This window comes from Coregonus lavaretus (genome assembly GCF_964263955.1).
Source record: "Coregonus lavaretus genome assembly, contig: HAP1_SCAFFOLD_1293, whole genome shotgun sequence".
NCBI lineage: Eukaryota > Metazoa > Chordata > Actinopteri > Salmoniformes > Salmonidae > Coregonus > Coregonus lavaretus.
The window spans coordinates 27501-82500 of record NW_028165638.1 but is presented as its reverse complement, the minus strand read 5'-3'; the positions used below and the strand labels follow the sequence as shown (position 1 = coordinate 82500).

At 45.5% G+C, this 55000-nt stretch overlaps 1 protein-coding gene across 1 annotated transcript; it reads right to left on the bottom strand.

The window, feature by feature from the left end:
* Positions 1-8622: 8622 nt before the first annotated feature.
* LOC311115648 (calcium/calmodulin-dependent protein kinase type 1D-like) lies at positions 8623-37208 on the bottom strand. Its single transcript, XM_084190808.1, has 10 exons — positions 37083-37208; positions 34845-34919; positions 32584-32722; positions 31964-32090; positions 28633-28708; positions 26261-26373; positions 20983-21061; positions 10498-10585; positions 10151-10304; positions 8623-9981 (listed from the first exon to the last, which is right to left on the bottom strand). Exons 1-10 carry the CDS (start codon positions 37190-37192, stop codon positions 9800-9802), a joined length of 1143 nt encoding a protein of 380 aa, XP_084046934.1. The 5' UTR covers positions 37193-37208; the 3' UTR covers positions 8623-9799.
* Positions 37209-55000: the final 17792 nt, after the last annotated feature.

Here is a 55000-nt window from a genome sequence, read left to right as displayed (position 1 = left end):
GGACGAGATCGACGGTGAGTGAAGCTTTCTACGTTTGTTTCTTTGTTTGTTTTAATCTCTTTTAGGATCTCTTGTTGTTTGGGTGTTTTTGTGGTTGTAGTTGACAGATGGTCAGTGGTGAACCTGGATGGTGTGATGTGGGTCTGTGGTGATGCCTGGATGAATCAATGCGTGTGTGTGCTTCTAGATGGGCTTATAGATGTGTAAATAGGTGGTTTCGTCCACAAGAGTTCGATCAATGCTTTTAAAGTCAGCTGAATGCAATGCAGAGGTACTCTTGCATCGTGCCAGAGTTTATATTGCTGCTCTGGCTGACATCCCAATGTTGTATCTATATTTGTAATGATTCAGCTAAATAGGTAATGTTATGACACTGAGTGAATACAGACTGAATGCTGTTATGGCTGGACGGAGCATACTGTTTTGACTGTGGGAAGGCCTTCTGGCAACTCAGGTGTTCTAGACTGCCAGACCACCCCACACCGGCTGAACAGAGTTCCACCTACTGTAGCCTATTGGAGGCTGTTGCAGGAACCACAGGGTAGCATGGAGCATCCATCTTTACACTACCCATTTTCTTCCTCATAGCCCTACTCAGCAAGCTAAAACTCTAGAGTTTTTTTTTTCGCAACTTGTGTTTCACTTCTGTGTAAAGTACATGTATTATGTATACGGGACACAAGAGGAGACCTTGTGAAAATTCCCCATAAGTGAGATGTTTGATTGTTCTATTTAACTACTACTCAGTCGACAGCCAGGTGAGAGTTTAGCTGGAGAAATTGAATGACTTGGAAAGTGAGTTACGCGAAACCACAGATACAGTACATGTAAATGGAGGTGTTGGCGAGAAACGGAGAAGAAGAATAGAGAAAGAGAGAAGGCGAAAGGGAGAGTGAGATGGGAGTGATTCAGCATTCAGGCTGGATATGGAGAGAGAGAGCAGTTAGGAGGAGGCGAGTGAGGAATGTGCCAACACTCAGACACAGTGGGGGGAGGGTGTCAGAAATAAAATAGATGGACAGAGAGAGAAAAATAGATGTTCGCCTTTTTTAAAGCCGCTTTGGCAGCCACATGTTGACACTACTAAACCACAGTCTCACTGTAACTCATATGAGACATGGAGAACATTGTGTGTGTGTGTGTGTGTTTTTCTGAATGGCCAGTGGTTACAGTGAGGTTGGGCTCTGTTGCCAGGTAGGTTTAGGCCTCTGGACGGTAGAGAATCACCTGCATTCAAATGGATGAACCTGTTTGACTTTGGGGTTTTAGGTGTCAAGGTTATGCCAGACCGAAGTGGGTGGGTCAAGCATATAAATACAATTACTTTCTATGGGGTCAAATAGGATTAAGGAGAATTTCACTCATGTCTCCTGCTTTGAGAAACAAAATGAGCAAACAAACAGAGGAATGTCTTCGTCTGTGTGTCACATTATACTCTCGATGTGACAATAAGTTACTTACATACAGGGCATTATCCTGATTATTGACATAACCGTTGGTTGATGTTGTTGGTGGTCACCTTTTGAATTTTATTCACACAGGGTCATTACTTTAATAGCCTGCATTCACAGCTCCCTGACCACTGATCTGCAAAGGAACACCGCAGAATTCACAATTGTAACTGTAAATCTCATACATTTTCCATTTAGTTGTTATTTACAACTACCTGACTGACATGAATTCCAAAAGTGAATTCCAGAGGGAGTTGATTGAGTCGTTCATTATGCAGGCAAATATCTGTCCCATGGAACTACAACGAAGAGAAGGTCAGAGGTTAAAGGTCAGGACAAGGGGAGGATTGCATGGCCCTAACCCAGAGTCGGCCTGGACTCTGCAGAGATCCATTCCTACCTGTTTTGTTAGACTTCAGTGCGGCTTTTGACATTATCGATCATAGTCTGCTGCTGGAAAAACGTATGTGTTATGGCTACACCCCCTGCTATATTGTGGATAAAGAGTTACCTGTCTAACAGTACACAGAGGGTGTTCTTTAATGGAAGCCTCTCCAACATAATCCAGGTAGAATCAGGAATTCCCCAGGGTAGCTGTTTAGGCCCCTTTCCTTTTTCCATCTTTACTAACGACATGCCACTGGCTTTGGGTAAAGCCAATGTGTCTATATATGCGGATGACTCAACACTATACACGTCAGCTACTACAGCGACTGAAATGACTGCAACACTTAACAAAGAGCTGCAGTTAGTTTCAGAATGGGTGGCAAGGAATAAGTCAGTCCTAAATATTTCAAAAACTAAAAGCATTGTATTTGGGACAAATCATTCACAAAACCCTAAACCTCAACTAAATCTTGTAATGAATAATGTGGAAATTTAGCAAGTTGAGGTGATTAAACTGCTTGGAGTAACCCTGGATTGTAAACTGTCATGGTCAAAACATATTGATACAACAGTAGCTAAGATGGGGAGAAGTGTGTCCATAATAAAGCGCTATTCTGCCTTCTTAACAGCACTATCAACAAGGCAGGTCCTACAGGCCCTAGTTTTGTCGCACCTGGACTACTGTTCAGTCGTGTGGTCAGGTGCCACAATGAGGGATTTAGGAAAATTACAATTGGCTCAGAACAGGGCAGCACGGCTAGCCCTTAAAAGTACAAAAGTACTTGTGTTGTTTATATACAATATATATGCAGGTGTAATATTTCTGTTTTATATTCACTCCTTTGCAATAGCACTCCACAGCAAGTCTCCTGAAGTTGTAGGTATTTTTCAAGGCAGTCATTTTGTAGTCTACATCTTATAAACAGTAGTACATCTCAAAAAAGTGCTTTTCATGCCTGCTTTGTAAAGCTTTGTATCATGTTTTGTATTATGCTGTTTTTGAATAGAACATATTTGTAACGATGATTCCACTCTCTACATGCCAGCACCCGAAGCCAGTGAGCTCACTGACATTCTAAGGAAGGAGTTACGTCAGTATCAGAATGGATGATTCTTAATAAACTGGTCTAAATACATAAAAAATAAAAGCATTGTATTTGGTTTTTAAAAAAAATGTAAGACCTAAATCTCAACTGGAGTTGTGTATAAAGTTGGATATAAAGTTGTGTATAAAGGGTGTGACCATTGAGCAAGTTGAGGAAGCTAAACGAGGAAGTTAAAGTTGCGGATGATACAATGGCGCCGGAGGGGATGGCTGCCGTTTTATGGGCTCTTAACCAACCGTGCTATTTTGTTAGTTTTTTCGCATTGTTTGTAACTTATTTTGTACATAATGTTGCTGCTACCGTCTCTTATGACCGAAAAGAGCTGTATATTTGTAAACAACAGCTGGTGCACGATATCTAAGGAAGTCTCAAGGTTTTGCTCGCCTGAGGTAGAGTATCTCATGGTAAGCTGTAGACCACACTATCTACAAAGAGAGTTTTCATCAATATTCTTCGTAGCCGTCTATTTACCACCACAAACCGATGCTGGCACTAAGACCGCACTCAATGAGCTGTATACGGCCATAAGCAAACAGGAAAACGCTCATCCAGAGGCGGCGTCTAACAGCATGTCACATGTGCAACCAGAGGAAAAAAAAACTCTAGACCACCTTTACTCCACACACAGAGACACGTACAAAGCTCTCCCTCGCCCTCCATTTGGCAAATCTGACCATAATTATATCCTCCTGACTCCTGCTTACAAGCAAAAACTAAAGCAGGAAGCACCAGTGACTCGGTCAATAAAAAAGTGGTCAGATGAAGCAGATGCTAAGCTACAGGACTGTTTTGCTAGCACAGACTGGAATATGTTCCGGAATTCTTCCGATGGCATTGTGGAGTACACCACATCAGTCACTGGCTTCATCAATAAGTGCATCGATGATGTCGTCCCCACAGTGACCGTACGTACATATCCCAACCAGAAGCCATGGATTACAAACAACAGCCGCACTGAGCTAAAGGGTAGAGCTGACACTTTCAAGGAGCGGGACTCTAACCCGGAAGCTTATAAAAAACCTGCTATGCCCTCCGACGAACCATCAAACAGGCAAAGCGTCAATACAGGACTAAGATCGAATCGTACTACACCGGCTCTGACGCTCGTCGTATGTGGTAGGGCTTACAAACTATTACAGACTACAAAGGGAAGCACAGCCACGAGCTGCCCAGTGACACGAGCCTACCAGATGAGCTAAATTACTTCCATGCTCGCTTCGAGGCAAGTAACACTGAAACATGCATGAGAGCATTAGCTGTTCTGGACGACTGTGTGATCACGCTCGCCGTAGCCGATGTGAGTAAGACCTTTAAACAGGTTAACATTCACAAGGCCGCAGGGCCAGACGGATTACCAGGACGTGTACTCCGAGCATGCGCTGACCAACTGGCAAGTGTCTTCACTGACATTTTCAACCTCTCCCTGTCTGAGTCTGTAACACCAACATGATTTAAGCAGACCACCATAGTCCCTGTGCCCAAGAACACGAAGGTAACCTGCCTAAATGACTACCGCCCGTAGCACTCACATCTGTAGCCATGAAGAAACCCTAGACCCACTCCAATTTGCATACCGCCCCAACAGATCCACAGATGATGCAATCTCTATTGTGCTCCACACTGCCCTTTCACACCTGGACAAAAGGAACACCTATGGGAGAATGCTATTCATTGACTACAGCTCAGCGTTCAACACCATAGTGCCCTCAAAGGACCCTGGGACTAAACACCTCCCTCTGCAACAGGATCCTGGACTTCCTGACGGGCCGCCCCCAGGTGGTAAGGGTAGGTAACAACACATTCGCCACGCTGATCCTCAGGGGTGCGTGCTCAGTCCCCTCCTGTACTCATTTACATTACATTTTAGTCATTTAGCAGACGCTCTTATCCAGAGCGACTTACAGGAGCAATTAGGGTTAAGTGCCTTGCTCAAGGGCACATTAACGTCATTTAGCAGACGCTCTTAGCCAGAGCGACTCACAAATTGGTGCGTTCACCCTATAGCCAGTGGGATAACCACTTTACAATTTGGGGGGGGGGGGGTAGAAGGATTCCTTTATCCTATCCCAGGTATTCCTTAAAGAGGTGGGGTTTCAAATGTCTCCGGAAGGTGGTGAGTGACTCCGCTGTCCTGGCGTCGTGAGGGAGCTTGTTCCACCATTGGGGTGCCAGAGCAGCGAACAGTTTTGACTGGGCTGAGCGGGAACTATGCTTCCGCAGAGGAAGGGGAGCCAGCAGGCCAGAGGTGGATGAGCGCAATGCCCTCGTTTGGGTGTAGGGACTGATCAGAGCCTGAAGGTACAGAGGTGCCGTTCCCCTCACTGCTCCATAGGCAAGCACCATGGTCTTGTAGCGGATGCGAGCTTCAACTGGAAGCCAGTGGAGTGTGCGGAGGAGGGGGGTGACGTGAGAGAACTTGGGAAGGTTGAACACCAGACGGGCTGCGGCATTCTGGATGAGTTGTAGGGGTTTAATGGCACAGGCAGGGAGGCCAGCCAACAGCGAGTTGCAGTAGTCCAGATGGGAGATGACAAGTGCCTGGATTAGGACCTGTGCCGCTTCCTGTGTAAGGCAGGGTCGTACTCTCCGAATGTTGTAGAGCATGAACCTGCAGGAGCGGGTCACCGCCTTGATGTTGGCGGAGAACGACAGGGTGTTGTCCAGGGTCACGCCTAGGCTCTTCGCACTCTGGGAGGAGGACACAGCGGAGTTGTCAACCGTGATGGCGAGATCATGGAACGGGCAGTCCTTCCCCGGGAGGAAGAGCAGCTCCGTCTTGCCAGGGTTCAGCTTGAGGTGGTGATCCGTCATCCATACTGATATGTCTGCCAGACATGCAGAGATGCGATTCGCCACCTGGTTATCAGAAGGGGGAAAGGAGAAGATTAGTTGTGTATCGTCAGCGTAGCAATGATAGGAGAGACCATGTGAGGATATGACAGAGCCAAGTGACTTGGTGTATAGGGAGAAAAGGAGAGGGCCTAGAACTGAGCCTTGGGGGACACCAGTGGTGAGAGCACGTGGTGCGGAGACAGCTTCTCGCCACGCCACTTGGTAGGAGCGACCGGTCAGGTAGGACGCAATCCAGGAGTGAGCCGCGCCGGAGATGCCCAGCTCGGAGAGGGTGGAGAGGAGGATCTGATGGTTCACAGTATCAAAGGCAGCAGACAGGTCTAGAAGGACAAGAGCAGAGGAGAGAGAGTTAGAGCATGGCCAGGCACAACTCCAACACCATCATTAAGTTTGCCGATGACACAACAGTGCTAGGCCTGATCACCGACAACGACGAGACAGCCTATAGGGAGGAGTCAGAGACCTGGCAGTGTGGTGCCAGGACAACAACCTCTCCCTCAACGTGATCAAGACAAAGGAGATGATTGTGGACTACAGGAAAAAAAAGAGGACCGAGCACGCCCTCATTCTCATCGACTGGGCTGTAGTGGAGCAGGTTGAGAGCTTCAAGTTCCTTGGTGTCCACATCACCAACAAACTATCATGGTCCAAGCACACCAAGACAGTCATGAAGAGGGCATGACAAAACCTATTCCCCCTAAGGAGACTGAAAAGATTTGGCATGGGTCCTCAGATCTTCAAAAGGTTCTACAGCTGCACCATCGAGAGCATCCTGACTGGTTGCATCACTGCCTGTTATGGCAACTGCTCGGCCTCCGACCGCAAGGCACAACAGAGGGTATTGCGTACGGCCCAGTACATCACTGGGGCCAAGCTTCCTGCCATCCAGGACCTCTATACCAGGCGGTGTCAGAGGAAGGCCCTAAAATTACCTTTGAAAAATGGATTAAACAACATCTCATGGAACGGCGGGGACTGTGAGGACACACACAAACACACGCAGACACACACATCATTGTTTAGTTGTATTGTTTGTATATGGTTGTATTTTACAGGTGTGACTGTCCTTGTCTATCAGTGTATCAGGGTTTTGTTACTCGTCAGGTTCTGTGTTCTTTGTGGACCCCAGGAAGAGTTGCTGCTGCTTCTGCATAAGATAATGGGGATCCAGATAAATAAACAAACAAACATAGACAATCAATAATTAACATTACAATCCAAGCAAATCTAGTTAATGACATTTATATTTACACAGGACGGAGAGGACCTACTTTTTCACGAACATATATCTATACTCATAGTTCTTTAGTGACAGTTAAAATGCTTGCACAACATATTCTGCTTCTCCCTATTGTGTGAAAACTTAAAACCATCAACTTTGGGAGAGAGTAGCAAGGCGAGAGCGAGATAGAAGAGAGAGAGAGAAAGAGAGAGAGAGAGAGAAAGAGGAGGAGGAGAAGAAGAGAGAGAGACATCAAATGGCTGCTAAATTCAAAGGGCAGGTATGAAAGCACAGTGACCAAACAGAGTGCCTGACGAGGGGGAGCACAGCAGCACAGTTGTGGGAACAGCCAGCGCCTGAGGAGGGGGAGCACAGCAGCACAGTTGTGGGAACAGCCAGCGCCTGAGGAGGGGGAGCAAAGCAGCACAGTTGTGGGAACAGCCAGCGCCTGAGGAGGGGGAGCAAAGCAGCACAGTTCTGGGAACAGCCAGCGCCTGATTAGGGGGGGCACAGCAGCACCGTTCTGGGAACAACCAGCGCCTGAGGAGGGGTAGCACAGCAGCACCGTTCTGGAAACAGCCAGCGCCTGATTAGGGGGGGCACAGCAGCACCGTTCTGGGAACAGCCAGCGCCTGAGGAGGGGGAGCACAGCAGCACCGTTCTGGGAACAGCCAGCGCCTGAGGAGGGGGAGCACAGCAGCACCGTTCTGGAAACAGCCAGCGCCTGATTAGGGGGGGCACAGCAGCACCGTTCTGGGAACAGCCAGCGCCTGAGGAGGGGGAGCACAGCAGCACCGTTCTGGGAACAGCCAGCGCCTGAGGAGGGGGAGCACAGCAGCACCGTTCTGGGAACAGCCAGCGCCTGAGGAGGGGGAGCAGCACCGTTCTGGGAACAGCCAGCGCCTGAGGAGGGGGAGCAGCACCGTTCTGGGAACAGCCAGCGCCTGAGGAGGGGGAGCACAGCAGCACCGTTCTGGGAACAGCCAGCGCCTGAGGAGGGGGAGCACAGCAGCACCGTTCTGGAAACAGCCAGCGCCTGAGGAGGGGAGCAGCACCGTTCTGGGAACAGCCAGCGCCTGAGGAGGGGAGCACAGCTAACTAAAGTACACTACATGCTACAAGCTTTCTAAGAAAGTATTCTGCAACGGAGCAATGATCATCAAATTACTTCAATCTTTATTTCTTAGTTTGCCATTTTCAGTGTTTAAATGAAACTATAGTACAGTGGTAATTGTTATCATATGCCTTCTTTCATTTTTAGCCTTGTATTATACAAATCTAAAACAAACCCCCAACTATGGGATCTAGCAAACTGTCCTCACAAGGCTATGAGCCGAACTGTCCTGATGGCACGTACGAACACGGAACATGTGCTTTAGTCAATACATGTATCATCATCAACATCTTCATCATCATCAAACTTCTACATTAGCATCATCACCATAACTGGGGTTTCATTTTCCTCAAATTTTCCTCTAAGAATTTCCCTGAGAACTGGTCACAAAGTTGTGTTCATACACTGTATCCTTATGCTAAGGATGGCTCCGCAGTTACATCGCAGTTAATTCCTAAACATCCGTCAAATAAAAGACTAACGACAAAGTAATAACTATACCTTTATCTATCAACATAACATCTGTTTCCATTTATACATTTCAACATAAAAGTCTAGAAACACAAGCACACGTATTTGTAAGTAATGTTCTTACAGATGTCATTAAATATAAGAAAATAAATAATTCATACCTTTCCATTAGGAAAAGTGTACAATCAAGTCATAACTGTCACAACAGTATATCAAAACTGATTTAGTCAGTTGTCTCAACAACAACTGCAGCAAAAAAAAGTTAAGCTGTTAAAACAATTAGAAATATGATTGAGAATAATATGGAATTACTATTTTAGCCTTGAATGCTCTGTTTCAGTTGCATGAAATGCTAACTCCACTCAACGGTTTCCATATGCGATGTTAAACACAAGGCATAAAGGGGGTTCTGTGCCCGACACTCACAGTCTCACAGAGTTACAGCAGTCTCAATCACTGAGAATAATAATAAAACACATTGTGAGTTCCCATAGTGTGGCATCATAACACCACCATACAAACACGTCTTCTTCTTGTCATCCGGTGGACAGTCTTACAACATGGCAGTGCTTGAAGTGCTATGACAAAGATTTCAGGTGCCAGTGCTCATTTTAATTTTACAGTACCATATTTTAAAGAGATTGAATAGGATCTTAAAGCTGCAATCCATAGCTGTGAAACTGCGATATTACAACAACAAAGACGTTACTTCAAACAACCAACACAGTTTTTTTTCGCCCTCTGACATCATTGCGCGTGCAATAGAACAGCAGAGTATGTACTACGATTTTTTCTTTACTACGATGCCGGATGCTAATTTCCTCAAAACAAAAACAATAACAAATGCGCCCGTTAGCAGGCAGAATGTTCAGATAGGAATGTATGATGTAGAACAGATATGTTAGATAGAATAGGAAATCCTGTCAGCTCTCGTCATTCTACTTCACATCACTGAATACACCTCCTGTGGTGGGAACGGACATCAGAGTGCTGCACTGAGACTGCAGTCAGTGCTGATCCATGGTAAATGGAGCCTTGAAGAGCTCCTCAAGTTCTCAATCCCAGCAGCTGGGAATGGGTGGGACGGGCAGACTAGGAGAGACGAATTGTGGAATTCTGAGGGGCGGAATTGGAATCATGGAATCCCGACTCAAAGCTCTGTGGTCTCCCAGCTGACCTCCCGTGGAACCTGATGTCATTTAGTCCCCGTGTGGATGGTGGTGACTGTGGAGGGGCGTGGCCGGGGCGTCTGCACCGCTGCCGCTGGGGCCACCACCTGTGGTTCTACTTGTGGTTCCACTCCGATGCTAACGGGGGCGCTGCAGGCTGCAGGGGAGGGGGGCAGAGGAGGCAGAGTGGACAGAGGTTGTGGACGACCTGAGGGGAGAAGGAGAGACGATAACCTCAATGACTAGAAGAGCACAATCACTAAAGCATTAGTGGGAAACCTATCAATGACGGTACAAATCCCTTTAACAGACCCCAACAGAGCCAACTTGACACGGCCTGCTCCCCACATCATAAAGTAAAGGCGTCATTCACTCACCGTCTTTGTGTGAGAGGGGGGCACAGTCTACAGACATGCTCTTGGCTGGCATAGACTTATGTCCCGGTTGATCCATACTCATACTGCTTCCCAGACTACTGCCCAACTGGAGACGCCTCATATGACGGATCACTGCTGTGGCGTTAAACGCTTGCTGTGGAGGAGACGGAGAGAGAGAAGGAGAGAGGGAGAGGAGGCAGGGAGGGAGGGAGGGAGGGAGGGAGAGGAGGCAGGGAGAGCGCGAGAGAGAGAGAGAGAAAGAGAGAGGTTTGGCATATGCAAATAGAGAAGGTTGAAAAATACAGTAAACATACACAAAAACAAAACATTGTACGGAGAGAACCTACCCTCCATTTGCTTTTGGCAAAGTTTTTCCTCATCTGCCGACTGACTGATTCATGGATGTTCTTGCAGAGAGCCGTGTCCCCAGCAATCCTGAGATACAAAGACACACGATAAAGAACAAGTAGATGATTGTTTTCTTTTGACACAGTTAGTGGTCAGTTCCTGGCCTGGGTCTCTATCAAGCACCAGCTCTGAGCTACTGGATGACTCACATTCCATAATACACACCTGTTACAACCAACCCATTGTGAGTCTATTTCAACTCTATCAAACCACCTGCCCAAGACGTAACAGCAAGACACAACAGGGCCAAGACGCAACAGGCCAACGATTAGATGCCTAACAGTCCTATTCATATTCTCCATTCGCCAACCACACACATATTGTCTCTGTCATTAAAGCTACAATCAGGGATTCGTTGTGCAGCTAAATGGCAGCCCCACCACTTGATGACCATTGAATAGATTCCCAGACCCCAGACAGTAGCATTAGGTCTGGCCAGGGAGAGACATGCTAATGGTTCATTAGTCTGCGTCCCAAATGGCACCCTATTCCCTATATAGTGCACTACTTTGACCAGGGCCCATAGGGCCTTTACAGGGAATAGGGTGCCATTTGAAATGTAGCCACTGCCTCGGCATTCTCCAAGCATCCTTCAGGAAGCAGCCTGCTAATTGGCACCCATTTATTCTGCAAATGTGTCTCTCTCTCTCTTGCTCTCTCTCTCTCTCTCCCTCTTTTTCTCTCTTTCTCTGTCTCTCTCCTTCTCACAGTCTCTCTCCATCTCCCCTCTCTCTCTCTGTCTTTCTCTCTCCCCCTCTCAGACCAGTGGAGCAGATATTTTAGGAGGCGGGCGGGGAGGAAGTCACGGTGCACCGCGCTCCACAACACCAGACATATTCATGTCAGCTTTCAGCACGGTGCGTGGTTCTCTCTGATTGTGTGGTCCCAATCCACTCTCTACCCCTTCCCATTGTTCCTAACCCTCTGATGTTTGCAGATCTGTAAGGTGGAAGAGATATGGTGGAGGCTTCATCACTAAAAGGACTCTACCTACCCAGACTCTTCAAATCTGCAAACAGTTAGGGTCGAGGGGAACGGGTATGGAGTGAATTTGGACCAGCAGCTGTATGATGGTGCATTCACTCACCAGGGGTGGGCTAGAGCCTGTATGATGGGGTGTGGTGTGGTGTGGTGTGGTGGGGTATGGTGTGGTGTGGTGGGGTATGGTGTGGTGTGTTATGGTGTGGTGGGGTATGGTGTGGTGGGGCGTGGTGGGGTATGGTGTGGTGTGGTGCGGTATGGTGTGGTGTGGCGGGGTATGGTGTGGAGGGGTATGGTGTGGTGTGGTATGGTGTGGTGGGGCGTGGTGGGGTATGGTGTGGTGTGTTATGGTGTGGTGGGGTATGGTGTGGTGGGGCGTGGTGGGGTATGGTGTGGTGGGGTATGATGTGGTGGGGCGTGGTGGGGTATGGTGTGGTGGGGTATAGTGTGGTGTGGTATGGTGTGTTATGGTGTGGTGGGGTATGGTGTGGTGTAGTGGGGTATGGTGTGGTGTGGCGGGGTATGGTGTGGTGTGGCGGGGTATGGTGTGGTGGGGCGTGGTGGGGTATGGTGTGGTGGGGTATGGTGTGGTGTGGCGGGGTATGGTGTGGTGTGGTGGGGTATGGTGTGGTGTGTTATGGTGTGGTGGGGTATGGTGTGGTGGGGCGTGGTGGGGTATGGTGTGGTGTGGTGCGGTATGGTGTGGTGTGGCGGGGTATGGTGTGGAGGGGTATGGTGTGGTGTGTTATGGTGTGGTGGGGTATGGTGTGGTGGGGCGTGGTGGGGTATGGTGTGGTGTGGTGCGGTATGGTGTGGTGTGGCGGGGTATGGTGTGGAGGGGTATGGTGTGGTGTGGTATGGTGTGGTGGGGCGTGGTGGGGTATGGTGTGGTGTGTTATGGTGTGGTGGGGTATGGTGTGGTGGGGCGTGGTGGGGTATGGTGTGGTGGGGTATGATGTGGTGGGGCGTGGTGGGGTATGGTGTGGTGGGGTATAGTGTGGTGTGGTATGGTGTGTTATGGTGTGGTGGGGTATGGTGTGGTGTAGTGGGGTATGGTGTGGTGTGGCGGGGTATGGTGTGGTGTGGCGGGGTATGGTGTGGTGGGGCGTGGTGGGGTATGGTGTGGTGGGGTATGGTGTGGTGTGGCGGGGTATGGTGTGGTGTGGTGGGGTATGGTGTGGTGGGGTATGGTGTGGTGGGGTATGGTGTGGTATGGTGTGGTGTGGCGGGGTATGGTGTGGAGGGGTATGGTGTGGAGGGGTATGGTGTGGTGTGGTATGGTGTGGTGTGGTGTGGTGTGGTGGGGTATGGTGTGTTATGGTGGGGTATGGTGTGGTGTGGTATGGTGTGGTATGGTATGGTATGGTGGGGTATGGTGGGGTATGGTGTGGTGTGGTATGGTGGGGTATGGTATGGTGGGGTATGGTGGGGTATGGTATGGTTGGGTACGGTATGGTATGGTGAGGTATGGTGTGGTATGGTATGGTGTGGTATGGTGGGGTATGGTGGGGTATGGTGGGGTATGGTGGGGTATGGTGTGGTATGGTGGGGTATGGTGGGGTATGGTATGGTTGGGTACGGTATGGTATGGTGAGGTATGGTGTGGTATGGTATGGTGGGGTATGGTGGGGTATGGTGTGGTGTGGTATGGTGAGGTATGGTGTGGTATGGTGGGGTATGGTGGGGTATGGTGTGGTATGGTGGGGTATGGTGGGGTATGGTGAGGTATGGTGGGGTATGGTATGGTTGGGTACGGTATGGTATGGTGAGGTATGGTGTGGTATGGTATGGTGTGGTATGGTGGGGTATGGTGGGGTATGGTGGGGTATGGTGTGGTATGGTGGGGTATGGTATGGTGTGGTATGGTATGGTGGGGTATGGTGTGGTATGGTATGGTTGGGTATGGTGTGGTATGGTATGGTGAGGTATGGTGGGGTATGGTATGGTGTGTTATGTTGGGGTATGGTATGGTCTGGTATGGTGTGCACCCAAGCGAACTGGCTAACGTTGGCTAGCTTGCAAGCTACTTCCAGACACAAATGAGAGAACAGCTCACTCTGACCATTTTACTTGCCCTAGCAGAGCTGGTTAGGCTGTTGTTATGTTATCCTAGAGTGTTGGTGACTGTAACTGTGCTGCTGGCAACAATTTAATTACTATTTTTTGCCAACGTTTATTGACACCGGCCATATTCAACGGGTGTTGAGCATTCATAAATTCGTCAGTTATTCTGCGCTCTTTACCAGCTACGTCTATCGACAGTTGTCGCAGTGACATCATATACATTCTATTGAAATAGTTACTTGCATAGTGGAGTCTTTTGTTTAGACATGTAGCTAGCTAGCTAAACAATTAACCATAATTCCAACTCATAACGTTACTACCCTGCATGAACCTGCAGGTAGCTAACCTACCAGATTCAATGTTAGCTAACATTAGGCCATAACTAGCAATGCAAATGGCTCAGAGATACAAATAATATTACTACACAGATCATACACAGCTAACGTTAGCTATCTAGCTAACAGTACACTTTAACTTGAAATGAAAACGACTTTCTGACAAAATGAGAAACGTGTAATATCTCTGTCACGGATGCCTTGTTTGCCCTTAGTTTGAAGATGTAATCCAGAGACAGGTGTTTTATACAACAGCCTTCTGTGTGTTCTCTTTTCGACTCCGTCTGCATATATGAAATCAAACGCAATAATTTTCTCCATCTCCTTAGCTATCATACTCTAATTCCACTGATTTCAAAACTCGGTCCTCCAGAAAGTGGAGAGCAACACATCGGGTGCTGGAGGTAAGCAGGAGGTAAGCTTCTCATATGGTGTTGAGTAAAGCTTAACCATGTATTAGATCGTAGGTAGGTAGTCAGCTGTAGTTAGGTATTGTATTTATTATAGGTTAGTATTGTTGTTATTGTAGGTTTCCGTAGGTAATTGTAGGTTAGTATCGAAGCACGAGGCTAGCTAGCTAGCGGGTAGCTACTGGTAACGATTAGCAACGCTAGAGAGCTGGTTCCAATGTTAATGTAGTGCTAGCCAACGTTTAATTTTTTTGCTTAACCATGTATTAGATCGTAGGTAGGTAGTTAGCCGTAGTTAGGTATTGTATTTATTATAGGTTAGTATTGTTGTTATTGTAGGTTTCCGTAGGTAATTGTAGGTTAGTATCGAAGCACGAGGCTAGCTAGCTAGCGGGTAGCTACTGGTAACGATTAGCAACGCTAGAGAGCTGGTTCCAATGTTAATGTAGTGCTACCCAACGTTTAATTTTTTGCTTAACCATGTATTAGATCGTAGGTAGGTAGTTAGCCGTAGTTAGGTATTGTATTTATTATAGGTTAGTATTGTTGTTATTGTAGGTTTCCGTAGGTAATTGTAGGTTAGTATCGAAGCACGAGGCTAGCTAGCTAGCGGGTAGCTACTGGTAACGATTAGCAACGCTGGAGAGCTGGTTCCAATGTTAATGTAGTGCTAGCCAACGTTTAATTTTTTGCTGCGTTATGCGTTATGAAAGGAACTAGACACGGACTTGAATTATCTGTTTAGTGTGCTAACACACTCTTGGCAGTTTGTTGTAACCAAGTATTGATGCTAAATTGTGTGTTAATGGATGCTAGCTTGCAAGTTAGCTACGGCGTCATAGCTAGGCATCGTGGGTTGTTGTGTGTAGTTACTGTGTCTTGGCAGTGCCGGCTGTAGCACGAAGCGAGCTACCTAGCCGTTTTTTCGAACAGAGTCAGAGTCAACACAATAGCCATTGTGTGCCGGGTGTAGCACGAAGCTAGCTAGCTAGCCGTTCTTCAAACAAAGTCAACACAGTGGCCATTGCTAGCTACCCAACACGACCAGCTAACTGTACGGTAGTAGCTAAATACAATATACTTGTCCTAGCTAGCCAACGTCTAATCATTGCTGCGTCATGAAAGGAACTTGACACAGACACGAATGATCTGTTTAGTGTGTTATCACACTATTGGTGGTTTGTTGTGACCAAGTGTTGGTGCTAAACGGTGTGTTATTGTTATTGGATGCTAGCTTGCTAGTTAGCTATGGTGTCATAGTTGGCTAGCTGAATAAAGTGGGTTGAGTCTATTCCTTTAAACATTGAACCGCTGTGGTTCACAACAATTCTGATTTCTAAAGGCGGAAGTTGGGAGAGTTTTTGTTCGGGTGGTTCAGTGAAACAATTTTAGTTTCTGAGGTAGACGTTTTTGGTGAGGGAGGCCCTGCTCTCTCCGCTCCCAGATGCTTAGCTCATTTCATTCCGATCTCCTCTGCATTTTTGTAGCCATTTGCTACAGCCTGTCAACTATGCCTCTGCCTATCCCTGTTCTCTCCTCTCTGCACAGGCTACACAAACGCACCACACCGCGTGGCTGCTGCCTCTCTAACCTGGTGGTCCCTGCACGCACCACCCACGTGGAGTTCCAGGTCGCAGGCAGCCTCTGGAACTGCCGTTCTGCTGCCAACAAAGCTGACTTCATCCCAGCCTATGCCAACCTCCAGTCCCTCGACTTCCTGGCGCTGACGGAAACATGGATCACCACTGAAAACACTGCTACTCCTACTGCTCTCTCCTCGTCTGACCATGTGTTCTCGCATACCCCGAGAGCATCTGGTCAGAGGGGTGGTGGTACAGGAATCCTCATCTCTCCCAAGTGGACATTCTCAATTTTTCCCCTAACCCATCTGTCTATCTCCTCATTTGAATTCCATGCTGTCACAGTCACTAGCCCATTTAAGCTTAATATCCTTGTCATCTATCGCCCTCCAGGTTCCCTTGGAGAGTTCATCAATGAGCTTGACGCCTTGATAAGTTCCTTCCCTGAGGATGGCTCACCCCTCACAGTTTTGGGGGATTTCAACCTCCCTATGTCCACATTTGACTCATTTCTCTCTGCCTCCTTCTTTCCACTCCTCTCCTCTTTTGACCTCACCCTCTCACCGTCCCCCCCTACTCACAAGGCAGGCAATACGCTTGACCTCATCTTCACTAGATGCTGCTCCTCTACTAATCTCACTGCAACTCCCCTCCATGTCTCCGACCACTACTTTGTTTCCTTTTCTCTCTCGCTCTCCTCCCACACTACTCACTCTGCCCCTACACAGATGGTAATGCGCCGCCGCAACCTTCGCTCTCTCTCTCCCACTACTCTCTCCTCTTCCATCCTATCATCTCTTCCCTCTGCTCAATCCTTCTCCCTCCAATCTCCTGATTCTGCCTCCTCAACCCTCCTCTCCTCCCTTTCTGCATCCTTTGACTCTCTGTGTCCCCTATCCTCCCGGCCGGCTCGGTCCTCCCCTCCAGCTCCGTGGCTTGATGACTCATTGCGAGCTCACAGAACAGAGCTCCGGGCAGCGGAGCGGAAATGGAAGAAAACTAAACTCCCTGCCGACCTGGCATCTTTTCACTCCCTCCTCTCTACATTTTCTTCATCTGTTTCTGCTGCTAAGGCCACCTTCTACCACTCTAAATTCCAAGCATCTGCCTCTAACCCTAGGAAGCTCTTTGCCACATTTTCCTCCCTCCTGAATCCTCCCCCCCCCCCCCCCCCCTCCTCTCTCTCTGTGGATGACTTCGTCAACCACTTTGAAAAGAAGGTTGACGACATCCGATCCTCGTTTGTTAAGTCTAATGACACTGCTGGTCCTGCTCACACTGCCCTACCCTATGCTTTGACTTCTTTCTCCCCTCTCTCTCCAGATAAAATCCTGCGACTTGTGACTGCAGGCCGCCCAACAACCTGCCCGCTTGACCCCATCCCCTCCTCCCTTCTCCAGACCATCTCCGGTGACCTTCTCCCCTACCTCACCTCGCTGATCAACTCATCCTTGACCGCTGGCCATGTCCCTTCCGTCTTCAAGAGAGCGAGAGTTGCTCCCCTTCTCAAAAAACCAACACTCGACCCCACTGATGTCAACAACTACAGACCAGTATCCCTTCTTTCTTTTCTTTCCAAAACTATTGAGCGTGCCGTCTTTAGCCAACTCTCTTGCTATCTCTCTCAGAATGACCTTCTTGATCCAAACCAATCAGGTTTCAGGACTGGTCATTCAACTGAGACTGCTCTTCTCTGTGTCACGGAGACTCTCCGCACTGCTAAAGCTAACTCTCTCTCCTCTGCTCTTGTCCTTCTAGACCTGTCTGCTGCCTTTGATACTGTGAACCATCAGATCCTCCTCTCCACCCTCTCCGAGCTGGGCATCTCCGGCGCGGCTCACTCCTGGATTGCGTCCTACCTGACCGGTCGCTCCTACCAAGTGGCGTGGCGAGAAGCTGTCTCCGCACCACGTGCTCTCACCACTGGTGTCCCCCAGGGCTCAGTTCTAGGCCCTCTCCTTTTCTCCCTATACACCAAGTCACTTGGCTCTGTCATATCCTCACATGGCCTTTCCTATCATTGCTACGCTGACGATACACAACTAATCTTCTCCTTTCCCCCTTCTGATAACCAGGTGGCGAATCGCATCTCTGCATGTCTGGCAGACATATCAGTATGGATGACGGATCACCACCTCAAGCTGAACCCTGGCAAGACGGAGCTGCTCTTCCTCCCGGGGAAGGACTGCCCGTTCCATGATCTCGCCATCACGGTTGACAACTCCGCTGTGTCCTCCTCCCAGAGTGCGAAGAGCCTAGGCGTGACCCTGGACAACACCCTGTCGTTCTCCGCCAACATCAAGGCGGTGACCCGCTCCTGCAGGTTCATGCTCTACAACATTCGGAGAGTACGACCCTGCCTTACACAGGAAGCGGCACAGGTCCTAATCCAGGCACTTGTCATCTCCCGTCTGGACTACTGCAACTCGCTGTTGGCTGGCCTCCCTGCCTGTGCCATTAAACCCCTACAACTCATCCAGAATGCCGCAGCCCGTCTGGTGTTCAACCTTCCCAAGTTCTCTCACGTCACCCCCCTCCTCCGCACACTCCACTGGCTTCCAGTTGAAGCTCGCATCCGCTACAAGACCATGGTGCTTGCCTATGGAGCAGTGAGGGGAACGGCACCTCTGTACCTTCAGGCTCTGATCAGTCCCTACACCCAAACGAGGGCATTGCGTTCATCCACCTCTGGCCTGCTGGCTCCCCTTCCTCTGCGGAAGCATAGCTCCCGCTCAGCCCAGTCAAAACTGTTCGCTGCTCTGGCACCCCAATGGTGGAACAAGCTCCCTCACGACGCCAGGACAGCGGAGTCACTCACCACCTTCCGGAGACATTTGAAACCCCACCTCTTTAAGGAATACCTGGGATAGGATAAAGGAATCCTTCTACCCCCCCCCCCCAAATTGTAAAGTGGTTATCCCACTGGCTATAGGGTGAACGCACCAATTTGTGAGTCGCTAAATGACTAAAATGTAAATGTAAATGTAAATGTGTGGTGGGGAATGATGTGGTGGGGTATAGTGTGGTGGGGTATGGTGTGGTGTGGTGTAGTGGGGTATGGTGTGGTGTGGTGGGGTATGGTGTGGTGTGGCGGGGTATGGTGTGGAGGGGTGTGGTGTGGTGTGGTATGGTGGGGTATGGTGGGGTATGGTGTGGTGTGGTATGGTGGGGTATGGTATGGTGGGGTATGGTGGGGTATGGTGTGGTATGGTATGGTGGGGTATGGTGGGGTATGGTATGGTTGGGTACGGTATGGTATGGTGAGGTATGGTGTGGTATGGTATGGTGTGGTATGGTGGGGTATGGTGGGGTATGGTGTGGTATGGTGTGGTATGGTGGGGTATGGTGGGGTATGGTGGGGTATGGTATGGTTGGGTACGGTATGGTATGGTGAGGTATGGTATGGTGGGGTATGGTGGGGTATGGTGTGGTGTGGTATGGTGAGGTATGGTGTGGTATGGTATGGTGGGGTATGGTGGGGTATGGTGGGGTATGGTGTGGTATGGTGGGGTATGGTGGGGTATGGTGGGGTATGGTGGGGTATGGTGAGGTATGGTGGGGTATGGTATGGTTGGGTACGGTATGGTATGGTGAGGTATGGTGTGGTATGGTGTGGTATGGTGGGGTATGGTGGGGTATGGTGGGGTATGGTGGGGTATGGTATGGTGTGGTATGGTATGGTGGGGTATGGTGGGGTATGGTGGGGTATGGTGGGGTATGGTGTGGTATGGTGGGGTATGGTATGGTGTGGTATGGTATGGTGGGGTATGGTGTGGTATGGTATGGTTGGGTATGGTGTGGTATGGTATGGTGAGGTATGGTGGGGTATGGTGGGGTATGGTATGGTGTGTTATGTTGGGGTATGGTGTGGTCTGGTATGGTGTGGTGGGGTATGATGTGGTGGGGTATAGTGTGGTGTGTTATGGTGTGGTGGGGTATGGTGTGGTGTAGTGGGGTATGGTGTGGTGTGGTGGGGTATGGTGTGGTGTGGCGGGGTATGGTGTGGAGGGGTGTGGTGTGGTGTGGTATGGTATGGTGTGGTGGGGCGTGGTGGGGTATGGTGTGGTGGGGTATGGTGTGGTGGGGCGTGGTGGGGTATAGTGTGGTGTGGTATGGTGGGGTATGGTGGGGTGTGGTATGGTCTGGTGGGGTATGGTGTGGTATGGTATGGTGGGGTATGGTGTGGTATGGTATGGTGGGGTATAGTGTGGTGTGGTATGGTGTGGTATGGTGGGGTATGGTGGGGTATGGTGTGGTGTGGTATGGTCTGGTGGGGTATGGTGTGGTATGGTATGGTGGGGTATGGTGTGGTATGGTATGGTGGGGTATAGTGTGGTGTGGTGTGGTATGGTATGGTGGGGTATGGTGTGGTATGGTATGGTGGGGTATAGTGTGGTGTGGTATGGTGTGGTATGGTGGGGTATGGTGGGGTATGGTGTGGCATGGTATGGTGGGGTATGGTATGGTGGGGTATAGTGTGGTGTGGTGTGGTATGGTATGGTGGGGTATGGTGTGGTATGGTATGGTGGGGTATAGTGTGGTGTGGTATGGTGTGGTATGGTGGGGTATGGTGGGGTATGGTGTGGCATGGTATGGTGGGGTATGGTGTGGTGTGTTATGGTGGGGTATGGTGTGGTGGGGTATGGTGGGGTATGGTGTGGTATGGTATGGTGGGGTATGGTGGGGTATGGTGGGGTATGGTGTGGTATGGTGGGGTATGGTGTGGTATGGTATGGTGGGGTATGGTGTGGTATGGTATGGTGGGGTATAGTGTGGTGTGGTATGGTGTGGTATGGTGGGGTATGGTGGGGTATGGTGTGGCATGGTATGGTGGGGTATGGTGTGGTGTGTTATGGTGGGGTATGGTGTGGTGGGGTATGGTGGGGTATGGTGTGGTGGGGTATGGTGGGGTATGGTGTGTTATGTTGGGGTATGGTGGGGTATGGTGTGGTATGGTATGGTGGGGTATGGTATGGTGTGGTATGGTATGGTGGGGTATGGTGGGGTATGGTGTGGCATGGTATGGTGGGGTATGGTGGTAGATAGACACTCACCAGGGGTGGGCTAGAGCCTGGTCACAGCTGAATCTCTTCTCTGGATCCTTCTCCATCAGAGAACTGATGAACTCTTTGGCTGTATGTGGAACAGAGGAAGACACAAAATCTCACTCATGGGCCTGTACACCACGTTCCATTCATTCAAGATAGCAATACATACAAACAATTGGACACACACACACACACACACACACACACACACACACACACACACACACACACACACACACACTGTACATTTGGGTCTATCTATAAGTAATGAGGCACTGGGATCAACATTTTAAAATGGTTTGAAACAACAATACAAATGTTTTTTATGCAGTTCAACGTGTATTTAGAGGAATAAAAGTGAATATATGCAAACTGCCATAACTCCACCTATACAACAACATAGGTCTAGGACTATACATCCTTTAAGCAGAGTTCATACAGATATTGGCAAGTCAAATTCAAGGACTTTCAGGGACTTTTTCAAGCACTTAATTGTAATGTTCATTTATTAAATAATGTATCTAATTGTACATACAGGGCCTAATATCGAACCCTGTAGCTTATATGGCCGATACAGGTACACATAATAAAGACATGAATAGCCAGTGGTGGAAAAAGTACTCAAAATGTCATACTTGACTCAAGTAAAAAGTAAAAAAAAGTAAAAAAAGTAAAAGTGAAAGTCACCCAGTAAAATATTACTTGAGTAAAAGTCTAAAAGTATCTGGTTTTACAGCTTCACATGCACTATCACAACAGTTGTTAGTCACTTGACTGTCATTCAGAAAATTCCTTCCTGGATCAGATGATGTATGAACATATCATGACGTAATCAAACAGCTCAACACCAAATGCGCATCAACAAGTATTATGCATAATTATTTAAGAACCATGTTAAGAAGCTTTCGATTTTGCAATCACATACGTTTTTGGGGATGTGTGTGCCCATGAAAATGTTTTAGCTAATTAGCAACTTTGCAACTACTTAGCATGTTAACTAACCTTTCCCCTAATCCTTTAACTCAACTAATAACCCTAACCTTAACCCTAACCTTAACCCCTAGCCTAGCTAATGTTAGCCACCTAGCTAACATTAGCGTTAGCCACCTAACCACTTAGATAGAACCACCTAGAATTCGTAACATATCGATCCTACTGTACGTTTTGCAAATTCGTAACATATCATACAAATTGTAATTCATAACATATCATAAGAAATGGATGATGGACATCCACAAATTAATATATACCATACGAAACGTAACATATCATACTAATTACAGTATTACAGCTTTACGTTTACTGTGTTACGTCTGTGTCACGATCGTCGTAGGATTGAGTAGACCAAGGCGCAGCGTTGCAAGCAAACATATTCTTTAATGAGTGAAACACGATCAAAACAAACGAAGACGATAACGTGACAGTACACGGTGAAACTAAACTAACTCGAAACAAGAACCCACAAAACCCAAGGAAAAACCGACAGATAAATATGGCTCCCAATCAGAGACAACCAGCCGACAGCTGACACTCGTTGCCTCTGATTGGGAGTCACACCGGCAAACATAGAAAATAGACAACCTAGAACACCCACCGAAGAAACAAAAAACATAGAATGAACACACCCTGGCTCAACATAATGAGTCCCCGAGCCAGGGTGTGACAGTACCCCCCCCTAAAGGCGCGGACTGCGACCGCGCCTAAATACGAGCAAAACAGGGGAGGGCTGGGTGGGCATTCCTCCTCGGCGGCGGCTCCGGCTCCGGGCTTGATCCCCACTTCCTCTCCAACCCCCCAAAGTACTCCTGGTCCTGTCTAGCCCCGCTGGCCGGAGCCGGACTGACGACACGCGCCCCTGGCTTGGTGCGTGGAACAGGAACGGACCGGACCGGGCTGACGATACACACCCCTGGCTTGGTGCGTGGAGCAGGAATGGACCGGAATGGGCTGGCGACGCACACCACCAACTTGGTGCGGAGAGCAGGAACGAGCCGGACAGGGCTGACGAGACGCACCACAGACTTGGTGCGGGGAGCAGGAACAGGCCGGACCGGGCCGGCGACGCGCACCACAGGTTTGGTGCGGGGAGAAGGAACAGGCCGGGCCGGGCTGGCGACGCGCACCACAGACTTGGTGCGGAGAGCAGGAACGAGCCGGACAGGGCTGACGAGACGCACCACAGACTTGGTGCGGGGAGCAGGAACAGGCCGGACCGGGCTGGCGACGCGCACCACAGGTTTGGTGCGGAGAGAAGGAACAGGCCGGGCCGGGCTGGCGACGCGCACCACAGACTTGGTGCGGAGAGCAGGAACGGACCGGACAGGGCTGACGAAACGCACCACAGACTTGGTGCGGGGAGCAGGAACAGGCCGGGCCGGGCTGACGACACGCACCACAGGCTCGATGCGGGAAGCAGGAACAGGCCGGGCCGGGCTGACGACACGCACCACAGGCTCGATGCGAGGAACAGGAACAGGCCGGACCGTACTGGGGACACACACCACTGGCCCTACGCAGGGATCAGGAACGGGCCGGACCGGACTGGCAACACACCCCAGTACCTCTCGCCGTGCCTCCACACCTTCCCTCTCCTCTGTGACCAGTGGCCCCCTTAACCTGGCGGCCTCCTCTTCACACCCGCTGGACCGCTCCATCGCGGCCTCCTGCTGCCCCGTCGTCCACGTCGTGAGCCCCCCCCTAAAAAATTTCTGGGGTTCTCTCCTCCCCGTGGACCAGGCCTCCCTAGCTCTCGCCAGACTCTCGATCCATTGCTTCATAGACCAGCCTCTCTCCTCTTCACTTAGCGTGGCCCAGCCAAAACTCCTACTCCCCTGATCCCAGGTCCTTCCTCTCTCCTCTTCACGCTGCTTGGTCCAGTTTTGGTGGGTTCTTCTGTCACGATCGTCGTAGGATTGAGTAGACCAAGGCGCAGCGTTGCAAGCAAACATATTCTTTAATGAGTGAAACACGATCAAAACAAACGAAGACGATAACGTGACAGTACACGGTGAAACTAAACTAACTCGAAACAAGAACCCACAAAACCCAAGGAAAAACCGACAGATAAATATGGCTCCCAATCAGAGACAACCAGCCGACAGCTGACACTCGTTGCCTCTGATTGGGAGTCACACCGGCAAACATAGAAAATAGACAACCTAGAACACCCACCGAAGAAACAAAAAACATAGAATGAACACACCCTGGCTCAACATAATGAGTCCCCGAGCCAGGGTGTGACAGTCTGAGGGTCCAGGGTGCTATACAAAAAACTGTCCGACAGCTAGATCCAGGATTCTTACAGGATTCAAGTTCTAATTTAACTGATTATTGTTTAATATATTATATAACGATAACTTACACAGCCATAAATACAAGGACAGAAAAGTTATGTTTTATGTCACACGATTTTGGACAAATCATTCAAGACACCAACCAACCAGGTTAAACAGGTTTTAAATCAACTCGTGAATTGTATTGAATATAGCTATGATACCCCCCTTATATGTTAATTGCAGATTATTACCAATGACTTATCAGCAGCTATAACAGGACAAGTTGTCCTGTGAAGGATATCCTCACTGGTTCCCTAGTTTATATAAAGACCCATATACACGCCCAGACATACAGTGGGGAAAAAAAGTATTTAGTCAGCCACCAATTGTGCAAGTTCTCCCACTTAAAAAGATGAGAGAGGCCTGTAATTTTCATCATAGGTACACGTCAACTATGACAGACAAAATGAGAAAAAAAAATCCAGAAAATCACATTGTAGGATTTTTTATGAATTTATTTGCAAATTATGGTGGAAAATAAGTATTTGGTCAATAACAAAAGTTTCTCAATACTTTGTTATATACCCTTTGTTGGCAATGACACAGGTCAAACGTTTTCTGTAAGTCTTCACAAGGTTTTCACACACTGTTGCTGGTATTTTGGCCCATTCCTCCATGCAGATCTCCTCTAGAGCAGTGATGTTTTGGGGCTGTCGCTGGGCAACACGGACTTTCAACTCCCTCCAAAGATTTTCTATGGGGTTGAGATCTGGAGACTGGCTAGGCCACTCCAGGACCTTGAAATGCTTCTTACGAAGCCACTCCTTCGTTGCCCGGGCGGTGTGTTTGGGATCATTGTCATGCTGAAAGACCCAGCCACGTTTCATCTTCAATGCCCTTGCTGATGGAAGGAGGTTTTTACTCAAAATCTCACGATACATGGCCCCATTCATTCTTTCCTTTACACGGATCAGTCGTCCTGGTCCCTTTGCAGAAAAACAGCCCCAAAGCATGATGTTTCCACCCCCATGCTTCACAGTAGGTATGGTGTTCTTTGGATGCAACTCAGCATTCTTTGTCCTCCAAACACGACGAGTTGAGTTTTTACCAAAAAGTTCTATTTTGGTTTCATCTGACCATATGACATTCTCCCAATCCTCTTCTGGATCATCCAAATGCACTCTAGCAAACTTCAGACGGGCCTGGACACGTCTGGCACTGCAGGATTTGAGTCCCTGGCGGCGTAGTGTGTTACTGATGGTAGGCTTTGTTACTTTGGTCCCAGCTCTCTGCAGGTCATTCACTAGGTCCCCCCGTGTGGTTCTGGGATTTTTGCTCACCGTTCTTGTGATCATTTTGACCCCACGGGGTGAGATCTTGCGTGGAGCCCCAGATCGAGGGAGATTATCAGTGGTCTTGTATGTCTTCCATTTCCTAATAATTGCTCCCACAGTTGATTTCTTCAAACCTAGCTGCTTACCTATTGCAGATTCAGTCTTCCCAGCCTGGTGCAGGTCTACAATTTTGTTTCTGGTGTCCTTTGACAGCTCTTTGGTCTTGGCCATAGTGGAGTTTGGAGTGTGACTGTTTGAGGTTGTGGACAGGTGTCTTTTATACTGATAACAAGTTCAAACAGGTGCCATTAATACAGGTAACGAGTGGAGGACAGAGGAGCCTCTTAAAGAAGAAGTTACAGGTCTGTGAGAGCCAGAAATCTTGCTTGTTTGTAGGTGACCAAATACTTATTTTCCACCATAATTTGCAAATAAATTCATTAAAAATCCTACAATGTGATTTTCTGGATTTTTTTTTCTCAATTTGTCTGTCATAGTTGACGTGTCACTATGATAAAAATTACAGGCCTCTCTCATCTTTTTAAGTGGGAGAACTTGCACAATTGGTGGCTGACTAAATACTTTTTTTCCCCACTGTACACACACACACACACACACACACACACACACACACACAGATACGCACACGCACACGCACACACACACACAGCTCACCTGAATCAGATATATCATCCCAATACGGTGCATCAAACTCATAGTCGGCCTTGAGTATCTGCTCAAAGAGCTTGGAGTCATTTTCATCATAGAACGGAGGGTATCCACACAACCTAGGGGACAGATCATTAATTACACAACCATATGGATGCTTTATGTTAGTGCCATCACTTCAAGTAGAATTCCATGCGAAACCCTAAATGTCCCAAATTATTCCTTATTTGGATAGAAAACTTGATCTATTTTAAAATTGCCTTATCTCATTCTCTGGTTGTGCACATCTTCTTGTCACAACACTTGTTACATGGAGATGATTCAACTGGCAAGTGTCTTCACTGACATTTTCAACATGTCCCTGACTGAGTCTGTAATACCAACATGTTTCAAGCAGACCACCATAGTCCCCGTGCCCAAGGACACTAAGATAACCTGCCTAAATGACTACCGGCCCGTAGCACTGACGTCTGTAGCCATGAAGTGCTTTGAAAGGCTGGTCATGGCTCACATCAACACCATTATCCCAGAAACCCTAGACCCACTCCAATTTGCATACCGCCCCAACAGATCCACAGATGATGCAATCTCTATTGCACTCCACACTGCCCTTTCCCACCTGGACAAGAGGAACACCTACGTGAGAATGCTATTCATTGACTACAGCTCAGCATTCAACACCATAGTGCCCTCAAAGCTCATCCCTAAGCTAAGGATCCTGGGACTAAACACCTCCCTCTGCAACTGGATCCTGGACTTCCTGACGGGCCACCCCCAGGTGGTAAGGGTAGGTAACAACACATCTGCCACACTGATCCTCAACACGGGGGCCCCTCAGGGGTGCATGCTCAGTCCCCTCCTGTACTCCCTGTTCACCCATGACTGCATGGCCAGGCACGATACCAACACCATCATTAAGTTTGCCGACGACACAACAGTGGTAGGCCTGATCACCGACAGCGATGAGACAGCATATAGGGAGGAGGTCAGAGACCTGGCCGTGTGGTGCCAGGATAACAACCTCTCCCTCAACGTGACCAAGACAAAGGAGATGATTGTGGACTACAGGAAAAAAAAGAGGACTGAGCATGCCCCCATTCTCATCGACAGGGCTGTAGTGGAACAGGTTGAGAGCTTCAAGTTCCTTGGTGTCCACATCACCAACGAACTATCATGGTCCAAACACACCAAGACAGTCATGAAGAGGGCACAACAAAGCCTATTCCCCCTCAGGAGACTGAAAAGATTTGTCATGGGTCCTCAGATCCTCAAAAAATTATACAGCTGCACCATCGAGAGCATCCTGACTGGCTGCATCACCGCCTTGTATGGCAACTGCTCAGCCGCCGACCGCAAGGCACTACAGAGGGTAGTGCATACGGCCCAGTACATCACTGGGGCCAAGCTTCCTGCCATCCAGGACCTCTATACCAGGCGGTGTCAGAGGAAGGCCCTCAAAATTGTCAAAGACTCCAGCAACCCTAGTCATAGACTGTTCTCTCTGCTACCGCACGGCAAGAGGTACCGGAGTGCCAAGTCTAGGTCCAAAAGACTTCTCAACAGCTTCTACCCCCAAGCCATAAGACTCCTGAACAGCTAATCATGGCTACCCAAACTATTTGCACTGCCCCCCCACCCCAACCTTTTACGCTGCTGCTACTCTGTTAATTATTGATGCATAGTCACTTTAACTCTACCCACATGTACATATTACCTCAACTACCTCAACTAGCCGGTGCCCCTGCACATTGACTCTGCACCGGTACCCTCCTGTATATATAGCCTCCCTACTGTTATTTTATTTTACTTCTGCTCTTTTTTTCTCAACACTTGTTTGTTGTTGTTTTATTTTACTTTTTTTATAAAAAAATAAATGCATTGTTGGTTAAGGGCTTAAGTAAGCATTTCACTGTAATGTCTACACCTGTTGTATTCGGCGCATGTGGCCAATACAATTTTATTTTATGTTAATAAGTTGTTAATTTCATGAACCTTGTTTTATGTAATTGTCTTTATTATGGATCCCCATTAGCTGCTGCGGATTGGAGAAGAAAGATGATCAGTTCAATGGGAAAATGAGCCCGTCAGGTAGCCAGTAGCCTTCATTCTTGCACAGAATCCAGCCTAGCTGACACGATGCTGTGCAATATTCCTTATTTTTGACCACTTTTTTTTTGCTGGCCTCCATTGATTTAGTCGCCCTAATCTTGGCCATCCTAAATGGGTAAAAACTCCAATAACTTTCAAACAGATTATGATATACGGTTTGGAGGATTGGAGGACTATCAACACAATTAACATATTATTTGACCCATTGACCCATCAAAATATGTGTTTTTTTATTGGACACCCTACACATTACAGCATAAGATACTTACAGAATGTAAGCGATGACTCCGATAGACCAGCAGTCCACTGCTTTGCTGTAGGGCTTCTGAGCCAGAACCTCTGGGGCTGTGGAGAACATCATAAGGTAGAGAGTGAGGCTGAGACATAACATTGTTTGGGTGATGTTTCTTGAGGTTAAATTAGGTCAAATAAGTTTAGGTTAGCCAGAGGTAAAGAGATAGGATTAGATGAGGTCAATGTTGGGTTACTACCACTGCAGACCTCCTGACGTCATAGCTGTTCGTCTTCCTGTCTGTCTAACGAAAGAGATTTTGTGTCCACATTTTGTACCCTTCTGCTCTAAGTAGGGTGCACTTGTTCACTTCCCTTCATGGATTTAAGAGGGAAGGACAGTTGTAAGAAATATGGTGGAAACTCTCTCTAGCCCATTGCATGTCTTACACCAATCCAGAGCTTCTAAATGCATGGGGAGGAGTGCAAAAGGAGTACACTGGGAGGAATTGGGATGCAAGCAGACAGGCACGTAACTTGCGGGGTGGATAAGGGGGGTCATAACCACCCCAATAATATACCATGATGAATTTGATGGATCTGAAATTATTTTCACTCCATAGATACTGGCTTTCTGTGGCTTTACACTACACAGTACTACCCAATTCCTTATTTTATGTTTGGGCCCCCCCCGCTGCCAATTATGCTTTTGGTTTGGCCCAGTCCTCAGCGGTCATGGTTTGTGAAGGGAAAAAAGTTGTGCAAGGCTTGTAAGGAGAACGGAGCAATTGCTTCTCTCTCTCTCTCTCTCTCTCTCTCTCTCTCTCTCTTTCTCTTTCCCCCTCTCTCTCTCTCTCTCTCTCTCTCTCTCTCTCTCTCTCTCTCTCTCTCTCTCTCTCTCTCTCTCTCTCTCTCTCTCTCTCTCTCTCCTCTCTCTCTCTCTCTCTCTCTCTCTCTCTCTCTCTCTCTCTCTCTCTCTCTCTCTCTCTCTCTCTCTCTCTCTCTCTCTCTCTCTCTCTCTCTCTCTCTCTCTCTCTCTCTCTCTCTCTCTCTCTCTCTCTCCCCCTCTCTCTTCTTAACAAACCCTTCATCCTGTGTGCTTGTAACATATAAAGAAGTAGTCACATTTAACATGGTCAATTCAAAAATACAAATAAGAATTATATAGGAAATGATATTTTTCTAATGGAGAAAGTTTTTATTGCGAAGTGAGATGTTCATCTCACGTGTGAACGCCATTTCTCAAAACGAGTGATAATTGATAACGGTTATATTGGGCTCGATTTTGTTAGTCCAAAGACAACTTTGGTAGTTTTATAAACTTTGAAACAACTAGTTTCTAGTAGGCTACATAATTAGAGAAGGGCTGTTTCTCTGAACCTCAGTCAGTATTTGTATTTATTATGGATCCCCATTAGTTCCTGCCAAGGCATCAGCTACTCTTCCTGGGGTTTATTATGGATCCCCATTAGTTCCTGCCAAGGCAGCAGCTACTCTTCCTGGGGTTTATTATGGATCCCCATTAGTTCCTGCCAAGGCATCAGCTACTCTTCCTGGGGTTTATTATGGATCCCCATTAGTTCCTGCCAAGGCATCAGCTACTCTTCCTGGGGTTTATTATGGATCCCCATTAGTTCCTGCCAAGGCATCAGCTACTCTTCCTGGGGTTTATTATGGATCCCCATTAGTTCCTGCCAAGGCAGCAGCTACTCTTCCTGGGGTTTATTATGGATCCCCATTAGTTCCTGCCAAGGCATCAGCTACTCTTCCTGGGGTCCGGCAAAATTAAGGCAGTTATACAATTGTAAAAACGTTACAATACATTTATTACAGATTTCACAACACACTAAGTGTGTGCCCTCAGGCCCCTACTCCACTACCACATATCTACAACACAAAATCCATGTGTACGTATGTGTATAGTGTGTATGTTATCATGTGTGTGTATGCATGTGTCTGTGCCTATGTTTGTGTTGCTTCACAGTCCCGATGTTCCATAAGGTGCATTTCTATCTGTTTTTTAAATCTGATTCTACTGCTTGCATCAGTTACCTGATGTGGAATAGAGTTCCATGTAGTCATGGCTCTATGTAGTACTGTGCGCCTCCCATTGTCTGTTCTGGACTTGGGGACTGTGAAGAGACCTCTGGTGGCATGTCTTGTGGGGTATGCATGGGTGTCTGAGCTGTGTGCTAGTCATTTAAACAGACAGCTCGGTGCTTTCAACATGTCAATACCTCTCACAAATACAAGCAGTGATGAAGTCAATCTCTCCTCCACTTTGAGCCAGGAGAGATTGACATGCATATTATTAATGTTAGCTCTCTGTGTACATCCAAGAGCCAGCCGTGCTGCCCTGTGCTGAGCCAATTGTAATTTTCCTAAGTCCCTCTTTGTGGCACCTGACCACACGACTGAACAGTAGTCCAGGTGCGACAAAACTAGAGCCTGTAGGACCTGCCTTGTTGATAGTGCTGTTAAGAAGGTAGAGCTGCGTTTTATTATGGACAGACTTCTCCCCATCTTAGCTACTGTTGTATCAATATGTTTTGACCATGACAGTTTACAATCCAGGGTTACTCCAAGCAGTTCAGTCACCTCAACTTACTAAATTTCCACATTATTTATTACAAGATTCAGTTGAGGTTTAGGGTTTAGTGAATGATTTGTCCCAAATAAAATGCTTTTAGTTTTTAAAATATTTAGGACTAACTTATTCCTTGCCTCCCATTCTGAAACTAACTGCAGCTGGCTCAGTAAGCCTGTTTCTCTCCCCAGTCAGAGGCAGCCTACCTGGCTAGCAGCAGCAACCTATCCTCCTTATGTATGTTTAGAAAACACATTTGAAGGCCAACATTGTGGGGGGAAAGCACTCATCATGTTTATGCAACCTAATAAATCACGCTAAGAATACTTCCAGAACCACCTTTATATTTTATTTCAATTGAGAAAATCTACAAAATACATTTGCTTTATTGATTGAGATGCATGTGCCATTGCACAGCAGTAAGCTGGTTTATTTCTCATTTATTAATTTTGATTTCAATATGGAAGGAAATCCAGGTGCTGGTGTTTGTATGGACTGTTTCTTGATGAGTAAAATGTATTCCTATACCATATTTTTGTTTAACAATAGTAGCAGTTCTTCAATTGGGGAAGGCGTGGGGGGGGGCATAGGATGTTCTCCCATGATGAAAGGGGGCCATGACTGAAAAGGTCATGGCCCCCTTTGGGAAGCACTGATCTAGCTAATGCCCCCGGACCCCCCTAGAAAAGTGTTGACCCCAGAACCCGTTGACCCCTGACCCCACAATATGCAACACAAAGTTACGCCCTTGTAACCAGAGAGCCCAGAGAGAGCCTCCTCACCCACATATCCTGGTGTCCCACAGGCTGTAGCCATCACGTCTCCTGTCCCCTCCATCTTAGACAGACCAAAGTCACTGATCATGATCTTAGCCTCATCATGGGGGTTGTAGTAGAGAAGGTTCTCTGGCTGACAGAGGAAGGACACATCAACAACACATGTACAGTGGGAAAAAATATCATTAAACGCTTTATGAGTATTCCTGTTTGTGAAAGAGAGACAGAGAGAGAGAGAGAGAGAGAGAGAGAGAGAGAGAGAGAGAGAGAGAGAGAGAGAGAGAGAGAGAGAGAGACAGAGAGAGAGAGAGAGAGAGAGAGAGAGAGAGAGAGAGAGAGAGAGAGAGAGAGAGAGAGAGAGAGAGAGAGAGAGAGAGAGAGAGAGAGACAGAGAGAGAGAGAGACAGAGAGAGAGAGAGACAGAGAGAGAGAGAGAGAGAGAGAGAGAGAGAGAGAGAGAGAGAGAGAGAGAGAGAGAGAGAGAGAGACAGAGAGAGAGAGACATAGAGAGAGAGACAGAGAGACAGAGAGACAGAGAGAGAGAGAGAGAGACAGAGAGAGAGACAGAGAGAGAGAGAGAGAGAGAGAGAGTGAGAGATTGTGTGTGCGTGCGTGCGTGTCCATACCTTGAGGTCTCTGTGTACAATGCCCATGGCGTGGAGGTAGTTGACAGCATCCAGCACCTGTTTAATGAGTCTGCTGGCGTCCATCTCTGTGTAGAAGCCCTTCTCTACGATGCGGTCAAACAACTCACCACCAGACACCCTGAGACAGAGACACAATAACTGAATCAACCTAAACCAACCCTAACCCTAACCCTAACCCTAACCCTAACCCTGACCCTAACCCTAGCCTCAGCCACAACACTAACCCTAGCTTCATGTCCACATCCCACTTCAACTCTAACCCTAAAACAAAACCCTAAACCCTAACCCTAGACTAGCCTCAACCCTAACCCTAGCTTCATGTCCACATCCCGGTTCAACCCTAACCCTAACCTTTCTTTATGATGCAGTCCAACCAGGGGAGAACGACTTGCGTAGCCTCAGGAGGATTGCAGAGACCAAAACAAGCTCTGTACGGCGATGATGTGCGCCTCCCAAAAATGTGTACAATGCGGAGGGCTCTGCATAGCTCTGTATAGCTCCGCATTCACATGATTGGTTGACGGTAGGTGGAGGCGATACATCCTGTATAAACACAAACTCACTTCCTTGACAACTTCCTTGACAACAAACATGGAGAACTTGAGACGAGAGGCTTTCAGAACAACTTCACAAATAAAAAAATATTTATGATACCTCATGTAGGGATTTCAAAGACACTAAAACTCCTGGAAAGAGATCGGGGATCTAATGGGGATAGATGCAGTAAAGAGGTCAATGGAATGCAGACCGTGGGGGACAGAGGGATGCTGGATTAGCAGACATTCAACAAATCTGAACTAACAAACAAAGTGGATATTTGTCAAATCCGTCATGATTTATGTATTATAACAGGCCCACAATGTGGTTACTAAAATCCGATTTGGATTATTTGGCTGTTTTCACCTCCTAACATTTAGAAGTTGTCCCTTTTCAGGTTTAGAAAAAGTGACGGCAAAATGCTAACTCCCGTTTGTGTAAGTTGGTAGCATAGCTAGCATACAGAAATCGGTGTTGGTAGTCAAAGTCGTTTTTTTATTTATTGTAATGCAGTTGATTGGTGATGATGACATGAACATGTATTGGAGTTGACATCCATTCAAGCATTATTCTCCGATTTTTACCTCAACATCATGTGTAATATACACATATAATAATATACACATACTCTCCTGAGTGGCGCAGTGGTCTAAGGCACTGCATTGCAGTGCTAGCTGTGCCACTAGAGATCCTGGTTCGAATCCAGGCTCTGTCGCAGCCGGCCGTGACCGGGAGACTCATGGGCAGCGCACAGTTGTCCAGGGTAGGGGAGGGAATGGCCGGCAGGGATGTAGCTCAGTTGATAGAGCATGGCGTTTGCAACGCCAGGGTTGTGGGTTCGATTCCCACGGGGGACCAGTATTAAAAATATATATGTATTCACTAACTGTAAGTCGCTCTGGATAAGAGCGTCTGCTAAATGACTAAAATGTAAATGTAAAGAGTAGCCTAAATGTAGGCTAATTTGGCTGGGGGGCAACGGGGAGATTCGGGATGGAGCCCTGGCTAATTTGGCTGGGGGGCAACGGGGAGATTTGGGATGGAGCCCTGAATCACTACGAGTGGTGCGGCGCAGACCTATTTATTGGATGCGTATGACAGCTCACTCTGAGGAGAGAGAGAGGACTGAATTAACCCTCACTTAGGTCTGGTTCCTGGATTAATAGGCTATTTCAATTGTTGCAAAAGCATTGAGCATGCTTTTTAGTCAAGGGACTAGGCTAAATCTATGTCTGAGAAACCGGCCCTAGAGTCCTTCTTAATTCGTCTTTCGCTGTGTTTGCTGCAGTGTTACAGCAACAATGGCACATAAAGGAAGCATAGAAGCAACTCTTGGCAAAATGCTTACATCCATACGGGTTGCTTGCGTATAGCCAAGGTCAAATGGACCTCATGGTCGTATGAACTCTTACAGCAACAAAACATGATACATTATCACAGTGACTGAATTGCTCCAGTGTACACACTGATACAGAGTACCGGCAACTCTTATTTACTACTGCTTGAGTACTGGCACCTCTTAAATAAATATGACAAACACACACACACAGACAGACAGAGAGCGCGAGAGACAGAGAGAGAGCATGTGAGTGAGAGAGAGACAGACAGACAGACAGACAGACAGACAGACAGACAGACAGACAGACAGACAGACAGACAGAGAAAGAGAGAGAGACAGACAGACAGGTGAAGGTACTACTCACAACTGCATGATGAGGTATAGGTGGTTGGGGCTCTCATAGATGTCCTCCAAAGCCACAATGTTCTCATGTTTTATTCTGAAGAGAGAAGAAAACAGTGGATTCAATTCACTCAATATTAACCTCACATCATTTGAATGCCCAGCACAACAAAGCACAATTTCCTCACAAAATGGCTTTGTTCATTACAATGTGTGTGTGTTAATTAATTAAGTGTATGTGTGTGTGTGTGTGTGTGTGTGTGTGTGTGTGTGTGTGTGTGTGTGTGTGTGTGTGTGTGTCTGTGTGTGTGTGTGTGTGATACAAAGTGAGTGAGTGTGTGGTTGTGTGTGAGTTCATTAATTGCGTGTGTGTGTGTTACAAAGTGATTGTGAGAAGATGTGTGTGAAGACAGGGCAGACATTGAACCTGTTGAACCGTCAGACCCACATGTTCCCACTGTATCCACACCCAATGTTGTTTCTAATGCTTGTAGGACTCTGCCCCATATGACTTCAGATTGTGTTATGTTGCTTGTCTGTTTGTCTTTTTTCAATATTTCAATAATAAAGCATCTGATTCTTCCATTCTCTTAACGTTGGAGTATCATTTGACTTCCAGTATTTAAGTAACAGCTTCTTCAATATAAGTGACAAAAATAATATTGGATATCTCACTGCACCCTCATATGCCATGTCTTGGAATATGCAGATAGACGGATTAAAAGTAAACTTACATTGTAAAACTTCTGACAGCCAGCTTTCTAACTATGACCATAACTTTTGGACTTTATTGCACTCCCAGAAGGAATGAATTATGAGTCATTGTTAGTTGGCACCCTATTCCCTACGGCCATAGGCAGCCGAAGAAACCCCCTCAGCCTTCATACTAATCATCAGTGAGTGACTCATACAGTGTAATGGTAGCCCTGTCATGATTAACCAGCACAACAAGCACAAGGGTTCCTGTTCATTAGGCACAAAACAGAAGAAAACGGTCCAAAATGGAAGGAAACAGGGAGGTACTACTTGAACTTGTCCAATAAGAAACAATGGATTTCAGTGGGTTTTCCGTTGCAAATCATTTTTGCTACAGTATGCTTTAATGAACACAACCCTGAAGAAGACGCTTGAAACAAAGAGTGAGGTGGGAGAAAGCTGGTGTCCAAGCAACAGGGTGTGGGTGAACACTAAAACGCCATGGAAACGAGGAGATAACTAATGACGGGCCTTGTTTAGAGAGACAGGCGGGTGAAGGAGTGGGAGGAGGAGGAGGAGGAGGGGTGTGTGTGTGTGTGTGTGTGTGTGTGTGTGTGTGTGTGTGTGTGTGTGTGTGTGTGTGTGTGAAACCTGCACACAATGTTGCTGCTTCAGGGTGGTGGGATAAAGCTGCGAGAAAAACAAGATGGAAAAGAGAGAGACGGACAGAAATAGAGAAATAGAAAGCGAGAGGGCAGCAGAATCTAAAGAAGGCAATTGTAACCAAGCAACTCACTCCGCCCAACAGCAACCGCATTCTCATCAAGAGTGCCTGATGCATAACCCCAGACTCTCAGGAGAATTACCCATGAACTCGGAGGGGGGTGGATGGAGAGCACTAGTGCCGTCCTCACCTGCATGCTCCCGTCCCGCCATGTGTTCTCTATTGACTCTGACAGAGTGTAGGTACTGTATATGACTGAACGTGTAACACATAACTAGAACTTAGCTGAATTGGCATTGGCATCACTTCAAGCTATCATTTTCAGTGGCTGGTGAGTACGGTACTGTATGTGAATGAACGTGTAAGTTGGTTTGACTCACTCTAGTCCCGAGTCCATGTACGTGACTCAACTTGTAAAGACGCTTTGGATATGAAAAAAAAAACAAGGTAGCACTGTGCTGCATTGGTATTGACCAATGCAGCACACATTTTCAGGGGCTGGTAGGCCAGATGTAGAGGTGAAGGGATGTCCAAGGTTAGAATCTACCCTGCATATGATGCAAAGAGATTATATTTGATAAAGGCGTGGTGTCATTTTTGGAGGGTTGGGTTTCATACAGTAAGACCCATATTGTGGAGTGTTTTTGTGTTATGGTACCTACACGTTTCATATTTCCTTTTGACAAGATAGATACAGATGGCGAGAGACAGGAAAGGAGCATAGCGACAGGACGGAACAGGACAGGATTTGAACCTTTGCAGACACGGGCAATATGATTCCCCCCAAGAGGCAGAGTTACCCCCCCCGCCCCTATCCCCCTCAGGCCCCCTGGTACCTACTTCCTTAGCACGGCAATTTCATTCTCGATGCTGGTCTCCTTCCCCTTCAGTGCTTTCTTAGGGATACACTTCACTGCAACCATCTTCCCTGTGACCTTCTCCCTGGCCATGACCACCTCCGAGAATGCACCACTGTGGAGAGAGAGATACAGAGAGAGAGAGATACAGATACAGAGAGAGAGAGAGAGAGAGAGAGAGAGAGAGAGAGAGAGAGAGAGAGAGAGAGAGAGAGAGAGAGAGAGAGAGAGAGAGAGAGAGAGAGAGAGAGAGAGAGAGAGAGAGAGAGAGAGAGAGAGAGAGAGAGAGAGAGAGAGAGAGAGAGAGAGAGAGAGAGAATAAGAACTTTGCATAAGCACAAACAGGGAATATTGACATACAGGTACAGTGGGGGAAAAAAGTATTTAGTCAGCCACCAATTGTGCAAGTTCTCCCACTTAAAAAGATGAGAGAGGCCTGTAATTTTCATCATAGGTACACGTCAACTATGACAGACAAATTGAGGAAAAAAATCCAGAAAATCACATTGTAGGATTTTTTATGAATTTATTTGCAAAGTATGGTGGAAAATAAGTATTTGGTCAATAACAAAAGTTTCTCAATACTTTGTTATATACCCTTTGTTGGCAATGACACAGGTCAAACGTTTTCTGTAAGTCTTCAAGAGGTTTTCACACACTGTTGCTGGTATTTTGGCCCATTCCTCCATGCAGATCTCCTCTAGAGCAGTGATGTTTTGGGGCTGTCGCTGGGCAACACGGACTTTCAACTCCCTCCAAAGATTTAGACTAACATTATATTGTGAATATTTACTGTAGAATAGACTTACATTATATTGTGAATATTTACTGTAGAATAGACTAACATTATATTGTGAATATTTACTGTAGAACAGACTAACATTATACTATGATTATTTACTGTAGAACAGACTAACATTATATTGTGAATATTTACTGTAGAATAGACTTACATTATATTGTGAATATTTACTGTAGAATAGACTAACATAATATTGTAATATTTACTGTAGAATAGACTAACATTATATTGTGAATATTTACTGTAGAACAGACTAACATTATACTATGATTATTTACTGTAGAACAGACTAACATTATATTTTGAATATTTACTATTACAGTATATAGTGGATGTAATCAGCTCCATGTTCTATTACAGTATATAGTGGATGTAATCAGCTGTGGCCTGCTAAGTCATCAAATCCATGTTAATCCTGCTCTTCTGAACACACTCCACAGCTATACATAGTCCACACACACACACACACACACACACACACACACACACACACACACACACACACACCAAATTCAACTATAGCAAAAAACACACCTGACTCCAATACGCAGCTGCATTTACTCCTATGTTAGTGTGTGTGTGTGTGTGTAAGGTGTTTCCTGCATTGTATTGTTTGCTCTGTGCTGCAGAAACCACAGGAAGCCTGGAGGGGACGTTACAATGCACAACAGAAACCATTCACCCCACACACACACACACACACACACACAAACACACACACACACACACACACACACACACACACACACTGTCACTATACACACACACACACACACACACTGTCACTATATACACACACACACACACACACACACACACACACACACACAAAAACACACACTGTCACTATACACACACACACACTGTCACTATATACACACACACACACACACACACACACACACACACACACACACACTGTCACTATACACACACACACCTACCCACTGTCACTACATCCACCTACCCACGGTCACTGCACACACCTACACACTGTCACTATACACACCTACCCACACACACACTGTCACTAAACACACACACACACCTACCCACCCACTGTCAATACACACACCCACCCACTGTCACTACACACACCTACCCACTGTCACTACACACACCCACCCACTGTCACTACACACACCCACCCACTGTAACTACACACACCTACCCAGTGTCACTACACACACCCACCCACTGTCACTACATCCACCTACCCACTGTCACTACACACACCTACCCAGTGTCACTACACACACCCACCCACTGTCACTACATCCACCTACCCACTGTCACTACACACACCCACCCACTGTCACTACACACACCCACCCACTGTCACTACACACACCTACCCACTGTCACTACACACACCCACCCACTGTCACTACACACACCCACCCACTGTCACTACACACACCTACCCAGTGTCACTACACACACCTACCCACTGTCACTAAACACACACACACCCACCCACTGTAACTACACACACCTACCCAGTGTCACTACACACACCCACCCACTGTCACTACATCCACCTACCCACTGTAACTACACACACCCACCCACTGTAACTACACACACCCACCCACTGTCACTACACACACCCACCCACTGTCACTACACACACCTACACACTGTCACTAAACACACACACACCCACCCACTGTCACTACACACACCCACCCACTGTCACTACACACACCTACCCACTGTCACTACACACACCTACCCACTGTCACTACACACACCTACACACTGTCACTACACACACCCACCCACTGTCACTACACACACCTACACACTGTCACTACACACACCCACCCACTGTCACTACATCCACCTACTCACTGTCACTACACACACCTACCCACTGTCACTACACACACCCACCCACTGTCACTACACACACCTACACACTGTAACTACACACACCTACCCACTGTCACTACACACACCTACCCACTGTCACTACACACACCTACCCACTGTCACTACATGAAACATGATGATACACAATAGGGGCCTCCACAATATATAGCCATCTCATTGTGGGTGGTGGGGTCGAGGTTGGGACGCATCTTGAGGGGTAAAAATACAAACATTTGGGGACATTCACGCACACACACACACACACACACACACACACATACATTGAGAAAGAGTGAGAAACACACACAAATATATTAAACTTGACACCTTATGACACACACAAACACATACACACACACACACACACACACACATACACACACACACACACACACACACACATACACTTTATGGGAGCTTATGGGACTCAGTCAGACCTTACATAACTCTGACTCCCCTGTTTGACTCTGTAATAATAAAGGAACAGAACCTGTTTGACTCTGTAATAATAAAGGAACAGAACCTGTTTGACTCTGTAATAATAAAGGAACAGAACCTGTTTGACTCTGTAATAATAAAGGAACAGAACCTGTTTGACTCTGTAATAATAAAGGAACAGAACCTGTTTGACTCTGTAATAATAAAGGAACAGAACCTGTTTGACTCTGTAATAATAAAGGAACAGAACCTGTTTGACTCTGTAATAATAAAGGAACAGAACCTGTTTGACTCTGTAATAATAAAGGAACAGAACCTTGTTTGACTCTGTAATAATAAAGGAACAGAACCTGTTTGACTCTGTAATAATAAAGGAACAGAACCTGTTTGACTCTGTAATAATAAAGGAACAGAACCTGTTTGACTCTGTAATAATAAAGGAACAGAACCTGTTTGACTCTGTAATAATAAAGGAACAGAACCTGTTTGACTCTGTAATAATAAAGGAACAGACCCTGTTTGATAATAAAGGAAGAGAACCTGTTTGACTCTGTAATAATAAAGGAACAGAACCCGTTTGACTCTGTAATAATAAAGGAACAGAACCTGTTTGACTCTGTAATAATAAAGGAACATAACCTGTTTGACTCTGTAATAATAAAGGAACAGAACCTGTTTGACTCTGTAATAATAAAGGAACAGAACCTGTTTGACTCTGTAATAATAAAGGAACAGAACCTGTTTGACTCTGTAATAATAAAGGAACAGAACCTGTTAGACTCTGTAATAATAAAGGAACAGAACCTGTTTGACTCTGTAATAATAAAGGAACAGAACCTGTTTGACTCTGTAATAATAAAGGAACAGAACCTGTTTGACTCTGTAATAATAAAGGAACAGAACCTGTTTGACTCTGTAATAATAAAGGAACAGAACCTGTTTGACTCTGTAATAATAAAGGAACAGAACCTGTTTGACTCTGTAATAATAAAGGAACAGAACCTGTTTGACTCTGTAATAATAAAGGAACAGAACCTGTTTGACTCTGTAATAATAAAGGAACAGACCCTGTTTGACTCTGTAATAATAAAGGAACAGAACCTGTTTGACTCTGTAATAATAAAGGAACAGACCCTGTTTGATAATAAAGGAACAGAACCTGTTTGACTCTGTAATAATAAAGGAACAGAACCTGTTTGACTCTGTAATAATAAAGGAACAGAACCTGTTTGACTCTGTAATAATAAAGGAACAGAACCTGTTTGACTCTGTAATAATAAAGGAACAGCCTGTTTGACTCTGTAATAATAAAGGAACAGAACCTGTTTGACTCTGTAATAATAAAGGAACAGAACCTGTTTGACTCTGTAATAATAAAGGAACAGAACCTGTTTGACTCTGTAATAATAAAGGAACAGAACCTGTTTGACTCTGTAATAATAAAGGAACAGAACCTGTTTGACTCTGTAATAATAAAGGAACAGAACCTGTTTGCCTCTGTAATAATAAAGGAACAGAACCTGTTTGACTCTGTAATAATAAAGGAACAGAACCTGTTTGACTCTGTAATAATAAAGGAACAGAACCTGTTTGACTCTGTAATAATAAAGGAACAGACCCTGTTTGACTCTGTAATAATAAAGGAACAGAACCTGTTTGACTCTGTAATAATAAAGGAACAGACCCTGTTTGATAATAAAGGAACAGAACCTGTTTGACTCTGTAATAATAAAGGAACAGAACCTGTTTGACTCTGTAATAATAAAGGAACAGAACCTGTTTGACTCTGTAATAATAAAGGAACAGAACCTGTTTGACTCTGTAATAATAAAGGAACAGACCCTGTTTGATAATAAAGGAACAGAACCTGTTTGACTCTGTAATAATAAAGGAACAGAACCTGTTTGACTCTGTAATAATAAAGGAACAGAACCTGTTTGACTCTGTAATAATAAAGGAACAGAACCTGTTTGACTCTGTAATAATAAAGGAACATAACCTGTTTGACTCTGTAATAATAAAGGAACAGAACCTGTTTGACTCTGTAATAATAAAGGAACAGAACCTGTTTGACTCTGTAATAATAAAGGAACAGAACCTGTTTGACTCTGTAATAATAAAGGAACAGAAGCTGTTTGACTCTGTAATAATAAAGGAACAGAAGCTGTTTGACTCTGTAATAATAAAGGAACAGAAGCTGTTTGACTCTGTAATAATAAAGGAACAGAAGCTGTTTGACTCTGTAATAATAAAGGAACAGAAGCTGTTTAACTCTGTAATAATAAAGGAACAGAACCTGTTTGACTCTGTAATAATAAAGGAACAGAACCTGTTTGACTCTGTAATAATAAAGGAACAGAACCTGTTTGACTCTGTAATAATAAAGGAACAGAACCTGTTTGACTCTGTAATAATAAAGGAACAGAACCTGTTTGACTCTGTAATAATAAAGGAACAGACCCTGTTTGACTCTGTAATAATAAAGGAACAGACCCTGTTTGACTCTGTAATAATAAAGGAACAGAACCTGTTTGACTCTGTAATAATAAAGGAACAGACCCTGTTTGACTCTGTAATAATAAAGGAACAGAACCTGTTTGACTCTGTAATAATAAAGGAACAGAACCTGTTTGACTCTGTAATAATAAAGGAACAGAACCTGTTTGACTCTGTAATAATAAAGGAACATAACCTGTTTGACTCTGTAATAATAAAGGAACAGAACCTGTTTGACTCTGTAATAATAAAGGAACAGAACCTGTTTGACTCTGTAATAATAAAGAAATGGACCCTGTTTGACTCTGTAATAATAAAGGAACAGACCCTGTTTGACTCTGTAATAATAAAGGAGCAGAACCTGTTTGACTCTGTAATAATAAAGGAACAGAACCTGTTTGACTCTGTAATAATAAAGGAACAGACCCTGTTTGACTCTGTAATAATAAAGGAACAGAACCTGTTTGACTCTGTAATAATAAAGGAACAGACCCTGTTTGACTCTGTAATAATAAAGGAACAGAACCTGTTTGACTCTGTAATAATAAAGGAACAGAACCTGTTTGACTCTGTAATAATAAAGGAACAGAACCTGTTTGACTCTGTAATAATAAAGGAACATAACCTGTTTGACTCTGTAATAATAAAGGAACAGAACCTGTTTGACTCTGTAATAATAAAGGAACAGAACCTGTTTGACTCTGTAATAATAAAGAAATGGACCCTGTTTGACTCTGTAATAATAAAGGAACAGACCCTGTTTGACTCTGTAATAATAAAGGAGCAGAACCTGTTTGACTCTGTAATAATAAAGGAACAGAACCTGTTTGACTCTGTAATAATAAAGGAACAGAACCTGTTTGACTCTGTAATAATAAAGGAACAGAACCTGTTTGACTCTGTAATAATAAAGGAACAGACCCTGTTTGACTCTGTAATAATAAAGGAACAGAACCTGTTTGACTCTGTAATAATAAAGGAACAGAACCTGTTTGACTCTGTAATAATAAAGGAACAGAACCTGTTTGACTCTGTAATAATAAAGGAACATAACCTGTTTGACTCTGTAATAATAAAGGAGCAGACCCTGTTTGACTCTGTAATAATAAAGGAGCAGAACCTGTTTGACTCTGTAATAATAAAGGAACAGAACCTGTTTGACTCTGTAATAATAAAGGAACAGAACCTGTTTGACTCTGTAATAATAAAGGAACAGAACCTGTTTGACTCTGTAATAATAAAGGAACAGAACCTGTTTGACTCTGTAATAATAAAGGAACAGAACCTGTTTGACTCTGTAATAATAAAGGAACAGAACCTGTTTGACTCTGTAATAATAAAGGAACAGAACCTGTTTGACTCTGTAATAATAAAGGAACAGAACCTTGTTTGACTCTGTAATAATAAAGGAACAGAACCTGTTTGACTCTGTAATAATAAAGGAACAGAACCTGTTTGACTCTGTAATAATAAAGGAACATAACCTGTTTGACTCTGTAATAATAAAGGAACAGAACCTGTTTGACTCTGTAATAATAAAGGAACAGAACCTGTTTGACTCTGTAATAATAAAGGAACAGACCCTGTTTGATAATAAAGGAAGAGAACCTGTTTGACTCTGTAATAATAAAGGAACAGAACCCGTTTGACTCTGTAATAATAAAGGAACAGAACCTGTTTGACTCTGTAATAATAAAGGAACATAACCTGTTTGACTCTGTAATAATAAAGGAACAGAACCTGTTTGACTCTGTAATAATAAAGGAACAGAACCTGTTTGACTCTGTAATAATAAAGGAACATAACCTGTTTGACTCTGTAATAATAAAGGAACAGAACCTGTTTGACTCTGTAATAATAAAGGAACAGAACCTGTTTGACTCTGTAATAATAAAGGAACAGAACCTGTTTGACTCTGTAATAATAAAGGAACAGAACCTGTTTGACTCTGTAATAATAAAGGAACAGAACCTGTTTGACTCTGTAATAATAAAGGAACAGAACCTGTTTGACTCTGTAATAATAAAGGAACAGAACCTGTTTGACTCTGTAATAATAAAGGAACAGAACCTGTTTGACTCTGTAATAATAAAGGAACAGAACCTGTTTGACTCTGTAATAATAAAGGAACAGAACCTGTTTGACTCTGTAATAATAAAGGAACAGACCCTGTTTGACTCTGTAATAATAAAGGAACAGAACCTGTTTGACTCTGTAATAATAAAGGAACAGACCCTGTTTGATAATAAAGGAACAGAACCTGTTTGACTCTGTAATAATAAAGGAACAGTACCTGTTTGACTCTGTAATAATAAAGGAACAGAACCTGTTTGACTCTGTAATAATAAAGGAACAGAACCTGTTTGACTCTGTAATAATAAAGGAACAGAACCTGTTTGACTCTGTAATAATAAAGGAACAGAACCTGTTTGACTCTGTAATAATAAAGGAACAGAACCTGTTTGACTCTGTAATAATAAAGGAACAGAACCTGTTTGACTCTGTAATAATAAAGGAACAGAACCTGTTTGACTCTGTAATAATAAAGGAACAGAACCTGTTTGACTCTGTAATAATAAAGGAACAGAACCTGTTTGACTCTGTAATAATAAAGGAACAGAACCTGTTTGCCTCTGTAATAATAAAGGAACAGAACCTGTTTGACTCTGTAATAATAAAGGAACAGAACCTGTTTGACTCTGTAATAATAAAGGAACAGAACCTGTTTGACTCTGTAATAATAAAGGAACAGACCCTGTTTGACTCTGTAATAATAAAGGAACAGAACCTGTTTGACTCTGTAATAATAAAGGAACAGACCCTGTTTGATAATAAAGGAACAGAACCTGTTTGACTCTGTAATAATAAAGGAACAGAACCTGTTTGACTCTGTAATAATAAAGGAACAGAACCTGTTTGACTCTGTAATAATAAAGGAACAGAACCTGTTTGACTCTGTAATAATAAAGGAACATAACCTGTTTGACTCTGTAATAATAAAGGAACAGAACCTGTTTGACTCTGTAATAATAAAGGAACAGAACCTGTTTGACTCTGTAATAATAAAGAAATGGACCCTGTTTGACTCTGTAATAATAAAGGAACAGACCCTGTTTGACTCTGTAATAATAAAGGAACAGACCCTGTTTGACTCTGTAATAATAAAGGAACAGAACCTGTTTGACTCTGTAATAATAAAGGAACAGAACCTGTTTGACTCTGTAATAATAAAGGAACAGAAGCTGTTTGACTCTGTAATAATAAAGGAACAGAAGCTGTTTGACTCTGTAATAATAAAGGAACAGAAGCTGTTTGACTCTGTAATAATAAAGGAACAGAAGCTGTTTGACTCTGTAATAATAAAGGAACAGAAGCTGTTTAACTCTGTAATAATAAAGGAACAGAACCTGTTTGACTCTGTAATAATAAAGGAACAGAACCTGTTTGACTCTGTAATAATAAAGGAACAGAACCTGTTTGACTCTGTAATAATAAAGGAACAGAACCTGTTTGACTCTGTAATAATAAAGGAACAGAACCTGTTTGACTCTGTAATAATAAAGGAACAGACCCTGTTTGACTCTGTAATAATAAAGGAACAGAACCTGTTTGACTCTGTAATAATAAAGGAACAGACCCTGTTTGACTCTGTAATAATAAAGGAACAGACCCTGTTTGACTCTGTAATAATAAAGGAACAGAACCTGTTTGACTCTGTAATAATAAAGGAACAGAACCTGTTTGACTCTGTAATAATAAAGGAACATAACCTGTTTGACTCTGTAATAATAAAGGAACAGAACCTGTTTGACTCTGTAATAATAAAGGAACAGAACCTGTTTGACTCTGTAATAATAAAGAAATGGACCCTGTTTGACTCTGTAATAATAAAGGAACAGACCCTGTTTGACTCTGTAATAATAAAGGAACAGAACCTGTTTGACTCTGTAATAATAAAGGAACAGAACCTGTTTGACTCTGTAATAATAAAGGAACAGAACCTGTTTGACTCTGTAATAATAAAGGAACAGAAGCTGTTTGACTCTGTAATAATAAAGGAACAGAACCTGTTTGACTCTGTAATAATAAAGGAATAGACCCTGTTTGACTCTGTAATAATAAAGGAACAGAACCTGTTTGACTCTGTAATAATAAAGGAACAGACCCTGTTTGATAATAAAGGAACATAACCTGTTTGACTCTGTAATAATAAAGGAACAGAACCTGTTTGACTCTGTAATAATAAAGGAGCAGAACCTGTTTGACTCTGTAATAATAAAGGAACAGAACCTGTTTGACTCTGTAATAATAAAGGAACAGAACCTGTTTGACTCTGTAATAATAAAGGAACAGAACCTGTTTGACTCTGTAATAATAAAGGAACAGACCCTGTTTGACTCTGTAATAATAAAGGAACAGAACCTGTTTGACTCTGTAATAATAAAGGAACAGAACCTGTTTGACTCTGTAATAATAAAGGAACAGAACCTGTTTGACTCTGTAATAATAAAGGAACATAACCTGTTTGACTCTGTAATAATAAAGGAGCAGACCCTGTTTGACTCTGTAATAATAAAGGAGCAGAACCTGTTTGACTCTGTAATAATAAAGGAACAGAACCTGTTTGACTCTGTAATAATAAAGGAACAGAACCTGTTTGACTCTGTAATAATAAAGGAACAGAACCTGTTTGACTCTGTAATAATAAAGGAACAGACCCTGTTTGACTCTGTAATAATAAAGGAACAGAACCTGTTTGACTCTGTAATAATAAAGGAACAGAACCTGTTTGACTCTGTAATAATAAAGGAACAGAACCTGTTTGACTCTGTAATAATAAAGGAACAGAAGCTGTTTGACTCTGTAATAATAAAGGAACAGAAGCTGTTTGACTCTGTAATAATAAAGGAACAGAAGCTGTTTGACTCTGTAATAATAAAGGAACAGAACCTGTTTGACTCTGTAATAATAAAGGAACAGAACCTGTTTGATTCTGTAATAATAAAGGAACAGACCCTGTTTGACTCTGTAATAATAAAGGAACAGAACCTGTTTGACTCTGTAATAATAAAGGAACAGACCCTGTTTGATAATAAAGGAACAGAACCTGTTTGACTCTGTAATAATAAAGGAACAGAACCTGTTTGACTCTGTAATAATAAAGGAACATAACCTGTTTGACTCTGTAATAATAAAGGAACAGAACCTGTTTGACTCTGTAATAATAAAGGAACAGAACCTGTTTGACTCTGTAATAATAAAGGAACAGAACCTGTTTGACTCTGTAATAATAAAGGAACAGAACCTGTTTGACTCTGTAATAATAAAGAAATGGACCCTGTTTGACTCTGTAATAATAAAGTAACAGACCCTGTTTGACTCTGTAATAATAAAGGAACAGAACCTGTTTGACTCTGTAATAATAAAGGAACAGAACCTGTTTGACTCTGTAATAATAAAGGAACAGAACCTGTTTGACTCTGTAATAATAAAGGAACAGAAGCTGTTTGACTCTGTAATAATAAAGGAACAGAAGCTGTTTGACTCTGTAATAATAAAGGAACAGAAGCTGTTTGACTCTGTAATAATAAAGGAACAGAAGCTGTTTGACTCTGTAATAATAAAGGAACAGAAGCTGTTTGACTCTGTAATAATAAAGGAACAGAAGCTGTTTGACTGTGTAATAATAAAGGAACAGAACCTGTTTGACTCTGTAATAATAAAGGAACAGAACCTGTTTGACTCTGTAATAATAAAGGAACAGAACCTGTTTGACTCTGTAATAATAAAGGAAGAGAACCTGTTTGACTCTGTAATAATAAAGGAACAGAACCTGTTTGACTCTGTAATAATAAAGGAGCAGACCCTGTTTGACTCTGTAATAATAAAGGAGCAGAACCTGTTTGACTCTGTAATAATAAAGGAACAGAACCTGTTTGACTCTGTAATAATAAAGGAACAGAACCTGTTTGACTCTGTAATAATAAAGGAACAGAACCTATTTGACTCTGTAATAATAAAGGAACAGACCCTGTTTGACTCTGTAATAATAAAGGAACAGAACCTGTTTGACTCTGTAATAATAAAGGAACAAAAGCTGTTTGACTCTGTAATAATAAAGGAACAGAAGCTGTTTGACTCTGTAATAATAAAGGAACATAAGCTGTTTGACTCTGTAATAATAAAGGAACAGAAGCTGTTTGACTCTGTAATAATAAAGGAACAGAAGCTGTTTGACTCTGTAATAATAAAGGAACAGAACCTGTTTGACTCTGTAATAATAAAGGAACAGAACCTGTTTGACTCTGTAATTGTTATGTGGGCAGCTTGTCTCTCCCTTTTCTGTTTCCCTTCCTCCTTGTTTTGTCCCCTCTTTGTCTGTTGTATCTGTATGTGTGTTTGTCCCCATTATGTGGGTGTGTCTGGAGTGGATCGGGGGGCATGCTCAGGATCTGCCTCTCCTGTGCAGCTGCGGGTTGTTTCCAGTGATTCCTGCCTACGCAGCTGCATCCTATTCTCTCATCAACCTGCACTACTAATTCCTGGGCATGGCTCTCCACCGGCGCCAGATCGTTGTTCTTACCAGAGCGGTAACTTGGCTCACCAGTAGAGTTAAATTGTCTTTGTCTTCAGCCTGGCTCTTTACTCTCCTTAACCTGTCGTTTGTTTTGTCTTCAGTTCAGACATACCTCCCAACCTGCCTGCCTGCCTTCCTGCCTGCCGGCCTGCCTGCCTGCCTGCCTGCCTCAGCCTCTCCTTCCTCCGGAGCCGACTAGGCCACTCTGTTCGTTTTCTTCAGTTGTTTTTGGACTAAGACAAATTGAACTTTTATTAAAATAATTTTTGTTTCTTCCACTCCCTTAGTCGTGTTTGTTTCTCTGAGTGCTGGGTTGAACCATAGCCTAACAGAACGATCTGGCCATGGACCCAACAGAGAAACAGCACGGGGCAAACGAAGACAGCTTCCAACAAGCTATCCAGGCTCAAGGAACGTTGCTAGGACAGCATGACCAATTGATTCGGACTCTTTTGGAAGATAATCATCAACTGCTGAACCAGGTGACTCAGTTAACCACACACGTCTCTAAATTGTCTGTTATCAGTTCTCCATCTCTCTCTGACCCCCAGCTTGATGCACCCCAAGTTGTTTCCTCAGACATTATGCAGGCTTCGTTCCATCGGGAACCCCTTGTCACGTCGCCTGAACCGTTCAATGGAGAATTGGACAAGTGCCGGGGATTTTTGCTTCAGTGTGACTTGATTTTTCGGCAGAGACCACTGTCGTTTTCTACTGATTCCTCTAAGGTACATTATGTTCTGGGGCTGTTAAGAGGGAGAGCTCTGGTTTGGGCTGAGGCTGTGTGCTCAAATCAAACTTTGACTGGATTGACTTTTGCTGATTTTTCTGCTAAATTGAAGACTGTTTTTGACCATCCTGACCATGTGGGTAATTCCTCCAAGATACTTTTTAATTTGAGGCAGGGTTCTAACAGTGTGGCTGAGTACTCTATTGAGTTCTGGACTTTGGCAGCGGACTCCAAGTGGAACAATGTGGCACTTCAAGGAGCATTTCTAAACGGTTTGAATGAAGCCATTAAGGATGAACTGGCTGCTCGTGACGAGCCACATGATTTACATTCTCTCGTTTCCCTGTCCATTAAGCTAGACAACCGGTTGCGGGAGAGAGGCGGTCGGCCACATCTAGGAGGACGAGTTCCCCAGCCTTCAACCACTCGAGTCTCGCCTCCCCGGAGCCGGCAGCTTCTTGTTCCTGATCCCATCCCGAGCACAGAGGAGGAACCAATGCAAGTGGGTCGAGCTCGACTACCTCCAGCAGAGTGGCAACGGCGCCTCCAGGCGGGTGAGTGCCTGTACTGTGGAGACGCCACACACATTCTGGCTACATGCCCTAAGCGACCAAAAGACAAGGCTCGCTCGTAACGGTGGGTCTACTTGCGAGCCCAGAGTTAGATCCTGAACCCATCATTCCCTGATTACAAGTACCTGTAACCTTACGTTTCCAGAGTCATTCCCTGCCACTCTCAGCTCTCATAGACTCAGGTGCAGAAGACAACTTTATTAGCCACCAGTTCGTTACACAAGCTCGTATCCCCATGGAGCCACTACCTACCCCCATTCGGGTCACAGCCCTTGATGGGCGCCTCCTCGCGGAGATAACTCATCAAACCACCCCCGTTTCCCTAGTGATTTCTGGCAATCATTGTGAAAGCATTCAGTTAAGAGTTATGTCTGGCTCAGCTACCTCCCTAATCCTTGGCTTCCCCTGGTTGGCTCTTCACAACCCACAAATTGATTGGACACGTCACACCATTCTCAGTTGGAGCACTAACTGCCATTCAGAGTGCCTTACGTCAGCGGTTCCCCCCACTAAGTGTAACCCAACTCATCCCTCAGCTCCTCTCGATCTGTCATCTGTCCCCAAAGAATACCATGACTTAGCGGAGGTTTTCAGTAAGGACAAGGCTCTGTCTCTACCACCACATAGGCCTTATGATTGCCCTATTGAACTGCTTCCTGGTGCTCCCTTGCCCTCTAGTCGCTTATACAATCTGTCCCGACCGGAAAGAGAGGCAATGGAGCAGTATATTGGTGATTCTCTGGCCTCGGGCATAATCCGTCCCTCGTCGTCTCCTTTGGGTGCAGGTTTCTTTTTCGTTGAAAAGAAAGACAAGTCGTTACGCCCCTGTATCGATTTCAGGGGTTTAAACAACATAACTGTTAAAAACAAGTATCCCCTTCCACTCATCAACTCAGCTTTTGAACCTCTGCATGGCGCCACAGTTTTCTCCAAGCTCGACCTCAGGAACGCTTATCACCTTGTCAGAATCCGAAAGGGAGATGAGTGGAAAACTGCTTTCAACACTCCACTGGGGCATTTTGAGTATTTGGTCATGCCCTTTGGGCTCTCAAACGCCCCTGCTGTATTCCAAGCCATGGTGAACTATGTTCTTAGGGATTTTTTGAACCGTTTTGTCTTTGTATACCTGGATGATATTCTTGTTTTTTCCAAGTCACCCGAGGAGCATGAGTCACACGTCCGTCAAGTCCTTCAACGGCTCTTGGAGAATAAGCTGTACGTCAAAGCAGAAAAGTGTGAGTTCCACAAACAGTCTACATCGTTCCTTGGTTTCATCATTGAGAGCGGGCAGGTGAAGGCGGACCCCGAGAAGATCCGGGCAGTGACGGAATGGCCCACACCCACCACCCGTAAGCAACTTCAACGATTTTTGGGCTTTGCTAACTTCTACCGTAGATTCATTAAGGGTTTTAGTAAAGTGGTGGCACCCCTTACTAGACTCACATCCCCAAAAGTCCCTTTTCTGTGGTCCCCTGAGGCGGAGCAGGCGGTAGGGGTTTTGAAGGAACTGTTTTCCACCTCCCCCGTGTTGATACACCCCAATACCTCTCTGCAGTTTATTGTGGAGGTGGACGCGTCTGACTCAGGTGTGGGAGCAGTCCTCTCCCAGCGCTCCCCCACTGACCAAAAGCTTCACCCCTGTGCTTTTTTCTCCAAGAAATTGTCACCCACAGAACGGAATTACGACGTTGGAAACCGGGAACTGCTGGCGGTCAAGCTAGCACTGGAAGAATGGCGGCACTGGCTGGATGGAGCTGAACTGCCATTTGTGGTCTGGACAGACCACAAAAACTTGGCTTACATCCAAGCCACTAAGAGACTCAACTCACGCCAAGCCAGATGGGCCCTGTTTTTTAGTAGGTTTAACTTTATTCTTACATACAGACCGGGGTCAAGAAATGTTAAACCAGATGCTTTGTCCTGCCAGTTTGCTGACCCTTCGGAGACCAGCGAGCCTGAGGCAGTCCTACCTTCCTCATGCGTCGTGGCGGCAGTACAGTGGGAGATCGAGTCTCTTGTGAAGACTGCACTTGCCACGGACCCGGGACCGGGTGATGGACCTCCCAACCTACTCTTTGTTCCCGAGACGGTCCGGTCTCAGGTGTTGCAGTGGATTCACACCTCCCGTTTTGCTGATCACCCTGGGATGAGACGCACGTTGACGCTGCTTAGGAGACATTTTTGGTGGCCTTCAATGGAAACTGACGTTCGGGCTTTTGTGGCAGCCTGTTCAACCTGTGCTCGGGGCAAAGCCTCCCATCAGTCCCCTTCGGGGCTGCTGCTACCCCTCCCAGTTCCCAGCCGTCCCTGGTCCCACATAGCCATGGATTTTGTCACCGGCCTACCCAAGTCTGAAGGTAATGATAGTATACTTACCATTGTGGACAGATTCTCTAAATCTGTTCACTATATAGCATTACCAAAATTACCATCTGCCAGTGAGACAGCGGACCTCCTAGTCCAACATGTATTCCGTCCCCATGGAATACCTGTGGACATCGTATCTGATAGAGGCCCACAGTTTACTTCCCGTGTTTGGAAGGTGTTCTGTTCTGCTTTGGGTGCTTCCGTTAGTCTGTCCTCAGGGTTTCATCCCCAGACCAACGGTCAAACAGAAAGAGCCAATCAAAACCTCGAAGCAACCCTTTGTTGTGTGGCTGCTCAACATCCATCATCCTGGGCCAAACATCTGCCTTGGATAGAGTACGCCCACAACTCCCTCACCACCTCTGCCACCGGCCTTTCACCCTTCGAAGTAACCATGGGTTATCAACCCCCTCTGTTTCCTGCTCAGGAGAAGGAATTGGCTGTTCCTTCGGTTCAGGAGAACCTCCGCCGCTGCCAGAGAGTGTGGAGCGACGCTCGGGAAGCGTTGCTTCGGACCACCGACAGGAACAAGACGACAGCGGATAGGAGCAGGACTCCCGCACCTGTGTTTCATCCTGGTCAAGAAGTTTGGCTGTCATCTAAGAACGTACCTCTTCGTACCAAATCACGCAAGCTGTCTCCTCGGTACCTGGGTCCGTTTGTGGTGGAGTCCATCGTTAACCCCGCTGCGGTTCGTTTGAAGTTGCCTTCAGCCATGAAGATACACCCTACTTTCCACGTCTCCCAACTGAAACCTGTGTCCTCCAGCCTTTTGTGTCCGCCGGCAGATCCACCTCCACCTGTTCGCCTCATTGACGACCATCCGGCCTACACCATCAGTAGGCTCCTGGACTCTCGGAGGCGGGGTAGGGGTCTCCAATACCTAGTCGATTGGGAAGGTTATGGACCAGAGGAGAGGTCTTGGGTCCCTAAGCGTTTTGTGTTGGATCCTCAGCTGATCACGGACTTCCATCACGACAACCCTGACAGGCCTGGTGGGTCGCCAGGTGGCGACCATTGAGGGGGGGGTACTGTTATGTGGGCAGCTTGTCTCTCCCTTTTCTGTTTCCGTTCCTCCTTGTTTTGTCCCCTCTTTGTCTGTTGTATCTGTATGTGTGTTTGTCCCCATTATGTGGGTGTGTCTGGAGTGGATCGGGGGGCGTGCTCAGGATCTGCCTCTCCTGTGCAGCTGCGGGTTATTTCCAGTGATTCCTGCCTACGCAGCTGCATCCTATTCTCTCATCAACCTGCACTACTAATTCCTGGGCATGGCTCTCCACCGGCGCCAGATCGTTGTTCTTACCAGAGCGGTAACTTGGCTCACCAGTAGAGTTAAATTGTCTTTGTCTTCAGCCTGGCTCTTTACTCTCCTTAACCTGTCGTTTGTTTTGTCTTCAGTTCAGACATACCTCCCAACCTGCCTGCCTGCCTTCCTGCCTGCCGGCCTGCCTGCCTGCCTGCCTGCCTGCCTGCCTGCCTGCCTGCCTCAGCCTCTCCTTCCTCCGGAGCCGACTAGCCCACTCTGTTCCTTTTCTTCAGTTGTTTTTGGACTAAGACAAATTGAACTTTTATTAAAATAATTTTTGTTTCTTCCACTCCCTTAGTCGTGTTTGTTTCTCTGAGTGCTGGGTTGAACCATAGCCTAACATTAATAATAAAGGAACAGAACCTGTTTGACTCTGTAATAATAAAGGAACAGAACCTGTTTGACTCTGTAATAATAAAGGAACAGAACCTGTTTGACTCTGTAATAATAAAGGAACAGAACCTGTTTGACTCTGTAATTGTCACGAGCGTCAGGGAGAGACCAAGGCGCAGCGTTGAATGCGTACATATTTATTCATAGAATGATCACACGATCAAAACAACGGACGATAACGTGATGTCTACGGTTTAACACAAACCAAACAAGAACAAGAAACCACAAACACAAAGTGAAAGACAGACAGTTAAATATGGCTCCCAATCAGAGACAACCAGCTGACACTCGTTGCCTCTGATTGGGAGTCACTCAGGCCAACATAGAAATACAAACATAGAATTA

Excerpts from the sequence above, each read along its gene's own strand:
- LOC311115648 (XM_084190808.1), bottom strand. The coding sequence starts at position 37,192 with ATGGCCAGGGAGAAGGTCACAGGGAAGATGGTTGCAGTGAAGTGTATC. Across the intron at positions 26,374-28,632 it reads GGAGTCATCGCTTACATTCT|GTTGTGTGGATACCCTCCGT; the intron begins GTAAGTATCTTA and ends TCTGTCCCCTAG. Across the intron at positions 10,586-20,982 it reads CAGGCTCTAGCCCACCCCTG|GATTGCTGGGGACACGGCTC; the intron begins GTGAGTGTCTAT and ends TTTGTATCTCAG.